Here is a 72089-nt window from a genome sequence, read left to right on the forward strand (position 1 = left end):
CAGCTATTTCCTCAGCACGACAGAGATCAATAGCTTTATCCAACGTGATATCTGTGATAGTCAGCATCTTCGTTCTAAGGTGAGACCATTTGTTTGCTGTAACAATCTTGTATGCGATCAGCTCATTCTCCAGCTCTCCAAATTTTGAAACCTTAGCCGTGCCTTGAAGTCATCCACCAACTCATTAGATAACTGAGTGGCAGTAAAAAAAATCGAGGCGATCGATTATGATGTTCCTCTTTACTACTACTTTGGCTTTAATAGCTTCAAACGCCGCCTCCGCGTCTGCTAGCTGCTGTTCGGTCAACTCAAAGTTGAAATATTTTTTCCTGGCCGACTCACCAATAACCGAAAGCAGTACACTCACTTTTCTCGCGTTGTTGGCAGCTTGCCACTTGTCCATTCCAATGGCACTCTCGTAATTCCTCCAATTCCGTTCAAAAAACTCAAAGTGATGGTTGAGGTACCGGCACACTAGGAGCCACTGGCTGTACTGGCTGTTCCTGCTGTGGTCGCTGTGTCATAGTGTTCATTAATTGTGTGAAAATCCTTGTCTGCTGTTCCATGAACAGCTGAAATTGTTCTAGATCCATATCGATGAGGAATCTCGTACAAAAACCACACGTTCGGACAAATTTTTACTCGATTCAAAATGGCCACCGACGCGACTCGATACGTTCACGCGCGACTTTTTCACAATTCACTCGAAAAAAAAATCGTAATTTTCCGCGATTTCACTCAATGACGCCGGAAAACACTAGAAGCACACGATTGCTTCTGACACCATGTTATAAACATAATAAAAGACCAGATATTACGGTCAATAACTTCCTATATTAAACTTCACTTCACAAAGACCTAAAGGATAATGTCGGACTGTTCTTTCTCTCTGCTACTCTGCCCCTGCAAGCTCACACATACAAGTGCACAAGCGCTCATCTCTACGAGGGGTGCATCAATATTGCAACAAGTATCAAGTTCAACTTGTTGAAGAACCTCCCAGACGTCACTAAGAGGCGCATGTTGAACTTGTTTGGTCAGTTCCTGGAGCCCAAGATTGTCCCGGATGATTGGAGGCGAGTGAGAGTTATAGCCATTAAAAAACCTGGCAAACCCGCGTCAGATCACAACTCGTACCGACCCATCGCGATGTTGTCGTACATTCGAAAATTGTAGGAGAAAATGATCCTTTTATTAAATTTATTCGCTTGGACAAATAGGTTGAGACGAACCACCTACTTTCAGATACTCAGTTTGGTTTCCGTAGGGGCAAGGGAACGAACGACTGTCTCACGCTTCTTTCCACAGAAATTCGGTTGACTTTTGCTAAAAAAAAAGAGCAAATGGCTTCTGTGTTATTGGATATTAAGGGGACTTTTGATTCAGTATCGGTTGAAGTCCTTTCAGACAAACTCCACGCTTGCGGCCTTTCTCCATTAAATAATAACTTTTTGTACAATTTGCTGTCAGAGAAACATATGAGCTTTTCTCATGAAAACTCTACAGCTTCACGATTTAGCTACATGGGTCTCCCCCAGGGCTCATGTTTAAGCCCCCTTCTGTATAATTTCTACGTCAGAGATATTGATAATTGTCTTAATGACAACTGCACGTTGAGACAACTTGCAGATGACGGTGTAGTGTCTGTCACAGAGTCCAAAGGGGTCGACCTGCAAGGACCCTTACATGATACCTTAGACAGTTTGTCTACTTGGGCTATTCAGCTAGGTATCGAGGTCTCCACGGAGAAAACTGAGTTGGCCATTTTTTCTAGGAAGCATAGCCCAGCACAACCAAAGCTGCAACTTTTGGGTAAACCGAAAACTCATTCTATGTATTTCAAATATCTTGGGGTCTGGTTCGATTCTACATGCACCTCGAGGTCCCACATTGAGTATCTGAAGCGGAAATGCCAACAAAGGATCAATTTTCTCCGTACAATTACCGGAACGTGGGGGGGAGCCCATCCGCAAGATCTTCTAACGTTGTACCGGACAACGATTTTATCGGTTTTAGAGTTCGGTAGTTTTTGCTTCCAGTCGGCGGATAAAACGCACATCATCAAACTGGAACGGATCCAGTATCGCTGTCTTCGTATCGCTTTAGGATGCATGCACTTGACTCATACGATGAGTCTCGAAGTGTTGGCGGGTATGTTGCCACTCCCTGATCGGTTTTCGGAATTGTTCCCCAGGTTCCTCATCAGTTGTGAAGTTATGAACCCACTGGTGATTGCAAACTTTGAGAAACTTCTTGAGTTAAACCCTCAAACTCGTTTTATGTCATTGTACTACGTGTGCATAGCACAGGATGTCAGCCCTTCACAACATAATCCTCATCGTGTATGCTTCTCCTACTTCGGAAATTCAGTTAATTTTTATTTATCTATGACGCAAGTGATTCGCGGAATCCCAGAGCATCATCGTTCCATGATTGCTCCGTCAATTTTTGCTGCAAAGTTTAGCCAAGTTGATTCCGCAAGATCGTTCTTCACAGATGGATCACTAATAGAGGCGTCCGCTGGTGTTGGTACTTATAACGAATTTCATTGCGCCTCTCGAATGCTTCAAGCTCCTTGTTCCGTATATGTTGCTGAACTGGCAGCAACACATTGTATGCTAGAAACTATCGCCTCACTTGCCTCAGATCACTATTTTATTTTTACGGATAGTCTCAGTTCTGTCGAGACTATTCGCTCCATGAGGCCGGTAAAGCATTCCTCGTATTTTCGCATGAAAATACGAGAGCTTCTAAGTGCTTTATCTTTAAAATCTTTTGTCATCACCTTTGCATGGGTCCCATCTCATTGCTAGATTCCGGGTAATGAGAAGGCGGACTCGTTTGCAAAGGTGGGCGCTATGGAAGGCGATATTTACGATCGACAAGTCGTCTACGATGAATTTTTCTTCATTTATCGTCCACAGTCACTCGCCAGCTGACAACATAAATGGGGTGAAGGGTGTTTGGGACGATGGCTATATTCGATCATCCCTAAGGTGTCGAGGATTCTTTGGTTCAAAGGGTTAGAGGTGGGTCGAGACTTCATTCGTGTGATGTCTCGCCTCATGTTCAATCACTTTTAGTTAAACGCTCACTTGTTCCGTGTTGGGCTGGGGGACAGCAATCTCTGCGAATGTGGACAAGGTTACCAAGACGTAGATCACATTATTTGATCTTGTGCTGAGCATCGTGGAGTCAGATCTGTACGATTCCCTTTGGGCTCGACGTAGACAACCTAATGTTCCAGTTCGAGATATTTTGGGTAGACGCGATTTGGAGTTTATGAAACTCATATATGTTTCTTCAAGAATATTAACCTTGGATTGTAAGTTTGATTAACTTTGTGTTTAGTTTGTATTTTGTGTGTGTGTGTGGGTTTTTATTTTTAATGTTTGTTTTGTAATAATAGTAAATTTTCACTGCAGATATCAAGTTGAATAGAAATAAGTTCATGTTTTAGAAATAATGAAATAATTGTATCGTAAATCATATTTCAAACCTCCTTCTCCCTCTCCATGAAACTGTAAATTCCCACTAACCTCGAGACGACCGCGAGTACTCGGTTAAAATTTCTTTAACTTTAGATTTAAGGCATCAATAATGTATAACGCAAAATATAATTTGGCTCTTTAAAGTTTATTCGATTGAGCCTGTACAAATAAATAAATCTACAAAAAAGAGATGTTATTCGTGAGTTTCCAATCTTGGACGCACAACTCTCTATACAACAAACGTTGAAAATCAAGCCACTGAATGTCTGGTACCGGATTGCATACTTATAGGTACCATCTAATTCTTCTTTGATACTTAGCCACTAGGTAATAATATTTATTTCAGTAGCAAAAACTGTTATTTAAAAAGCTGCACAAGCATATCTTCAATCAATCACTAACAGTAAGCAGTCTAAGTCGTCTAAGGAACGCTAAAAATTCGCTCATATATTCCTATATCTGAAAATAAAATTAAAGCAAAATTGTCCTCAAGCTGTCCAGATCATGATGCAAGGGAATTTTATTTGTTTAAATAGACGTATTAAGTATTAATGAAATTATATAATGTGAACTAAATAAATACCTAACAACACTATTTTATTGAATACATTTTTATTAATGAAATTAATGCCCTAATTTGCGAATGGTATTACAAATCTCGGATACTCGATTTGATGCAACTTGGAAATCACCCATGCACACAGGTTTCCCCTATCTGAAAGTGGTGTCAGTATGCGTGGACGAGCTCCCAGTTACGTCAAATTGACGATCGAACGAATTGCTTACAAAAGTAGATAAGTCTTTTGAAAAAGTAACCCAGGTGGGGTTGTAGCGGCATATTGAACAATTAGGTTTATTGTCAAAACTAGTTATGCTACGAAACGCAATATGAGCAAAAAACTAAAAAAAATCTGAGTGGGTGGTCTTGGACAATTCCGGAGGGCGCCTGCCCGCTTTTCCATTTCCTATTGTGTAGCTACGACACTAACATTGATTTGAAAAGGCTGTCAAACGCTTCTTATGGTTCTTGATGAATGTGGGCCTCTTAGTGAAATAACTGTATAAAGAAAGAGAGAAGGATTAGTAATTTCCATTTAATTCCACGATTTTATTCGCTTATCCTTGACAGATTTATTTATTTCCTCTACAATGTGCAGATTTCTTCAGTGTCTTATACTAATACTCCACACTTAGAAATACCTAATCTTACACGTGACGGAATCCATCTTTGACATAAAGGATGAGACGTAAACAAACATGTCATGTAAAATTAAGTGCTCCAAGACTGAAAAGTTCGAAAGTACATTTGATTGACTGTTATGACTCAATTTTATGTCAAAATTGACGCTCGTATATTTCAGTCTCAGATCACCTAAATTTACATGAATTTTCCTTAGTGTGTCATATACGAGAATAAGTATGAAGAATTCTGCACATTGTTGACGAAATACGCGTATCGGTCAAGGATATGCGAATAAATAGTGGAATTAAATGGGAATTACTTATCTTCATTCATTCTTTTATTTAACGCCGGCCTCTGTTCCGCAATCTAGTGCCGACGGACGGACATCGATAAGTGCAAGATTTTCGAAAATCTTGAGACTTGGGGTAAGTAAGTATGCTGCAGTTACTAAATATAAACAGTTTTTCTTTATGTTTTTCATCGATTTTTTTTTCCGTCCATCTTGTTTTCCGTACTGAGTACCAATGCTCCCGACGCCAGGAAGGCAGCTCTCACACCTGGACCCTACCTATCGACCCATTAACTCATGAACCGGAGAGATTTATGCCTTAGAAATGTTTTTTATTAATTCAATTGCAATTCTGTTTGTAAAAGAAAACAAAACATTATTTAATCAATACACATAATTGAATCAACAAGAAATCTCTTTTAAAAACAAACATATTTTTTTTTTGACCCAGCTGCCAAATTCGAAAGCTCACATCAAAACCATGAAAGCTTTTTGCAGCCAAAACAAAACGAAATTCGTATTAATTTTACGTCAAATATTATTACGTTTAAAATATTTTTTTCTGCTTGAGGAAGGCGGCTTCCACACCTGCGTAGGATATCGCAACCATTCAACACACACATGGGCCGGGACCAACGGCTTTACTTTCCTTCCGAAGGAAGACGTGACGAGAGATTTTTATGCCTCAGAAAAATCCCACCGATCTCGGCTGGGATTGAACCCAGACCCATTGGGGTGAAAAAACAGGCCCGCTTACCACTACACCACCGGCTAAGGCGAAAATTACTTATCCTTCTCTATTTCTTTATACTTATTATGGTTGTTTTCTATTCCACCGTGGTCTTCGAAACTAGCTAGCCGTGCATGGGTCAAATAGGAAAATACACTTTTCCCATACGGTATCTTACTCATAATTAATTATATCTTAACTCATGCGTATGATTGCAAAACTATGAAGTGCTAACTTTAAGGAAATTAATTGGGCTTCTCGTTAAACATATTTTCAAGATAGGACAGAAGAATGGACACTGGCGAATAACATCTCAAAAGGGTGAAAATCGCTCAAATTATGTGATAAGTGAATTTTAACCTACGAGTTTCTTGAAAATAACAACTTTGGACAATTTAAACAGTGATAGCTTTTTTGTTGTAAACATAATGTGTTTAATAATATCACTATTTCAAAGGTATTCGATAACTGTAGGTAGTTTTTTTTTAGAAGATAGTACTTTTTCAATAATTCATAACTTTTTTGTTTATGAATTGCCCAGCAAAAACACATTGCCAGTAAGTAGCACTTTATCTAAACTACAATTTAAATTTAAAACAATAATTTAAAAAAAATGCAATTATAATAATTTTATTTATTTTTATTGTTTTTTTTTTTAGAAAATATTAGAATGTTTTTTACAGTGTATATTTTTTATTGCAAGGCACAATACTTGTCCGCAACTTCGCCCAAGACATCATCACATTCAAACAAATCGTTCACGAGATATATGTTTTTCAATTGATGCGTATCATTTTTGCATAATCCGTTTTCAAGTGTTAGTCGTGTACAAAACTAGGAAACCAAATATGTAAAATGACATGTTGGACAATAATAAACAACTGTGTAAAATAACAAGTAATTCTAAAAACATCGATCCGAAACGATTTGCGCATCTGTGTATGGAACTACTCACCGTCAATCGGACAACAGTTCAGTGGTTCTCAGTGGTAAATAGTGTTACATTGTACGATGTACATCGATTTTGCGAATAAAATTACATCCATTGAGGTAATATTGTATTTCCTTTTTGCTATTATTTCATACATCAGCTTGAATTACGTTGATCGATTTTACATTTTTTTTTACTGTTTAGATAAAAACTAATTTGTCCAGAATAGATCAGACATGAACCAATTCATAACTTTTGCATGTGGGTTCATGGCTTCGTTAAATATTTCCACGGAGCCAGATGTCAGTAATGTGCTTTGGTCAATTTTTTATTGTTTTTACTATGGGCATTCATGTTGGTTTGTCGGTGGGTATTCCCCTCACCATCCCTCTCCAACGGGGGAGTTTGGTAAAGAGAGATGATCATACCGATTTGTACCTTCCTAAACTTGTCCTTGCTCGCTTTCTATTTACTCTCTATAGTACTCTAATGGAACTATCATTTCTATACGTTCATCTCCTCATCTATCGTATAAATATTACCACTTTAGTCTGTTATTTGAAATTACCATCTTCAACTATGTACATCGTTGACATCATGCAGAAGTAATACCAACAATCAATACGAAACTAACGATTTTAAATTGGCTCACTACTTGACTAGCCTATTGGTCCCAAGCAACGTACCCCATTCTAGTCGAAATTCTAGAACTACGCAATGTTTGTTTTGATTCGCTATGAAAGTTTGACAGATAAAAGGAGGGGTTATTGGTTTTTGTTTCTATGTTTCGAGGGGTGAATCGATTAGTTTGCGACCGAAGAGAGTACCAGAGCTAAGCCAAAAAGTTGAGCACGCTATTTCGGGACCTTCTAGTCTTAGAGTTACCTCTATGGTTATACTAAATATATAGTCAAAGCATATATTGGTGCTTTTTGGTGTCAATAAAGTGTATCAAAAAAACTCCCTACTGTTTACAAATTAAACTTAAATGCGACATACTAGACAGATTCTAGTCTTAATGGTTTTGGTGGATGTAATAAACAAAGCTGAATGCTGTTTTATAGTAGCCTTGTAGTATTTCATAAGCCGTAAAATGTTACTTGGGTAGTTTGCGTCCATTGAAAGTCACTAAATCTCTACAACAACCAACTAGCGTTAACACTTTGTAATGCCTCAAATAATTTTATGGAGTAATTTCAAAAAGCGTACACTCTAAGCGGTATTTTTTACAGATAAAAATCATTACCTTCTACTTAAAATCGGCTGTTTTTTACTATAAATTATGACTTTTTTAATGTTAATTATAGATAATCCACGATAACCGATAATTTAGATGTGTGCACCTTCTATGATTATCGGTAATTTTTACCGAAATCTAGGTATTCTTTACCGACTTTTAGGTATGTAGATCTTAGCGGGTAGGTTACTCATGCACACTCAAAAAATGTTGAAATTTAAATAGTATAAAAGTTACGCTAAATCGCAAATCTCCGAAGCAAAGGTCGATATAAAGGGAGAGATTGCAAACTTAGTATAAAAATGGTTTATGCGTTCCATAGTAAAAAATCGAAATATACTTACAATGCATAGATACGGTTTATTCGAGAGAGTGTATTTTTTGCTTCTTTATTTTATTTATGATAAATATTATTGTCTTCAAATAAAAATTAAAACTTGTCACAGGAAAGTTTTTTTAAATTATTTTATTTATTTTTTTATTATTATTTAAAACATACTTACAATTTCGATGTTTATTAGGATGATAACACTCCACACTCCAGATAAAGCAAACCATTTCTCGAATCGTCGCTGCAAAGATTTCCCTTGCACTTAATTTTGAACTTTTACGCACGAAACAAAACAAAACTGCACAACGAATGGCATGAACTTTTTTCACGTATGCCAGTAAGATCATTTATTTTTCATGGTTGCCAAAACAACTTTTTGTGCCTCCGCTTATCTATAGAATCTATGGTATCTATAGTTTAGAAATATCTCCATACACGGAACCGAAAAATTACCCAAAAATTCAGTTCATTTCACTTATCTCCCATATTCCGATCTATAAGCTAATTTTCAGTAAACCGCTAAACTACTAACATTTGACTACGGCAAAAATAATTACTCACTCGTGAGAATTTTTTACCCAAAATTCAGTTCAATTAACTCAAATTTGAGAATATCTCATATACTCACTAGTAGCTTATTGAACGATAGTCATGAGAAAATCGAATCTCTCGTTCCGTTTTAGACAACAAGAAAAAGTGAGAGTGGGATGCAAAACTCAAAATTACCCAAAATTAAGTAAAAAGAACTTAAATTTAGGATATTTTTTTCTCTGTGTACGAATGATTAAAAGCTTCTAGCAACTGAGTAAAAGTAACTCACTCTCTGAGTTAGTTTTGTATTCAATGAACCAACCAGTAAAAGTATGGACGTCTGTCAAAAGTTGTTCAAATCGAACAGTCAAAATCCACCGCTTTGCTCGATTGGAACAGCTTTTTTCCATTTTGCGGTGACATACGTCAATACTTTAACTAGAGGGCTTTAGCACGGACAACATTGAACACACGCGAAGCGCTTACTAAAATCGGATCGTACTCAGAGAGTGAGTAACTTTTACACATTCGCGGGGAGAATTTTATTACTTACGCTTTTAGACATGTCTCCATACGAATGAGTAAAAGTGACTCAAAACTGGGGGAAGGGGGACGGTGCGTGTCCGAACCAATGCAAGTACTTCCTGAAGCTGCGGTGGCCATAGAGCTACTGCGTCAGAATGAAGTTGACTTCTCCGTGTTCTCTGTTCACCTAGATCGAATCCCAGGTATTAGTCTACATGTCCATCTACCGTTCTTTACCGTGTTCTACTCCTGTAGGCACTAAGTCAACGACTTCACTCTCACCACTTTCCGTACTCTTCCGGATTCTCTCTGCTTACATCATTCGCTGTGCTCCACCAGGGTGATGCCGATATGGATTATTCCAGCGATAACGCATACTGTTTCCGAAGAGATGGTTCTGAACGCAGTCACGATTCGCATGACCTTAAATTCTGCTTGGTTTCCAGCGCTGCAACCCAAGCTGGACCTCCATACCTCAGTATCGACGTAGATACACTAGCCAGGAGCAGCTTCTTGGTATTGCATGGCCGAGTTGTTCTTTCAGGCGTATTCGACGTAGCTATTGAAGTTTAGCCGGTCGTCGATCATCACTCCCAGGTATTTCAACACGCTCTTCGAGGCTATGGCGTGCTCTCCGACGGTGACGGTGATATCACTTCCGTTTTGTGTTGGGCAATCTCCAACTTCGCTCCCTGCATCCAGCTACCAATCGTATCGATCGTCTCGAACGCCAAAATGTTCACCTTTTACAGCGTCTCGCCTGTTGCCGTCAAGACGACGTCATCCGAAAAGCCTACGATCTCAACTCGGGCAGCTTCAGCGTTAGCATGCTGTTGTACATCCGTTCCAGAGCGTTGAACCAATGATGAAGCCGTGTGCAACTCTCGCCATGATCCTAATCAATCTCTGTCCCATGTCTATCTCGTAGACCAAAACCCGGTGGTGGAAGTAATTGGTTCGTGAGTTGGTTTTTAACCTCAAGTTAAGGTAATCGGATTACTAATTAGGTTAAAATGGGCTAAGTTAGGTTAAGTTTTCCTTTTATTTCATAAAGTGTGTTCGTATATATCTGTATGGATGATAAGGAGTTCGTGTATATGAAAGTACACGAGTGAGTGGGTACACTACAGTCGGGTGTACGTTCTACCACCAGAATTTCCGGATCACGATCTAGCATTGGTGCTAACCCAAGTAGCACCTGTAACATCTTTTTATAAGAGAGAAAGAGAAACATGTTACACAATTATTACATAAAAGTAGTCATCAAATATATGCAGTTACATATCAAGTCAACATGAAGTTACCTCATGACTTTCTAAGACAGATTAATGTGACACAACGGTCATTGGTAACTCCATAGTCAGATTTTCACGATGTTGAGATAAAATGCGACTTATCTGGTCTCAATGATGACACAGTGTAACCTTTTTGTGTCGATCTAATGTTATCAATTGGTTGAACTGTAACTGAGTTGTCACGTAATAGCGATCGAAAATTTACGAATTTGTAACTTGGCAACTATTGTATGCCGCATTACAGTTGCATTTTCGTTTCAGCGTGACCCTAATAGTCGCATGTCTTCAGATGGTAACACAAATGCAATCTCTATGATCTGTTTATTAATTTATTTGATAAGGCTCAACCGAATTAACTTTACAGAGCCGAGGATTCTTGGTCACTATACAATACATCTTAAAACTATAGTCAAAAGGTACAACACAATAAACACTTTATCTTCCGCTATCCAAAAAGCCTCCTCCACAAGAACTGGAGCCGCTTCCAGTGGTTTAATTGTATGGCAAATTGTTGTACGCCAACGAGGGTCAGAGCGCGTCCATTGCAGCAATGGACGCAAAACGTGGTCAGCACTCATACACTCATCACGAAACGGTTGCTTTCCAAAGTCGACGACGCATCGACCGAAAGAACGGCTGATGAAGAACAATGAGGAGGACCACACAATGGTTGCTGCCGAGAAAACAGACGATCGCGTAGCACACATCGAGAGTGGCCTGCTTTTGTCGACAGCCGAGTGAACACTGAATCTCTATGATCTGAACAAATGAAAGCTACACCGCCGCTCTAAAATGTTTCACCAATCGCAATCTAATTGCTTGTTCCTGTTTTTTATCCAAATGGTAAAATATTTCATTAATGGTGATGCAATTGTAAATGTTAAGGCTCAGCACAAATTAATAGAAACGAGGTTTCATTATAATCTCAAGTAATGTTCATGAAACTTTTTGTTAGAAGTGTAACTCTCGAACTCAGTGTACACAGAAGATTTTTTTCTTCGAATGATAAAAAAAATATGGTAATAAATCAATTGGAATATAAGATGGCGCATTTATTTTATCAGTATAAAACTCCCGTAAATTTGAAACTGCATTTATTTTTTTCTCTGATACGTGTTTTCGTTAAAAATATCTCTAATTATTTTATAATTTTATCATCGCCTCAAAATGTTAATGCAATAAAGGTACTCTATAAAACAATTTTCGTCGTCGAAATTAAACTAATGTTAATCAACGTTACAAGTTACCTTTCTTGTTTGTAATCCAATATTGTTATTTCGTCACTACTGTGTAACTAGTTTTGTAACATTGAATTGGTTACATATCAACTTACATTTTGCGCTTTTTGGGGTGCATTGCTGTTGCCTTCATGGTTACTTTAATGATTTTACGACACATAATTTGGTCACAAAATAGTGACAGCAACTTTTATGTGACAGCATGTGCTACTTGGGAAGTAAACCGTTAATATTAAGCGTCTCATCCAGGATATGTTAGCGGTGCCGCTGGTGTAGTGGTAAGCGTGTCTGCCTCTCACTCCAAAAGGGCTGGGTTCAATCCCAGTCAGCACCATCGGGATTTTCTGAGGTATAAAATCTGTAACAACGCCTTCCTTCGGGAAGTAACGCCGTTGGTTCCCAGTCCAAGAGCTGTGGGGTCCATAGGTAGGATCCAGGTGTGGGAGTTGCCATCCTGGCGTCGGTAGCATTGGTACTCAGTACGATACGTTAGCATTGATACTACAGTACAGATCGACAAAACACAAATCAAGGAAAAAAAATCCAGGAGGTGTTTCCTGCTGAGCTACCGGGTGTTCAATAAAAAATGAGAATGATTTCAGTGCCGTCCAGCGCTCTTGTGAGAGCATCGCGACTAAGTTGCATCGTACGGCTCCAATATTCATTGTCGTTTTTTTGAAGAATAAACGTTATGTTTTTAATAAAATATTTACTTTTTTAATTGAACACCCGTTAGGCCTCGACATACACACAGGTTTGCAGGGTGTTTATATGGACGTGGACGCTTCATTGTCTCTAACGGAAGGAAACATTTACGCCGACCAGATCAAGAACACGTGTCTCTTGGAATTGAAAAAAATAAAGAATGATTGAAATAAAATATTCCAATCATAGCTAAATTATGTCATAGATTCAATGTGTTTTATATTTTGATGCTTACCGATAAAAAAAATTGAATGTAATGATTAACGGTGACAAGTTAAACCATGCATACAAAAAAAATAACGCGTGAACGGCGATGGTAAAGGTCTATTGGTGTACATATTTGCTGCCTCAAATATTCACTATCATCATCGTTATCTATCATTTGATTAGTACTCTCTACTTACAGAGAGGAAAATCTATTGCTATACAAGCATACGCACTTATACATATGTTAATAACTTTGATTATCAACTGCAGAATATATGATCTTAACAAATAGAGTACTAAATTTAACAGACTTAAATATAACTGTTCCAGAAATAAAATCACAACAATGAAAGTAGTATCACAATTTTGCATGAAAGTTAAAATCATTCTCGTTTCCATTTCTACACACTGAAGAACCTCAGATGAAGCACAAGCTTTCACTATATGCACTGAGTCTTGTATTAATAACTCTTTGGAGATCACGGTGCTGCATGGAAAATGTTTGATATTTCACTCATAGTAACAGGCAAGGATCCTTAAGTATAATAGCTGATGAAATTGGAACACTCAGACATATGGTCGAAATAATTGCCGCCACCTTTGAAGATGTCACAGGAAATGCTGCGTATAATGGTGCTCCGAGTAATGCTCCAATGTGTCCACCACAGACGAAAAATCCAATCGCTGTACACCTGAAAGCAGCAAAAAGAAGTTCACTGAAGTATAAATAAGTATACAAATTGCATTACAGTGTAAGCTTTTTATGTCAGTATTTAAGACTTATGACAGACATACCGAATAGTACTGTACTTATTTAATTTAGTACGTCGATTGCAGTATTAGAGAAAATAATACAATCTCGCATAAGGGAAGGTCTATTAATTATGTCACGCAAATTTTGCCCATTTTCTACATTTTTTATATGGATCCTAATTGTTTTTTGTAAGGCTTGTCACAGTTTCCAAACCCCCCCCCCCTCCTCCCCGCTAAAAGTGTGACATAATTAATGGACGATCCCTAAATAATAACCATAAGAAGCGCATAACCACCAATTGGGATATCATCCCAACTCTATGCGGTATGGTCGCACCAACTATGATATCGTTTGTATACGGACCCGTTTATAAGAGATGGTACTGCTTGGTATGCTCAACATTTCAAAATGACGAATCTGCTTTTGTAAACAATGACTTGCTATCGCTTTCACGTGAATAAAAGCTCACACATGCAAACTAACAACACCATCAAGTAGGGGAGATGGGGTAATACTAATTATAGTCGCTATATTCATAGTCTGGCGGATAGAATCTCGGGAACCAATTGAGCTGTCAAATAGCGGAACCAATCGAGCAAATCACGACCAACAAAAGAAAAGAGCACATCAGCTATTGCGAACAAAATTTCGGAAACCGTTTTCTCGTGACTCAAGGTTCGCCTACACAAACTAACGCGATCTTTTGGTTGTGGAAAGTTTCCCCTAACCGATGATGCTGGTAATTTATCTTCGATTGCCGATTCAAGAATAATCAACGTTTTGTTTATAAAAGTTGATAGTACCTTTTTCAATTGTTGGTCTATAATATATTGAAATGGTTCCGCTCTTTGATAAATCGAAATTCTATCCGCCAGACTATGAATATAGCGACTATAATACTAATGGGTATTGATAGCGTGGATAGATAACCTTTTCGTGGTACGTTACGGGATCTTCTACCGATTCCTAGGCCTTGTTACTTTTTATACCTTGTTGATAGAAGACTTGGCTTTGTCCACCGAGGATCCAGGAAAAAAATTACCATACATTTACCATAAAATAATATTAAATCACAACAAAATCTATTGCTAACAATAGATCTTATTGTATGTATACCATACAAGTAAATTTAAAATATTGTTATTACAATAGATCTACAATACGTCCCATATTGCATGAATGTTCATCAATAGAAAAGCAATAAAATTAATGATTAATGGCTCAAGTTTGTTCGGGAAATGTTTTGTATGGTTAAGATACCTAACAACCCCTTTGTTCTATTGTATATTTCCCCATTTACCATAGATACTACTACAATAAATTATATCGTTATTTTATCATTGTGGACAGTATAATTTATTTTAAGTACAATAAATTCTATTGTATGGTTACAATACATTTCATTGTACCTCTATCGTTCTTTTTTTACGGGATGATCTTGAATCAAGGAAAAAATGAGTTGGTCTTCATCTATGTGAATCCTAATCTTCTATTCGTTGTTCCTTAGTTGAAGTGGTTAAGACTAGGGTTGTGATGCATGGTTATAATCGGTGTCATTGCTTAATTTTGTTGCTAAGGAATCCAATTTTTACTGACAAAGGGATGTGCTTTTGGAGGGTGCTCTCACACTTCGAAGCGTATTAATAGCGGGACCTTTCAATTAGAATCGATTCCTTGAGATGAAGGCAAGATTGCTAACCGTTTCAAAAGTGAATACCTTATCATTTCTCAAAAGTGATGATAATATATAAGAAAAGATATACTACAATAGATCAAATTACTGGTCACAGTGGTATTATGTCCCGAACAGAGGAAAAACAAAAAATGCTAATAGATCCCAGTTTAATCCACAAAGTGAATCGATACATAAAAGCAATACCATCTATTTGATTGATTAGGCTATTGACCTTGTACTAAAATGTTATACTTAACCCTTTGTCTGTATCTTGGGGTCAATATGACTACAGGCAATATTTGAAATCTTGATAATTCATCAAACGGCAAACGTTTCATGTAACGATTTATTTCATGCAACCAGGGTTACTTTCACTCACTTGCTATAAAAAAAATGTTTTTCGAAAATATGAAATCATGATATAGTATAATGCCAATTAGTACTTGTAAGTTACAAGAAAAGGTCATGAAGTTTATGTTATAAAATCTGTCAATATTGCTTGCAGTGCGTCACAATCAGAGATTTTAGGACTCGTGAGCGCTTACTCTGAGTGAACGCTCACGAATCATAAGATCGCTAATTGTGACGCTCTCAAAGCGAAATTGACAGGTTTTATGAGTCAAACACATACTTTACTCCCTCTTTTTGTTACTTACAAAGTACAACATAGCATTATTGCATCTAATGATTGCATAATTCCGAATAATATTTTTTAATAGCAAGTGAGTGGAAGCAACGATCAAACTGCGACTAACTACATGAAAAAGGTTATGCTATGATCCAACCCGCTTTTGCTCTGCTGCTAGTGCGCGCTTGTGCTGGTGCAAGTGCTACTAGCATCTGTCAGTTAACGGGGTTCGGCTACCTGCTACCAACTAGATTACACCGTAAAAGCTTTGGGCGTACCAGCATGTTTTCAAAAAACTAAGGGATCTGAGCATTATTTTAATGGATGCGATATCGTACGCAGGTAAAGCTGCCTCCCTGCACATTCGATTGCCGTCAATGGATGGCGATCGATGTCCGTCGGTAATTAGCACTAGATTGCGAGACCGCACTAGATTGCATAGACCGACGTTAAACAGAGGAATGAAGAAGAAGAAGAAGAAGAAGAAGAGCATTATTTTAGCAGCACCAGTGGTGTAGTGGTAAGCGTAACTGCCTCTCACTCCAAGGGCCTGGGTTTAATTCCAGTCGGCGCCGTCTGGATTTTCTGAGATATATAATCTATTTGAAGTAGTACCAAAGAAGAATACTGAGATGAAACCAAAGAAGAATACTAAGATGAAACCAAAGAAGAATACTAAGATGAAACTGTCGGAAGAAAAACTTTCTATTTTAGTGTCCTCTTTAACGGTCCCTTTCATCCAATGAATACCCACCGTATGCGAGGTAATTTGGTGGTTTTGCTGCCCCCTCGGTAGAGATGAAATTTTGCGCCCTTTTTTTTTATCAAAACAATCACCAAAATCAGAGATGTCCCATTTTTTGATTACTCGATTAACAACTAATCAATTATTTTTTGTTCGCTGTGTTGTCATTTTTCCACCAATGAGAGTGCAGCACATGTTTGAAACAATCGGTGATGATCCTCTGGAGAAGTTAATGCTCATATCGGCATGATATAACCTATTACAAATATCTTACTTTTAAGGTCGTTAATCGATTAATCGATTATTCGAATGAAAATCGACAATGACTACACTGAAAAAAGTTTTCACTTAGTTTCTATTAGGAACACACATAATATTTTCCAATAACAAAAATAATGATTGTTATCTGAATATCACACAGCACAAGATATTCTATGTGAGAAATCATATAGATTTCATTGGACACATAACGTTCATGTGATTTAGTGGTGCAATTTCCAATTATGGGATCACATGAAAGTTATGTGAAATTCACGTAGATATTTTCCACTGGTTATGTGATTTATTTTATGAGTGTAGATGAATGTGAAACGTCATTTCAAATATAAGGACCTTATATAAATAATGGTACAATTTGAAAGGGACCGGGGCTAATCACAAATTATGTCCCCACAGTAACTGAAATAAACACGAGTGCATTTGACTCGCTAGTTGGGCCAACTGACAGAAGTCTAAAATTTGTTGAGGGGTGTGCGCATCCTTTAGTGAAAAGATTTCACAAAAAACGGATTAAAGCAAGCTGCTTGAAGCAGAGTGGAAAAAGCAAATCATTAAGTACACAATTTTTGTTTTTGTTTTCTTCTAGAATTTTAAATGAAACTCAAATGTTTCGAGCAAATACCAATTGTTAACATTCACTACATATGATTCGCAGTCCTAACCGCATATGCTTACCCCCTGGAAGAATTTATGATCGATTGTCAAATCCAATTTGACATGAGATTTTCACATCCAGTTGCTTTTTAATTGGGTCATGGCCCAACCAACGGAGGCCCAACTAAAAAGCAGTAATTTTTTCGACTAGCTCTACAGGGGGCTTTTCTTTGTACATGTCTACCAGGGACGCTAGCATTATCCTTTTTTTTCCTTTATCATATTTCCAAGAGGCGCAAGCCTATTTTTCCATTTTTCCTGGAGAGTGTTTACCAGAAGCGCAAGATATTTTAAATTTATTTATTTTTTTATTTTTTTGTTAACCTGTCTACCAGTGACACAACCCATTCCACATTTATATATGTTTCTAAACATTTTTCTGTTATGTTTAGCAGGGACGCAAGCCACTTCAAATTTAACTGTTTGATAAATTTTTACCTGCACATGTTTACCCGAGGTGCAAGCCATCTAAAATTTTACGTATTTTTCATTTTTGTTTTCCTGAAGTTGTCTACCAGGGGAGCAAGCTATTTTCAATTTGAAATTTTTTTAATCAAATTTCCTGAACCAAATTTAATGTTTTTATCTTTTTTTCCAGAACATGTTTATCAGACGCAAGCCATCTCAAATATATCGATTTTGTATCCCTGATCATGTATATCAGGGTCGCAGACTATTTCAAATTTCAACCTGAACATGTTTACCAGATGCACTAGCTATTTCTGATTTTTACCCGAACTTGTCTACCAGGGGCGCAAGTCACTAGAAATTTAATATTTTCATTAAATTTTTTCCGCAAATTGTCTACCAAGGGCACTAGCTTTTTCAAATTTTAATTTTTTTTTAAATATTTTCCAGATTGACGTTTTTTTTCTGAATATGTATATTAGGGGCGCTGTCCACTTTAAATTTAACGATATTATTCATTTTAAACATGCTTACCAGGGGCGCAAGTCATTTCAAATAAATCCTTTTTAAAGGATTTCCAGAACGTGTTTATCAGGGGCGCAAAACATTTCAAATTTTACGATTTTGATAATTTTTCTCTGAACTTGTCTACCAGGGGCGCTTTCCATTTAGAATTTACTGATTTATAAATTTATTTGAACATGTGCATCAGACGCTCGTTATTTCAAATTTAATATTTTTTAAACTTTTCGTCGCACTTGTTAATTAGGGGCGCAAGTGTTCGAAGGGACTGACTTGGGTGCAGTGTATTTTTAATATTTAACATTTGCGGTAAGATTTTGCTCTCGTTGGATTGCTGTATTTGACCTATTTTGTAAACATTTTGGCGGTTCGTCGACTACCCGCAACTACCCACAACCACAGCACTGTAATCTAAGGGAAGCTTCAACGGATTTTCTATTTTAAAAATGGTTTATAAACTAAATTTAGTTGAATTTCAGTTTAAATTATCACAGTTTATTTTAGGGAGCATCATTGTAAAAATATGCCCCTGACGTGGCATATTTTGATGTTAGAGATGTTTATATCACGAGATCCCCTTCCAAATAGTGTATGGCAGCTTAAACGAAAATGATCAAGCTGTGCCATCTTAAATACACATTATATAACGCTATCCACAGATCCAGATCCAGTCCAGCAAAGTTGTTCAAATGGACATGACCTATCCCAAAGTAACTTAACATATGGACAAGGTTTCCGTCTGGAGTAAAATTGTTCAGATGCACAAAACTTATTCTAAGGTAAAGAGTTTAGTTCAGAATTCACTCATCAGCGCAAGTTTTACATTCTTTTCATTTTTTTAACCCTAACTTAACATCTTACCAGGCGGCGCTAGTGTGACATTAATTTTGAATTGCTTACCCTAAGATTTGAAGTTTGATAATATTGGAATTGATGCCAATGCTTCTGAAAATTTACAACAGATGTAGTATATTGGAAATAGTAGTTGTTTACTATGTTAAAGCAGTTATTAATGATGAGTAGGTCTGCGGTGGTAAAAGTTAAGTCCCGAAAGGGACCAACATTGCATGAGGATTCAGTTGTCAGTACGGTTCTAAAAATCGATGATGAGGTGAAATGCGTACACTTTTTTATGAGAATATCATAATCACAAAAGTCAAAATATTGTCTGTCACTATTGATGATGATTGATTGTAGAAGCTGATTGATGAAGTTTAGAGTAATTTTGAAATCAAATAGTGGTAGTTAATAGTTATATTGTAGTTAATGGACAGAAAAATGATAAAGCTGATGTTAATTATGATATGGTTATCAATAATGATGTTTGTTTGAAGATGCTGACGTGTGTTAGTAAAATTAAAGTTTGAAATCCTTCGTTGAATTTATGATGATGCTAATGTTGCATGTGTCAGCATGGTTTTTAAAGTTAATGAAATGATTTAGTTAACATGGAATGTTAAAGATAATAATTATATTTAAAGTTGTTGCCAGCTTGATCTGAATTTAATGTAAACAGTGTTTTTGAACTTAATTTCTAATTTAAAGTTCGTTTTCGTGGTGAAGTTTTTGAATTTTCTGAGGCATAAGACCTTCGGAAGGAAAGTAAAACCGTTGGTCCCCGGTTCATAAGTTGATGCATCGATAGGTGGTAGGGTCCATAGCCCGGTAGGGTAGGGTTAATAGCCCGGTCCTCCTTGGCGTCGGTAGCATTGGTACTCAGTACGGAAAGCATGATCGACGTAAAACAAATCAAGGAATTTTTTTTTTTGATATTGAAAACTCGCAGTGTTGACAAGAATTAAACGGTCATATCGAAATAAGTGGTGATTTTAAAGGTTATTTATATATATGAATGGTTATACTGAATAAAAATGTGCTTGAATGATTACTGCTAGGCTATGTACACTAGCAAAAAAAAAACTAATATGAAAATAATTCAATTTCATCTGTGCTCAAACGAGTAAAGGAGGGGAAGAATGTGGAAGATAGAGTTGGCGTGGATGATAATTATTAAAAAATATAAATTAAGACATGTGACGAAACGCTTAAATTAAGTAAAACCAATGTATCGTGCATGTGCACAAAATCTCATTATCATTGCTTAGTGAGGAGAAATGCCAAAACTGTTAACAGCGCTGTGTTAAAGAGCAAATATTCCTTGGGTTTAAATACGGGCTACCTAAGCTCACAGAAGGTCACAGATTGTGCAAAGCCCTTTTGGAAACTAACCAAAATTCTTAAAAATAAGCCAAGACTCATTCCACCACCGACCCCACTGGATAGTCCCGGCGACCCAGTGGTTCATCTGATAACTCCTGAAGAGGAGGCTGCCGCGATAGGTCAACACTTCGTCAGCTCTCATAATCTCGGGCAAAACATCGTCAGCCCTCACGAAGCTGAGGTTGCTGAAAACGCAACCAACCTCCATCAGATTCTTAATATTTTTTTCCGAGGAATCCGAGATTACGGCTGACGAACTTTTGGCCTATATCAAATCATCGAAACACATGAAGGCCCCAGGTTTCGACAACATCCTAAATCTGGAACTCAAACACTTGAGTTCCAGATTCTACAACCATCTGGCACTGATTTTTAATCTGTGCCTCCAACTTGGCTACTTCCCCTCGTGCTGGAAGTCAGCTAAAGTCATACCCATCCGGGAAGGATCCGTCCTCTCCTTCAAGTTATCGACCAATCAGCCTTCTCTCAGGGCTATCAAAACTGTTCGAAAGAGCAGTGTACCACCGGCTCCTAACATCTGCCGAAGAAAACAACTTGTTACTCGAGGAACAGTTTGGTTTTCGGAAAGGTCATTCGACCGTCCACCAGCTGACTCGAGTAACAAACATTCTCAGACGGAACAAGTCTGTTTCAAAAACATCTGTCATGGCGTTGTTGGACGTTTAAAAAGCGTTCGAAAATGTCTGGCATGATGGCCTACTGTTAAAATTGCAGCACTTTGGTCCTAGTGAAGATAATTAATAACTATCTATCGAACAGGACGTTCCGAGTCTCTCTGAATGGTATCACATCGGATGCTATCAACATCGGTGCCGGGGTTCCACAAGGAAGTATCCTTGGCCCCATTTTATTCAACCTGTTCACCTCCGATATGCCGGCTCTCCCTGATGGTGAATCGTTGTCTCTGTTCGCAGATGACACATCCATCGTCTACAAGGGTAGGGTCATCGGAGCTCTGACTGCCAAACTCCAGAGAGGCCTGCCAAATTAAACAAAGATGAAGAGCCAGATATGCTAATCAATTAAAATGTTAAATCAATGTACTATCATAATCAACAGAAATAAACATAAATTTTTGACTTACTACTCACAGAAGGTATTCTTGTAACGAACGTTAAAGAAGACGGACGAGCAGCAGTTGCAGCAGCAGTAGGAGTAACAACAGCAGCAGAGCAGCCGAGATTCGTGAAGCCGTGACCGAGGTTGGAATCCTCGGTCCGGTCATGACACTTAACATAGGCCTTGTCCATCTTAACAACTTTATTGAACACGAAAACCTACTATCTAGTCCATATGTTATGTTAGGGCAATCAATGAAGCAATGTCACACTAGCGCTGCCTGGTGAGTAAATTATGAACTGAACTGTTTTGTTCATCTGAACAACTTTTTCCAAAACGGGAACCTTCTATATAAGCTATGGCAAACAATAAGAAATTAATGTTACACTATCATCACCTGGTGAGTGAATTCTGAACTAAAAACGTTACCATAAAATAGGTCTTGTCCATCTGAAAAATATTGCCCAAGACGGGAACCTTCTATCTAGGCAAGATGCTAAATTAGGGCAAACAAATCAAAATGAATGTCACACTAGTGCCGCCTGGTGTGTGAATTCTGAACTAAACTTGTTTGCCTAAGATATGTCTTATCCATCTGAACAACTTTGTTGAAGACGGGAATCATCTATATGAGAAGGATCTGTAGATAGCGTTATATAATGTGTATTTAAGATGGCGCAACTTGATCATTAGACCGCCCGCACCAATGCGTTGCTAAAGCTATTTTAGCAACCTCCACCATAACGCAGCAACCGCACCGGGGGTTGCTATTCAAGTGCGGGAAATAACAATCTACCTCTCGGTGAACAGCATGAGAAAAAATTTGGCAACGCGATTTTTCAATTGAAAATTGTTAAAAATCACTTGCAATGATGATACATGAATAAGTTTGAATCAGGAACCAAAATGTAGGCCCCAGGGACAGCGCACCGGTCCTCCGGAAGACCCGAAACATCCGTAAAAGTGGTCAATTCAGACAAAAATAATCTAGAGCTTTGGGTTTTTTTAAACAACTTGTTATGTTATGTTGTATTATGTTTTTTTTTTATGATTTCAGTTTGATGATGAAATGCTATCAAGATTTTTCTTTATATCTATAACTGAAAAATATTTTCGTGGCAGTTATAATCGCAACCAATAATGATCAATTTTCCTCGGATTAAGGTAGCAAGCTTCCAGAGATCTAGGATATTTTTGATTAAATGACCACTTTTACGGATGTTCATGATCTTCCGGATGACCTCTCCGCAAGGGTACACATTTTGGTCTCCGATCCAAATTCATTCATATATTTAGTATCACAACAATATTCTTAATCATCCGGAGGACCACTCCGTGGCCAGCAAATTGCGCATGCTGGTTCCAAACCCAAATGTATTATTGCAGCATCACCACTTTTACGGATATTTCAGAGAACCGTCCCGTGACAAGCAAAGTGCAGATGAGCAGTTCCACTCAGATTCGCAAATCGTTTCGGATCAATTTTTTTTAGAATTACTTATTATTTTACACCGTTGTTTGTTATTGGCCAACATTTCAGCTTAATTTTGAGATTTTAATTTTTACATTTCTCAAAATTCTAACAATCTCCACTCAATTAACATATGTACATAATAGTTAAAAATGTTTAAAATATTTGCAGCATGTAAATGCTCAAATAAAAACTGCTATTATTTTAAACAATTTTACCTGGCATCTCACTTTCCGGCATGTGCTTCCAAAAATGTAATATTTTGTAAGAACTACAAATATGTTCAATTTTACGTAAAATTGAACATTAGGGTGTTTCATTTTGAAAAAAGTGATGAATTTTTGATAGGCCACCCTCCAGTTCGATTCATAGCCCCAAAATATGAACCTGTGCAAAAAATGGTAAAGATTGATGAAGGTTTAGAGGTCGCGCCAATGATTTGGATTTTGTATGGAGATTTTGGTGAATTAGTATGGGAAATTATTGATTTTCGTTTACATTGCTCTAACTTTGGTTGTAGTTGTCCAAACGTTGAAAAAAAAAAATATGTGGTTGTCATGACAATGATCAACAAGCCTGTTGTTGTTGCGATGAAATTGGCGTTGTTGCCTTGTACATATTCATCTGTCAATTTACCCTATTTTGCCATTTTTTCACATTTTTATAATTCTTGATACGCTGCAAAACTGAGCGTAGCAACTGTAGGCTTTTTGTTTATTGCCATAGCAATAACATACTAAATTTTTTCGACATTTGGACAAGTAGAAGCAAAGTTATAGCGATATAAGCGATTTTTTAAATTCTTCCATAGTAATTCCCATACAAATTTCAAATCATTGGCGCGACCTCTAAACCTTCATCAATCTTTACCAATTTTTGCACAGGTTCATATTTTGGGGCTATGAATCGAACTGGAGGGTGGCCCATCAGAAATTCATCACTTTTTTCAGAATGAAGCACCCTATTGAACATATTTGTAGTTCTTTGGCGAACGTTTCAGCTCAATTGATCAAAGTTGACCATTTTGTATGAAAATCGGCATGCACTGCTATTTTATCGAACACAGCTGTATATGGTTCCCTAGTTTTGTAGACTACTAACATTTGAAAAGGGCTTTGTGTAAAAATGATACGCATAAGTAAAAAAAAACATATATCTCCCGAACGATTTGTTCGATCGAGATGATGTCTTACAAGAAGTTGCGGACAAGTATTGTGCCTTTCAAGAAAAAATAAACTCTCTAAACAACTATTTTATTTTCAACAAAAAAAAATCAAAACTATCAAACAAAATTATAATTACTCAAATTTTTAAAAATTATTTTTATATATTTATATTATAGTTCAAATAAAGTGCTACATACTGACATTGTGTATTTGCTGTGAAATTCATAAACAAAAAAGTTATGAATTATTTAAAAAAGTTGTATTTTCCAAAATACTTCCTGCAGTTATCGCATATCTTTGAAATAGTGATATTATTAAAACAAATTTAAATTTATAGCAAAAAGCTTATAATTCATAAATTACCCAGAACTGTTATTTTCGAAACACTCTAGGTTAAAATACACTTATCGCATAATTTGAGAAATTTTCGCCCTTTTGAGATGTTATTCGTGAGAGTCTTGAAAGTATTTTAAATGAAAAACCCAATAATTTCATTAAACTTGGCGGTGCACAGTTTTTCAATGAGTTAAGTTATAATTAATTATGAGTAAGAGACCGTATGGGAAAAGTGTATTTTTCTCTTTGGCCCCATATACGGCTAGCTAGTTTCGAAGACCACGGTGGAATCACGGTGGAATAGAAAACAACCATAAGAAGTGTTTGACAGCCTTTTAGGGTCATCGTTAGTGCCGTAACTGCACAATAGGAACGGGCAAAGCGGACAGAACCCCTCAAGAATTGTCCAGGACCACCCACCTCAGATCAACTCTTTGGTAAGTCTACCCAGCATCTGATTGAGCTGCTGCATCGTTCATCTGGGAGTGCGCAGCAACTAGAAAGATTCCGTTGATTTTGGCGACACGAAACCTTCGTGTGATCTGCTAATAACTTGTATTGCAGTCATCCCAGCTCTACCGGCCACACAGTTGCCATTATCGGGATGAACTCGATACGGTTCCGCAATGATTGCAATGCCGCACTTTGATTCCATTGTCGAGTGCCACAACAGTTTCTGTGCAATGTTACAATGATTGAGGTTTATGTGGGTTACCTCCATTACCTCTCTTTCAGCCTTTTATAATCCCAGCGCTAGCGCTACTCAGTTCGAAACAGTATATAAATGTCTGTTCACTGTGATGTATGTATGTATGTATGTATGTAAGGTAGCCACCATCCCTTCAAGACTTGTCTTGTATGCAGCTCTACTTAATAGCAAGATCAATTTGAGCTACCGATCTGAATTTACAATATCGCTGTATGAAGGGCCAAAAACGGAAAGGCGAAACCGTTAGCAGAGACACTTACGCGAAATCCACGGGAATTTAAGAATCTCCTTCCAACGATACGCTCCAACAAATCGAATAACACAATTCGCAATACTTATTGAGCTTCCTACTGGATGGTTTGTTAGGAATGGCGCGTCAATCGCTCTGAAACTGTTGGAGTAGAATTCACACCACCACAATCGAATCGGTAGGATAAAGAAAATGATAGTGTTTATTCTCTCCTAGACTCCGGCTGTCAATCATACCATCGTCCAGTTTCAGTTTGAATGATACCCTGATGCTCCCTCCCAACCCAGTATTTATTTATATAATGAAAATATAATGAAAATATTTGCAATGGAGAAATGATAAATATCCGATCATTAATATATGACATTGTGAAAATATATGAAGAATGAAGAAGTATAATACATATAATAAGATGCAACTCTAAACCTCCTTAACTCACAATGGCAGGTGGATGTATAGGATATATTAAGCAATTAAATATATTTTGCTCAAATGATACTAACAATAATGCTAAAAATTGTGATGATTAACTAACATGACGAGAAGTAACCTGCTTAATAATTATATACATATAATATTATTTAATGTTGTTATTTCCTCTGCTGCATCAGCTTCATATTAATTTCGATGACTTGCTTGGGTAAACTGAAATATTAAGCTAATAGTAATAGTATATCATGCAATATATATTTTATATAATATATGTAGTGAAATGCAAAATATAAAAAAAATAAACAAGTTTTGTTTTTTATAAATCATTGGTCGTTGGTAGCATCTATTCTAAAAAGGGTACCTGTATAATAATTACATGTATATAATGTTAAGCATTATTATGCTTCCTCTGCTTCATCTGCTTAATTTTAATTTTGATGAGTAATACAAAACAATATAAATACAACAAAGTGAACAATAAAATTGTGCCTTCCTTCTCTCATCCTGTAAATGCATTGTTATCAAGCAACATTTAGATAAATCAACGCCTAGCGCGCTCCAGAAACATTACAGGTTGTAAAACAATTTAACGAAGTATGTAGTAATATTCAGGATCCACATATAAGGCGACTCATGAATCTGTAGATATTCCTCTACTTCCCGCTTTTAACGCTCCTTATGCTACGGTTAGGCTAGATAGTTATAAAGAGGAAATGGCTCTTATGTTGGCCTATGGATTTAAGATTGGTCGCTAAAAATCTGCTAGTTATCAATTTTAACTAGATGAACGCGTCATTAGGACGGTATTAATGTATATTTTTGGTCTCTATTGAAAAAAAAATTAGTAAATTGTTGAATTTATGTGTGGGCCCAAATAAGGGGCATTTAGGCCGCCATTACATCCATTTCCCCTATATAACATGTTACAAGAATATCTTGATGAGATTTTTCCTGTCAAAAATTATTATAACATGTTACAAAGGCTGTAGGTACAATGCGAGTGTTTGCCTGCTCTTAACTTTTTAAAGTTGCAATAATAAAGAAAACTAACTTACTACCTCTACAATTTCAATTAATTATATGGCAAGCACAATGCTACTACACACAGCAAACAAATTATTTTAATATTACATCAAAGTGGATATACTGCATATGGTGTAATATTTCTTGGCGAAAATGATAAAATTATCATTTATGCAGTGCATGAACTGACATTACGCTTCTTTTACTGTATTTGATTATTTTTGTGGCCATAAAAGGTACATGAGATTTTCGACATGATTGAAGTGCATCCTCTCGGATGTAACATTAAAATTTATTATTTGCTGTGTACACCCAGGGAATTCGATAAAATCTGCAACCCGGAAAATTTTCTAGTCCGGCCGGGAATCGAATCCGCCCCCAATACCCACAGCAAAAAAATTTAATATTACATCCAAGACGATGCACTTCAATCATGTTGAAAATCTCATGTTATTTTTATGGCCACAAAAATAAACAAATGCAGTAAAAGTAGCAGAATGTCAGTTTATGTAATGTCACTGTATTAATGATAGTTTTGTCCTTTTTGGCAAGTAACTATCCACTATCCACTTTGATGTGATATCAAAATAATTTTTTTGCTGTGCATACCTGAACTAAATCGGCTAACTGATGCGAAAAATATAGTTTAACCATTCACTCATTGAATCTTTTAAATCGAGTAAATATATTGTTATTCTCGATACTGTTGATACCACATATCCTCATCATAACATACTTATAAAAATCACATAACAAAATATGTTAAATCACCTCAAATTTGTAGAATAACTTTCTATAGCCAATAATGTCAATGCAGCAATTCCTGCCAACATTAAGCCTTGCGCCGAACCAGCAGTCCAAACTACTTGAAGGTCATGATATAAGAAAGCAAACGTAATAGTCAAACTGATTGCAAAGCCAAAACACAGCGCTGAAAGATTGAAGTTTAGATTTATCTCTGTTACATTATTTGATATAAAGTACTGCTTCATATTTACTTGCTGTTCTGCTACGACCAAACCGATGAGACCCTTCCCCAACTAGCAGCATGAACACCATTCCTGGTAACAATGCACCAAAGTGAGATTTCCACAAGGCGTCCAGGTAGATATTGTATTCAAAGTCTCGATCACAAGTTGATAGTAGACGCAATGTGGTTAAGTTACTCATTGCACAATCCATAAAGTGACGTTCAGTCAAATCCGTATCAATAAGTCTAAATTAAAGGAAAACATTAATAAAATATTATCTGATAACGGTATGCTCATTCGCGTAACTAGAAGAGGGGTTTAAACTTAATTTATTGTCTCCTAGAAAATATTATATTTGTGTAAAACACTGCAGAGCAGGATAGATAGTTAGCAAAAAAATAGGCTCTCTTCATGCATTTTTCATGTTTTAACTTAGGTAGGTGTACTAGTGTTTGGCCTTGGTGGTCATATATTTTTTTAACTTTTTGCATTATTTATTTCGACACATAAGATTATTACATATATTTTTCCATATATCTATGCAAATTGAATTTTGAAAATGTATTTCAAATTTGAGTTAGGCCCAGCACCAAAAACTTGAACACTTACACACTTCCCCTTTTTTACATGTTACATGATCTCTATTCTGAACGTAAATAAAACCGATTAAGACTTCTAGTTCTAGAATTGGGTTCTAGTTACGCAAACGGATATACTTATGAAACATGTCACATCTACTGTACCCAACATTCTCCAGTATGCTAAATTTGAACTGCGTACGACTAGTTTTTACATTTGTAAACTCCGTGCCTGAGAACGTACAATTATTAAAAGTCACGTGACTCATAAACATCCGCCTGAACGTGCAATTGACGAAACGACAATTTGTGTACACCATATTTTCTATTGATTTGTTAAAATCGGTATTCTCATAGGACATGTTGTCTTTATTAATCTGGAATATAGCAAATGAGAGTGTATGATGCGTGTGTTATTCACCGGAGAACAAGTCGAAACTCATACTGTATTGCGATAGTAGTTATCTGATTCCGTGCTTTTTGAGTACTCGGCAATATAGATAGTCAAACCATGATATATAAAAATCGTCGCCGTCCATGCGGTAAACAATAGCAAAGTTCGCTTTAAGTTGACTACATTGAACAGTTGAAAAAAGCTGCCAAAGAATAGAGCAACGCTAGTTGCCATTTCTTGCAATACTGATGTTGGCAGATTACGATGTGTTCTTGTGCCAGGTAACTCAAGTTCTGTCAGAGAATATCCTCCACGGGTACGATTGTTTTGGTATATTTTCTAGATGAAAACAAAAACATATAAATGTCGACATAAACTCAAATTAATATATATTTTTTTTTCATTCATACCTGATAGATTGTTAATGCTTCAACTTCTCGTGAATTTTCCAATAAATATCTCGGTGACTCGGGTAACCAGAATAGACCAAGAATTGACGCAAATGTTGGCAGTGTACTCAGCAGCAAATAACGATGCCAAGCACTGAAGTGTTCCTTGTTTTCCAGCACCACTTTTTGTCCAGTTTCTGGCACGGTACTAGTGGCAATGGCACCGGCAACCAAGCCTCCTGCAACTCCAAATGCTCCAAGGAGACCTAAAATGCGAGATCTAAAATTGACTGGAGTCAACTCGCACAAATAGACAGATGCTGTAGGTAACGCTCCACCGATTCCTGCCGCTGCGCAAAATCTTGCCATCATGAATGGTCCATACGTCGGCATGAAGGCTGCAATCACCGAGAATACTCCACATACTGCTAGGCAGCTCAATAATGACTTTCTTCTGCCAGCCCGTCCGGCAAGTCCACCCCATAATAAAGCTCCAAGAGCCATTCCCAGTAGGGTTATAGAACCTGATGAAAATAATCAAAATCAATTTTCATTTTACTCTAAGAACGAAGTTCTTTCGGGTAGAACAGGCCAATATGCACCCCGGGCTTTCCAATGCAATGATTTTTTTTTATTAGAAATCCTGGTTTAAGTAGAGTAAACGTTCCTATAGTTGCGGTAAGTTAGAAGCGTTAGATTCCTATAGTTGTGTATTGAGCCTCCATGCACAACTATAGGAACCTAACGCTTCTAACGTACCACAATTATAGGAGCGTTTCCCCTACTGAGCTAATAAATCTGCTTATCAACTTCATGAATTTAAAACGAGAAAGCTATGAACATCCGCATCGAGAGTTTTACCCCAGTGTGCAGTTTGGGCTGTTTTTACCTACTTACCAAGCCAGTTTTTCTCAGTATCCAAAATACAGTATTCTACCTCAGCCGATGGAATAATATAGAAAACAGCGTACACTTGGATGGCATGTCCTGCTAGGCCAAGACCGGTGATAAAGGAAGCAATCAGTTGGAATTTTCCAAAGCCCGCTTGTTTGATAGCGTCCGCGTGGAATTGGCTCAAAATAACATCGTCACTGTAATCTATTAGTTCTCCTGACTCTGACTGCGACCCACGAACCGTCGAATGCGAACCCTGACTGTGGGTAGAATGGTGATTGCTATTGTTGTTATTATTATACACTTGCAGTTGTGAGCCAGTTAGTCCGTGTGTGTACTGCATTGTTCCGGCTGCAGTAACTGACAGTGATGGTGATTTGGGTCTAACCAAACAAGCCTCTTCTGAATCGTCTGACATCGTTGCCACAAAATCTCATCTAATAATTAAAGAAGCAAACAATAAGATACATGCCTCGAGGCTCTGTAAATTGGATTTAAAAATGATCCGTATTAAATCTACAGGTCGGGACAATTTGATAATTCTCACTTACTACGGTGGCTCTCCATGCCAAAAGCTGGCTGTTTGTGGTGGTAGCTACCTACACATTGCTCTAATTTTCCTCTGGAGGCTGTGAACCAGAGAAGAAACTATTCCCTCCATACAATAATATGTATTATATGGAAGATAACCTTTTTTGCTGTTTTATTTAGCATTCCGCTAACAACCCAATTTCATTACTTCATTATGTATTATTGTTGTTTCATTTTTGATAAAAATCGTATATACATTTCCATTTTTTTTTCATCAATTTATTTGACACACGTTTTGCCTCCGAAAGTGTCGAATCAGTTAAGTTCATTCCGCAAAGTTTTCAGCTGTCGTGATTCTTCGAACTCCTGGACAAACAATATATTTGATGAAAATTACGTCTAAGTTGAAGTTGCAGATAATAATATAGTATATCCGAAAAATAATCATTGAGAGATAAAGCACTGTAAAATCATATTTAAGAGTTTAATCGATAATTTTCTGAATTTTTCTCTCTCCTTCAAATTTTTTTTATTAAATGTTTTGTGAAAAATGCTATGCTAGGCCTTGCTGCAGAGTATTGGATGGAACAATGCTTAAAAGTATGTTTTGTTTGTATCAAATTTAAAAATCGTTAAAATTTCGCATATTTTGTTAAATAAAACCAGAAACAAATTCTACGCATTATTTTACTAGATTTTGTTTTTAATTTCACCTGTTCTCAAGTTATTCCGAATTTAAATTGTAGGAAATTATATATTACCATAATTTTAAACCTTTTTTGAATGTTAATCTCAATATCTTGCAAAAATATATATTTTTCATTAATTACCTAAAACATTTTCCAAGACACCAAACCGACTGGACAAAGTTTTCGAGTAACAGTTTTCAGTAGATAAGCTCAGAGTTTATCTAAAGACTTTTTAAAAAATATGGCTGAATTCAAAATGGCTATCTGAAGAATGAAATAGGATTTTTGGTCATAAAGAACGTTCCAGAAAATTTTCAAATATATAAAAAAAATGCTATGATCATGAAAAATACATGTTGTAGCTGGACAAAGAAACCAAATTTTTAACTTCAACTTCTTCTCAGACGTAATGTAAAGTGGAAACAGTCCTATAGTTGCGGTACGTTAGAAGCGTTAGGTTCCTATAGTTGTGCATGGAGACTCAATACACAACTATAGGAACTAAACGCTTCTAACGTATCACAACTATAGGAGCGTTTACCCTTTACCGTTTTCAGGATACGATTTTATGAGCAAGTAAAACCCATTTTTTACATACGCCCTTGTAACAAATAAGTTAGTACACGAAACGAAAATCAATTATTTAATTCATGTGTTTCACTTATACAATTTTGCCAAAGCATCAGCCTTATACATTCCATTAAACAAACCACATAGGTCCTATTAGAATGCATGAAAGGTATGTGTGACCGCTTATACATTTCATTTGACACATGATCTTTATTAACTTTTTGCAAGGCGTCTGCTTATTAGTTGACTTATACATTTTATGAATAATCAGCAATGGAAATTTGCCAAAAGGTATAAGGAGATTTCTATCCGTGTATACTGTATAGCATGTATACATACGCTCTAATAACAATTTAATCGAGCCGCGCCAGTGGTGTAGTGGTGAGCGTGACTGCCTTTCACTCCAAAGGGCATGTGTTCAATCCCAGTCGGTGCCACCTGGATTTTCTGAGGAATAAAATCTCATCTTCGGAAGGGAAGTAAAGCCGTTGGTTCCCGGTCCATGAGTTGATGGGTCGGTAGCATTAGTACTCAGTACGGAAAACAAATCAAGAAACAAAAACAAATTATTTCCGGACTATTTTTTTCCCTTGATTTGTTTTCGTACTGAGTACTAATACGCCAGTGACTACTAATGCCCTAATTAAAATTTTCTTTTATGGAAAATGTCACCTGTGCAAAGTTTTATTCAAATCTGAAACGGTCTAGACAATAGTGGCTTTAGGGCATCTTTAGCGGCGGTCCAATTGGCTGATTTGGTCAAAATTTTTGAAACAGATCCAAACCGAGCTCTTGTACCGGTGGTCTACATTTTGTTCTAAAATATATATTTTTTTTTAACCAGTATAATTCTTGATCTAATCTGAACTGAATTTGGATCAAGGCAAGCACTGTTTCAAACCAGTTCGACAGCTGTTCTACCCGAGGTATTGTTTTGTTTTCTTTTGATATTGAGATTTCTTCTGCAAAACAAACCGATGTTTTCCTCGATTTTCTCCGAAACGAAGCTCTATCGCACGGCTGTTGCTACTGGCACCGTCGTCGTCGCAACTGCAAAAGCATCGCAAGGGAAGGATCAGGCAGAAATCTGATGGAAATTTCAACGGACACTTCTCTTCTGTGGGATTTTTTCTGTTGTTTTACCCTTCTTACAAAGAAGGGGATATATATCGCTTGGAAAACCCACTCCCGATCCGAGGCCCGGAGAGCCGAGTCTCATACCGATCAACTCAGCTCAACGATATCGGAAAATGTAGGTGTGTGTGTGTGTTTTTTTTTATAGTAAGATTTAGGAAAGCTTCAAGAAGCCTGGCCTGTAATGAAGTTGGCACGGTGTGGTATCCACTAGTTGCCTAGTGCAGCTCCACTAAAACCCATTCCTGACTCTCTCGTCTGCCTGGATCCCCCCGGGACCACTGTGAAGCGACTACTTTGGGGGGTGGCTGTGCTCATGCACTTGTCGTACTCTCAGCGCTAGCTGGGGTTGTTTGATCGCTGCTCTTCTCTCCATTTACGCTGCAGCTCCGACATAATCTGCGTGACTGCCCTGCTGGCGGCATTCCAAGTGCCCTCCTCTCGACACATTTCAACGACGACATTCTCCACGTTAAGGACGGGCATCTCCGTTCGCACTGCCTCAAACCTTGGACAGTCGAAGACCACATGCTCCGGCGTTTCATCGACGTTGAAACACTCCGGACGCTGCGTGTCCGAACCGATGCAGGTATTTCCTGAAGCAGCCGTGGCCAGACAGGAACTGCGTTAGGTGGAAATTGACTTCTCCGTGTTTTCTGTTCACCCAGGTCGAAAGAATCGGTATTAGTCTATGTGTCCATCTACCGTTCTCCGTCGTGTTCCACTCCTGTTGCCACTTAGCCAATGACTCCACTCTCACAACTTTCCTACTCTTCCGGCTTCTTTCCGCCTGTAGCACTCGCTGTCCTCCTCCAGGGTGATGCCGATAGGGATCATATCTGCGATAACGCATACTGCTTCCGACGAGATGGTTCTGTACGCACTCACGACTCACATGGCCATGATCCGGAACGTACTGCTCAGTTTACTTTGTTTCTGCTTCGTTTCCAGCGCTGGAACCCAGGCTGGACCTCCATATCTCAGTATCGATGATGACACGCTGGCCAGAAGACGCCTCTTGCTACTGCTGGGACCAGCGTTGTTCGGCATAATTCTAGCTATCGCGTTGATGGCCTTCGAAGCCTTCTCACAGGCATATTCGACGTGGCTGTTGAAGTTTAGCCGGTCATCGATCATCACTCCCAGGTATTTTAACACACGCTTCGAGGCTATGGTGTGCTCCCCGACGGTGATTTCTGCCCGCTGTACCGCTTTACAGTTACTGACCAATAACACTTCTGTTTTGTGGTGGGCTATTTGCAGCTTCGCTCCTTTCATCCAGTTACCAACCATGTCGATTGCCTCGGTTGACAACACTTCCACCTCTTCCAGCGTCTCGCCTGTTACCGTCAAGACGACGTCGTCCGCAAAGCCAACGATCTCAACTCCTTTGGGCAGTTTCAGCGTTAGCACGCCGTTTTACATCCCGTTCCAGAGCGTTGGACCAAGGATGGAGCCTTGTGGAACTCCCGCTGTGATCCTAATCGATCTCTGTCCCATGTCTGTCTCGTAGACCAGAACCCGGTTCTGGAAATAACTCCTCAGGATCCTGCACAGGTAGTCAGGGACCCTCATTCTATGCAGTGCTTCGGCGATGGCCTCCCAGCTGGCGCTGTTGAACGCATTCTTGACGTCGATCGTTATCACGGCGCAATATCGATCTCCTCTCCGCTTCTGTTTGGACGCCTTCTCAGCTCTCTCGACCACTGTCCGAATTGCATCCACCGTCGATCTCCCTTTCCGGAATCCGAACTGCCTCTCCGACAATCCGTGCTCACTCTCCGTGTATTTATTATTTAGGCCTGTACGATGCTGTATCCCCCGGCGGTTTTCCTGGTTTCGGCAGCAACACTAGCTTCTGTATCTTCCACCTGTCAGGGAAGTGACCCTCGTCCAGGCATTTCTGCAGCACCATCCTGAACATGTCCGGGGATGACTGGATCACCGCTTTCAACGCTACGTTGGGGATTCCATCCGGACCGGGAGCTTTCTTCACCTTCAATCCTTTCGCCACTGCTACGAGTTCCTTCGACGTTATATCCCTCTCCTTCTCCGTACGGTGTAGGTGGCCAGGTTGTTGCGTCGTGCTTCGGGAAAAGTCCTTCCACGATGACTTTCAGCTTCTCTGGACACATTTCAGCGGGCATCGTTGGACCTCTGATCTTCGCCATCACGACTCAGTATGCGTCGCCCCAGGGGTTGGAATCAGCGTCTCGACACAGCTCCTTAAAACAGTTCGACTTGCTCTGCTTAATCTCTCGGTCAAGTGCGGCCCTGGCCGCTCGAAACACTTCTCTTCGTTCTTCTCTGTCTGCTTCCGTTCTTGCTCTCTGAACACGTCTTCTTGCTCTGAGACAACTAGCGCGAAGAGTGCTAAGTGCCTCGTTCCACCAGTAGACTGGACGACGTCTGTTATTTGGCTCCAGTTTCCTCGGCATGGTCGTGTCACATGCTCTCACTAACGTTTCTGTCAGCTCGTCCGCATTTAGATCTGCGGGACTCCTGTCCACACGAAGTGCCTCAACGAACAGATCCTTGTCGAAAGCCTTCGTCTTCCACTTTCGGTCACAAGTTCTCGTCCTCCGTACTGCCACAGTATTCCGTTGGCCGATGCCATATCGTATCGCCTGATGGTCGCTATGGGTATATCCTTCGCACACTCTCCAATCCATGTGTGTGTGTGTGTGTGTGTGTGTGTGTGTGTGTGTGTGTGTGTGTGTGTGTGTGTGTGTGTGTGTGTGTGTGTGTGTGTGTGTGTGTGTGTGTGTGTGTGGGTGTGTGTGTGTGTGTGTGTGTGTGTGTGTGTATGTATGTGTGTGTGTGTGTGTGTGTGTGTGTGTGTGTGTGTGTGTGTGTGTGTGTGTGTGTGTGTGTGTGTGTATGTGTGTGTGGGGGTGTGTGGGTGTGGGTGTGTGTGGGTGTGTGTGTGTGTTTGTGCATTTGAGTAACGAAAAGAATACGCTCGTGTTCCTCAAACTAGTGCCAAATGAAAGGTACTGTGGCCTCATTTTACGCTATTGAATACTTTTGGATTCGGTCCACCTGTTCTGGAGATTACAAACCCATCATGCGATACATCAAATCACATGAGAGTTCAAAAACAAGATCAATAGTAATGAAATAATGTACCCGGACCACCTTGGTTACTTCAGGGCATGTTCTGGGAGCCCCTAAGGAAGTAGTCAGTTTTTGACTTGGTCCCCAACCCATCACGCTACACATCAAATCAGATATGAATTTAAAAACAAGGTCAATGATGGTCAAAAATAGTGCTCAGAACCATGTAGGCCCCTTCCGGGTATGTTCCGGGTACTTCCAGGGAAATGGCCAGTTTCTGATTTGATCCAAAACCCATCATGTGACACAACAAATCACACTTGATTTCAAAAACAAGAACAATGGAAGTCAAATATAGTGCCCAGGACCACTTCACCCACATTCGGGCATGTTTCAAGAATTTTATATTTACATCGAAATATTTGTAAGAAGAGTCAGATCTCACCATAGGTGGATAAATACAGGTATTTATAATTATTACACTTGACAGCACTTTTAAAAATGCCGAGCAGTTCAAGGCTATTTGTTAACCCTCCGTTACTCGCGCTGTTGTACTTTGTACAACACACATGAGTTTTCCATTGCCATTTTGCAGTCGAGCTACCAATCGATCTGAAACCAACCAGTATTCCCCAAAAAACTTGTTTAGATCTAAACAAGCAATACTTTGATTACAGTAAACACCTTAAAAATGCGGATAATAGGGAAAATGTAAATGGAAACCGCGTAAACTGTGACCATACTACGTGGGATTTGACTGAATTGATTACAACATAGAATATATTGAGATCCTGACCAGATAGAAAGTTACTGTCTCCAACAAAGTTGTTCAGGAGATCATAGCCTTGTCGCTGGTGGACAGTATTTCAGAATTTTCTCACTACGTAGCGCTAGCATACATGTGAAATTCTTGAATGTGATATGTCTCGAGATCTTGACCAGATAGAAAGTTATTGTTTTTCACAAAGTTTTTCAGGAGATCAAAGCCTATTGCTTGGTGCTCAATAGTTCAGAATTTGCTCACTACGCGACGCTAGTATACACGTGAAATTCTCATATAAAATGTCTCGAGTTGCCAACCAGATAGAAAGGTACTGTCTTCGGCATAGTTGTTTAGGAGATCAAGGGCTTTTCGCAGGTTGACAGGAGTTCAGAGTTGTCTCACTTCGCGAAAATGTGAAATTCTCACAAATAAAATAGGGTAAATGTTGACTTCGGCACCCATTGACTGTTTTCGGCAACCAAAATTTAAACGTTAATTTCACTATGTTTTCCCATCAACGCACTTCCCTGAATGTGTCCAAACGATTGTTTAGCCTTTCAGCTTCAATCTGATTATATTTGAACGATCGAGCAATCCAGTAATGCTACATTTTTCTTCAAATAAAACATACGCACTACAAAATGAGGTTGATTTCGAGTTGCCGATAATAGAACAGCTGGTTAACACGCAGTTCTAATGGGAAGGTTGCCGAAGAAAAAGAGACTGCCGACAATAGTCACACTCACCTGAGAAGTTTGGAGCGTTGTAAAAACGCTTTCAAAACGTTTTGAAAAATTCTGTCGATTGGAATGGATAGAGAAGCAAGCAGCAGATGAATGTAAACAAACAGACACATCATATATGTGCGTGACGCTGAGAAAATGCTAGTAGAAGTGCAGACGCTGCTTAGATTGACGAGAATACGTAAATTCCCCTATCTCTAGATCCAGATAGAAAATAAATGTATTCGGCATAGTTTTTTCAGGAAGTCAAGATCTTTTTGTTGGGAGACAATAGTTCAGCATTTTGTCTAGTATATACGTGCCTTTCTCGCATATTCGGCTCGAGATCATCAGCTAGAAAGTAGCTGTCTTCGGCAAAGTTGTTTAGAGGGTCAAGACTGTTTGGCTGGTAGACAGTAGATAAGAATTTTCTCACCACGTGCCAAGTTTTTCGCTGAGATCCAGCAAAATAAAATACCGTGCTGCTCGGTGGTGCCTATCTCGACAAAAAATCTAAGTGTGTAGGTACATCCAAAGTCATAAAGAAACGGCCTGATAATATGAAATTATCATCTCTTTCATTATACCGCTATTCCTACGCTGCTGGGAGTGTTACTTCGAATTTATGGTTACATACACCTTATCCTAAATCTAAACGAGAAGAATCTACTCGGTTCGTCTAAAATGTGTAATGTAATGTAAAATGTATAAAATATATACACACGAGTTAGCCAGTCGAGCCATAGGACTATCTCAGTCGTGAGGTTGTTTTACTCAGTTGTCTAGAGAAATTTCTAAAAGCGTAGTTCATTCAGCGCTGAGTAACCTACACTCCCGATCATAAGCTTAAATACACCCCCAAAATACATGCAAAGCTCTCTAAGTTTACGTCCAATTTTTGATCTTCTAAGGTAATTTGAATGGTATGAATGGTATAGCATAAGGGCTCTACTACTACTTTTAATTTCAAATATTCTTTTTTTCAACTCAATTCTGAGAAAATCAAACATGATTCTTCAGAGTAAATTTTGAAAAATAGTGTAACTTTGGGCGAATCTTTGGTATACAAAATTTGAAAATTATATTAAGCAATTTGCTTCTTCATATTTCCATTCGAAATCTTTCAAATGTTCTAAAAAGAACGAAAATTGGACTAAAATGGCAAAGTTTTTTGCAAGTTTTTTGGGGCTGTCCTTAAACTTATAATCGGGAGTGTACGGTTTTATAAATTTCTTCATTCTACTGAGCAAAAGTGCCTCACTCAATGAGTTAGTCTCGTTGTCCGTGCACACGTAAATACAGGGATTTTTTTTTTGTTCAAGACCCCCTCGATAAGACATTTTGAAATTAGCCTAAAATGAAAGGGAGACTCTAAACATTCATTTGGTGGATGTTTCAGCGATATTGATCTTTTAAGATAATGTTTTCCATCTGAGATACGTGTTACCACTAATTTATCAGAGGTATACAAGGTGAAGACGCACACCAATATATGTATCCACAAATCTGCATGAAAATCTTCACCAGTAAAAGAAATCCAGAATATATTTGTCTTATCCCACTTTGGCTGATGTAAATTGTATTTTTATTTTATGATATTTGATATGCGAGAATTGCCCGCAAAGTTTTTAGAAATTTTTACTACTACTTTTCATCAACCAAAATAATCTTAACCTCCTTAACAGCTTAGCCAAAAACAGTAAATTTCTAGCTGTTCTTGAGATATACTATATGCGAAGATTTCACGTATATCCTAGCGCCGCGTAGTGAGAAAATGCTGTACTGTCGACCAACGAAAAAGTTTTGATCCCTGGACAACTTTTTCGATGACCGTTTAGCAGGTCTCAAAATATATCTAAAGCGAGAATTGCACATATATACAGAATCTCGAGATATTTTACATGCGAGAATTTTGCGTGTATACTATCGCCACGTAGTGTGAACATTCTGAACTATTGTGCACCAAGCAATAGGCATTGAACAACTTTTTCGAAGACAGTAATTTTTTACCTGTTCAGGATCTCGAGCTATAGCATACGCGAGAACTGTACACGTTTACTAGCGCCACATGGTGAGAGAATTCTGGGCTACTGTCCACTATCCAAAAAGTCTTGTCCCCCTGGACAAGTTTGCCCAAAATAGTAGCTTTCTATCTGCTCAGTATCTCGAGCTATTGTATATGCGAGAATTGCATGTGTATACTAGCACCGCGTAGTGAGAAAATTCTGAACAACTATCCACCAACGAAAAGATCTTGTCTTCCTGAACAACTTTGCCAAAGACATTTACTCTCTATCTGGTCAGGATGTATCACATGCGAGAACTTAACATGCATACGAGCGCTACCTAGTGAGAAGATTCTGAACTGTTTACCAGCAAAAAATTGTGATCTCCTGAACAGCTTTGCCGAAGACAGTAACTTTCTATCGGGTCAGGATCTCGAGATATTAAATATGAGATTTTCACGTGTACACTAGCGCCGCCTAGTGAGAAAAATCTGAACCACTGTCTACCTGCAAAAAGGCCTTCACCTCCTGAACAGCTTTGCCGAAGACAGTAACTTTCTATCTGGTTGGGAACTCGAGCTATTGTAGATGCAAAAATTGCACGTATATACTAGCGCCACGTAGTGAGAAATTTCTGAACTACTCTCCACCAGCAAAAAGGTTATGATCTCTAGAACAACTTTCCGGAAGACAGTAATTTTTTATCTGGTCAGGATCTCGAGATTTTCCATGTTGTAACCAATTAAGTCAAATCCCTCGTAGTACCGACACCGTTTACGCGGTTTCCATTCACATTTTCTCTATTATCCGCATTGTTTGGGGGTTAACTGTGATAAAAGTTTAGCTTGTTTAGTTAAAAACAAGTCTTTTAAGGAATAACCGTTGGTTTCATATCGATTGATAGCTCGGCTACAAAATGGCAATGGAAAACTTACACTGTTGTACAAAGTACAACGCGCGAGTACTCGTGTTACAAAAGTTGGCGCGAGTAACGGAGGGTTACAGATACATATCACACCCGCAGACGGTCAATTTAGCGGGAAAATATTGCTGACCACGAAATCAGGGAGTGAGTTGGTTTTGACTCGGGTTTTGACGTTTGAAATAGAACGGCTAACTAGACCAACCGGTGTGTACGCGCACAGGTGGATCTATTTTGGCATGATCTATTTTATTTTAGCTGGTTCAAATTTTATATCAATTTGGATCTAGATTTGACCACCGCTAAAGAAACCCTTAATGTCACCGTCAAAGCTGGTAAATATCACCACCGTCACTATCACGAGACGAAACTACCTATCATTCGTTTTCTTGTAATTTTCCAATGATCAAGCACTCATGAGAATAACTCTATTACGGTTTTTACATCTACACTCTTAGAAATAACTAATTTTACACGTGACGGAATCCATCTTTGACATAAAATATGAGACGTAAACAAACATTTCATGTAATATTAAGTGCTCCAAGACTGAAAAGTTCGTTGATCGACGAAAAGCACGTTTGATTGAGCTTTATTTTGCGTCTGTTATGACTCCACTTTATGTCAAAAATAACGCTCGTATATGTCACTCTCAGAGCACCTAAATTTACATGAATTTTTCTAAGTGTGTACATTTCTAACTGATTTAGATTAATTCAAGAGCAAATCTTCATTATGTCGTAAGTAACATTCGCACCGATCCGAGAAAAATAAAGTTTTGTTTTGATGACCGAAAAGTTATTCCTATTTCCAATTAAACACATATACCTACTCTCATAGTGATAGCAATGTTTAACATATTTAGCCGGGTTTTAATCATACAAAGGCAAATCGCTAGCTTTCATGCTAAGAAATGCTGGTTTTTGAGTCAAAATTTATTATACGTCGTTTGGTGGCCCCTATTGTTACTTAAGTCAAAGTGTTTTTACCAGGATATTCGGGAGAATTATCAATTACGTCTCCTTACGTGCAGCCCATTCATCATTTTAGGACCACCGAAATCATCTTACCAACAAACAGTTCGATTTATTCACTTTAATAATGAGAAAGCAAAACGACGAAAGTACACTTTTCACGGGTTTCTCAGTGCTGTGACTTAAGGCCAACGGCATCTCCATAGAAATCGGGTGACTTAAGTAACATCGAAATTATTTTGATCGGAAGGCGATTACGTCAAAAAGCAATTCGACTGGTAAATAAATTTAAAAATGGGATGTGATCCTATATTTGGACAGTATATAGTGTAATAGCAGGAGCATAGATTGACACTGATAGCTCGACTTTGTTTACCTTTGTTACATTCGACGTAATGAAAATTTGCTCTTGAATTCAAGCATGTAACCGTACACACTTAAATATTTTCGCCGGGATTCCAACAGCCGAGCAGTTCTGCAATTTATTTTACTGAGATTCAGTGAAACAATTGCCGAGACTCAGCTAACAAATAACATTTTGCTGAGATATCAGCTAACAAACAGATATTTTTCAGAGATGTCTGCAAAAGTAAATGCCGAGGTAATCGGCTGTTGGAGATTTTACCGAGCTAGATTAAGTGTGTATGTTATCGGTAGAGTGAATATATTATTACGATTTTTTCGGTACAAGTAACTTTAAAATTAATAAATGAGCTAGTAATTACGATAATCACAACACTGTCACGTTTTGTCATGACGAAAAATTCGATGAGATTTTGAAGAAAATCTCTATCATCGTTTTCTCATCTGATGATAGTGACAGGAGTATCTCTGTAAATATCGCGTGAGATCTTTCATTGAAATGACATTTGTCAGCTCTGGTCACCGTTTTGAGCAGGAAATGCTCCAAAATGAACATTAACAAGTTAATAGCGAACTAACGGATTTCAAAACAAATAACGTACAGAGTAGTGGCCTATAATTGCGGTATGGGGTTTATGCCGCGATATTGGTTGACAACCAGATAAGTTTATTTTTCATCGGTTAATCTCCAATATAAAGTAGATTTGCATATTTGAAACTTTAATTTTACCAAAGCCAAAATTACGACAGCAATTAATTTTAAATGTTGACTACTTTGCGATTAAAGTGCGGATGTGTTCTTATAATAGTGGAATCCATTAGAAACCAAAGCGTGCCACTATTAAAGGTACCAAAGTTAATTACTGGAACAGTGTGAAGGGCGAGACTTCGAAAAATGCATGCAATTTAATCACAATGTAATATTTTTCTGGCAAAATCGAGTTTGAAAGTTAAAGACGTATATTATATGCAGATTGTTTAACTTTTTCCACTGCTGGCTCACCCACTCTATTTTTTTGAATGTTACATATCTAGATAGAGCTGGAATTAGGGCGTAACAGATTTTGTAAACAATGACGTCTCTCGATGATTTCTCGAAAGTCATGACAAATCGACATCCCCATCGAGTAGAGGAAGATTTCTCGTACCCGATGGATATGTTGGTTTGTGTTCCAATTCCAAGAAATCAACTAGAGAAGTCATAGTTATCAAAGTTTTTTACGCCCTACGTCCAGCTCTTAGATATATACTTTCTTCATTCGAGGGATATGTGATAGAAGAGTAGGCATCATATTTGTTGTATGCTCCTATCTTATTAAGAACATATAATATATTACATATAGGATTTCCATATGTCATAACAGGAGTACATCATAATAATAATATATAGCGAACTACTTTACACTATGTGTTAGACCTGGTTTATGTACCAGCTTAAACGTATAAGACATTTCATTTTGATATTTCTTAAAATCAGCCCCATTATTTCATATTTTACCTAGAGGTACTTGTATAGTTTGAATATATAATATATTCACCCAAGTAACATTGCAGGTTTTATCGAGGTTTTATAGCATTCTACAAGTCAAAATCATGATCTACAGAACCCGCATAAAACCAAAATTGTTACTTGGGCAGGTCTGTAAAAAATATTATATATCAAAGTCATATAAATAAACAGTTCGAAAAAGTAGTGTAAATTTCTTTCACTATGATGCACATAAATGGAGCGTCACATATCATACAAATTCACATTACAGATCGTGTAAATTTATGAGTCATTTGATGAAATATTCTAAATATTGTATCCAACCATCCATCTTAGTAAGCAATATTTCTTGCAAGTTGCTAGTTTACGTGAAAAGGAAGTTTGCATGCCTCAATTTTAGCATGCATGGATATATACATCACCATTAAAATTCATAATTTTTTGGTGTGTAAGTAAAAAGGTGACAAAGGGTAAATTTATTCATCCAATAGTAAAAAGTAAAGCCACCGTGACATTTACCGAGTAGCTATCGGTAGCACTAGCCGACCGTGATATAAATTCTATAATTATACTTTAGTTCTACAGACACATTCTCGCTGTTATAATATCCATGAAATTTATCCAATCCACTCACCTGGATGACGTTAAAAAAAAACAAAATATGAATAAACTAATGCACAATGAGTCCACTTTGATGTTTTGTTTCTGTATGATATGCTCCCAAATCAATCTACTCAATTACACAGTTGATACAATATCAGTTGTTCACTTCTCTTAATAGGCACTTAATTTCACAAAATAACACAGATTTCCAAAATGTGATCAGTAGTTTAGACAGACAGTGCAGAAATTGTCTACTCCATGTTTTGAAATGAAAATATCGATTAGAATTACTATCCCAATATAGCGCATGCTTATAGCAGCAAAAACCTGCTGAACAATGTCAACGAATCGTATGTCACTGTGCAATTTTGAATCGAGCGTTATCCTATGTAATCTTAGATACGCTTTTACTTAATTGAAATGAAAACTTAAGTTCTGAACTGAAATAAATTCCTTTCGTTATTTGCAACAGTGAACTACACTGTTAAAAAAAGAAGCGTAAATTTCTGTTCAGTATGATGCCATAAATCGAGCATCACATATCAAATAAGTTTACATTATATATCATGAAAAGTTCTGAGACATTTCATGCAATGAAGCAAATATTGTATACAGAATCCCATTATTGTAACAACATTGTTTACAAGTTGCTCGGTTCCATGATACAAGTTTACGTGAATGAAGGTTTGCATCACTATTAAAATTCAGAATTTTTATCTGTGTAAGCTACAAAATAGAACCAATGTTTTCAATTAATAAATAGTGCAGAAGGTAAATTTAATCATTATATTATACTATCAGAGATACCCACATTATCAAAGATACCCCGTTTAACGGTACTAATAAAAACTCGGTATTGATACACTGCCCTAATAAATTAGAGTAGTGTATCAATATTTTGTTTAAGGACATGTTACTGCAGGGTATCATCCAAACCATTTGTGGAATAGTTCTATCATTTGGGTTATCGCTCGGGTATGGTATTTTTATTAGGGTATTTTTTTTCCTTGATTTCCTTGAGGGTAACCAAGCAGCGAAAAAGCACAAATCTATAAATATTGGTGCTGTTATTTGCAAAATTATAGAGTAATTCAACACAAAATCTTTTTCAGTATTTTTGATCAATAGAGTAAGATGGGACAAAAGTTCATTTTGAAGTTTTCAACGCCTGTACAAAACTAATGCCATTGTGTTGGAACTTGTCTGGAAGGTCTTTTAGAACCAGACAAATCTTAAAAATTGGCAAACAGGCAAAAATATGTTTCGAGATGATAAATTATAACATTTGTACCAAGTTTGGAGACGTACAACAACAAATATTAAAGAGTGTAGTGGTAATTTTTATACGATAGATGGAGTAGATGAAAGCATAGAGTTGATAGTTCCGTTAGAGTACGGCAGTGTGAAGATTGTATATAGATATTAGACAAGCGAGCTAGGACAACTTTTAAGGAAGGTACAAATCGGTTTTTTCATCTCTCTTTACCAAACTCCCCCTTTGGAGAGGGATGGTGAGGGGTGTCCCCCCCCCCGCCACCACTGGCACTGGGGGGGGGGGACACCCCTCACCATCCCTCTCCAAAGGGGGAGTTTGGTAAAGAGAGATGAAAAAACCGATTTGTACCTTCCTTAAAAGTTGTCCTAGCTCGCTTGTCTAATATATATATACAATCTTCACACTGCCGTACTCTAACGGAACTATCAACTCTATGCTTTCATCTACTCCATCTATCGTATAAAAATTACCACTACAGTCTGTTATTTGAAATTAGCATCTTCAACTATGTAAATCGTTGACTTCACGTAGAAGTAATACTAAAAACATATAGTCAAAGTATTAAAGAGTGTATTATATCTGTTAAATTTGTACTTTTCAAATAAAATACTTTTCTTTACGATCTAGAAAATAACACACGCGTTGTTTAAGCTTCGAGTCACAAAGTTGATAACCTTTATTCTTCCTTCAATTGTACGCTATATACCCTTCTACCCAATTGCTCATTTCTCGTGAGAGGAAATATCGTTTACTCATTTCACAGAAAGTGGGGACTTCTAATCTTGCCACCACAACTCCTCCTTCCATAAGAAATGACTCAGTATTTTCAAAATTTAAAATTCATTTCAATATTATCAGAAAGCAAATCTAACTTGCGTTAACAACAATTCAAATTCAATTTAGACTTACAATATCTTCGAACAAGTATAATCTTCAGTAGTACATATACCCATCTTTCCTTCGCTTCTTCGTTCGTCGTTTTGACCTTCTTGCTGGTTCTACTGCATGTGAAGGTTGACCAACTTCCTCAAAAGCAGTATCTTCTTGATAAACGAACGAATCCGCTGAAAATCCATAAAAATCCGAATCCGAATCTTCCTCTCCAGCTTCTTCTCTTTGTCGTTTATTGTAGGACTGAGTAACTTGAAAGCTCCTTCTTGGAACCAAATCTTCCTTGAACAGACACGATCGAGGAGAAGTAGCATGTTCAGATTATTTCGGTTACGCAGCCGATTCGAATCGGCTGCGTAACGGAAAAAATCTGAACATGCTGCTTCTCATCCTTCATTTTGTGATTCGCTGTAATTGTTGTTTTTGTGGTTGTTGCTGTTGTCATTTTCAAAAAGCTGTACTGATACATTTGGAATCTCTTCATGAAAAACAAATCGTTTCCGACTTTCCCCCGAGAGTCAAGAGGAACTGTGATTTGGCGCCTATGGGCCGAAATAAATCGTCCGCCGAGCGAAACCTGTAAAATGTTGGGAGAAATGTGTCTTAAAAATTCTGCAGGCAACCACTGTATTATATCTGTCTTGTTTAAGTTTTTATAGTAAATCAGATCCCCTTTCCGCAAATTAGTAAACAGAAATGTGTCTTAAAAATTCTGCAGGCAACCACTGTATTATATCTGTCTTGTTTAAGTTTTTATAGTAAATCAGATCCCCTTTCCGCAAATTAGTAAACAGATTAGATGTGCTGTCTGTATAATGTGCGTCACGGTTATCATCATGTGTATTCGTTAAATTGTGCTTAAAACTATGTTTAGGATTAATCAAGTCAAGTGTTGTCTTTGGTTTATATGATAGAAGACGTTCTGAGGGAAAACTACTATCTTTTCCTAGGCAGATGTTCCTGTAATTCATTAAAAAATAATAAATTTGTTCATCAATGTCCAATTTCTGGATCCAGTAAGAACTTTTTTAGAACATCCTTCACCAATAGGACCATCCTTTCCGCCTGTCCATTACTCTCGGGATGATACGGAGGGCTCTTCTTGACAATAACACCCTGCTTTTCAAAGAAACTGATGAAATGTTCTGAATTGAACGGTGGGCCTCCATCTGTGACCAAGACGTCAGGTAATCCGTACCTTGAAAAAATGCCAATGAAAACTTTTATGACTTTTTTATGATCTGTACCAAATCTCATTAGTTCCACTTCGACCTATTTTGTGTAGCTATCTACTACAACTAAAAAAATCTACTTCTCAAAATAGAAAAAAATCAGCGTGAATTCGGCTGAATGGTTTATTTGTAGGAATCCACGGTGAATAAGGAGGTCGTTTAGAAATCGAGTTAGTTTCATGGCAAATTCTACAAGATTTGACGAAATCTTCTATGTTGACATTCATTCCAAACCAATAGACGGTTCTCCTGGCCAGCTGTTTAATTTTATGCATTCCTGAGTGGTTCCGATGAAGTATTTTTAAAATATTCCTTTTCATAGAATCTGGAATGACCACCCTATCTTGGAAAAGAATGCAACCGTCTACTTCTTCCAGATCCTGGTAATGTGCATACACATCTAGAAAACGCCTTTCTAGTCGATCCATTCCACAAATATCCAAAAATCTTCACCAAAAAATCATCATGTTTAGTTTCTTCTGCGATTATCTTATAGTTGATTGGGAACTCTTCAGTAAATTTTAAACTTTTAATGTATGCTCTATCCAATTCTCTGGGCACTTGTTGAGCTAGAGGAAAACGTGAGCAAAAATCCGCGTTTCCCATTTTGGAAGAGGGTCTATACACAATATCATATTCATAAATGGAAAGCTCAAAGACATAGCGTTGTAGTCTCGTGACTGACATAGAGTTTCATCCTTCTTTTCCAAAAATGCCAATCAGTGGCTTATGATCAGTAAAAATGGTAAATTTCTTACCATAGAGATATTTATGATTTTTTTTACCGTGCTAACCACTACCAGTGCCTCTAAATGAATAATGGGATATTTCTTCTGGGCGTCGTTAATAGAAAAAGATGTAAAATAGATTGGTCGTTCCTCACCATTTACTTCATGAGCAATAACTCCATCCAAACCATAATTACAAGCATCAGTTACAATCACTGGTTTTTCAGGGTCAAAATATTCCAAAACCTTTGGTTTTAGAAGAAATTGTTTGCATTGATTAAAAACTGTTTCGCATTCTAAACACCACTCAAATTTTATGTCCTTTTTTAAGAGACCGTACTAAATTCTTACTCGGGAAGATAGGTTTGAGATGAATTTTGAGTATTAAGTAACCAATCCTAAAAAGGACTTTAATTCTGACACATTTTGCGGACATTTCGCTTCACGAATTGTCTGAATTTTTTCGGGACACGACAAAAGACCATTTTCAGTCAAGATGTGACCCAAATACGGCAACCTATTTACAAAAAACTGGCATTTTTTTTAGAATAACCTTAATATTAGATCTAGCCAATCTTTCTAGAACTAAATAAAGTTGTTTTCTACTGTCACCTTAATCTTTTCCGCCAATAAGTACGTCATCTAGGTAACAGTAGATGTTTTTTAAACCCTGTAAAACTTGGTCCATGACCCTTTGAAAAAATGCAGCACTAGATGATACTCCTTGTGGAAGTCTGTTGTAGACAAAAGACCTTTGATGGTGTTTATTACCATGAACTTCCTGGATCGTTTTGAAAGCAAAAGCTGCGAGTACGCTCCAGCCAAATCTAAGGTACAAAAAATTTTTGAACCCGACAAAGTAGCAAATAAATCCTGTGGAAATGGCACAGGGTACGTGTTTGGAATAATAAGCTTATTAATATAAACTTTGCAGTAAATAACAAGCCTAATACTTTGATCCTTTTTTAAAACAACTACCACCGGCAAAGCCCACTCACTGGTGTAATTATACCATCTTTTTCCAACAACTCAAAATGTTCAATCATTTTTTGCCGTAATCTCAATGGCACCTCATAAGCCTTTTTAAAAATAGGCGTGTCATCCTTTAAAATCAGGTTTCCCTCAAAGCCAACTATCGGGTTAGATAAATCTTTTTCGAAAAGAGTGGGAAACTTACTCTTAATTTCCTCCGCCGTTTTGTCTTCAGCCAGGGCATTAACTCGTTGCATGGGCATCGATGAGCAGGAGAATGTGTTCCTCCATCCAACGTAAAACAAATCCAGCCATGTCCGTCCCATCAGTGAAATGAAGTCCTTCGAGCATTGCAGCACCACCAAATACAGCTCTTCGTTTAGTCCGTCCATCTGTGCTGTAACCTTGATCTTTCCCAAAACGTTCAGCTTATTACCGTCGATCACGAACAACCTTTTGTTACATCGTTCAATTGGGCAATGTTTAAAATATCGCAAGTAAAGCTCCTCCTAAATTACACTTTCGGCAGACCCACAGTCTACCTCCATAGTCATTTTACTTTTTTCAATCCACACCTCAGTGTAACATGGTTCATTGATTCTCCGCCTCGACGAGATTATCATACAGGGTGACTCCTTCTTCATCTGAATCACTCATCTCGTCCTTCAATCTTTTGAAAAGACCAGAAGTGTGTGCAGCTACCTCTGGCTTAGGAGAATCAATGAACTTTACACCGTTTTTGTTCTACGAGGGCTTTTCCTTTTGAGTCGGAAACAATTTTTTTAGTGTGTCCTTTCCTGTTACAAAAAGAACACACAAAAGAATTACTATTGTCTCTATCACGACTCATGCTTCTGGAGGAAAAGGATTGATTGTGATCCCTGTTTTTGTACCAGCTTTTGTTTTTATAATTTCTCCTATCAGGTGATCTACGATCTTCCCGTCGTCCCAATCTGGCTATCACGCTACCTCGTCTCTCATCGTCCCTATCCATGAAGCGAGTTCTGTCAGATGCTAACTCCTGATTAACTATAAGTTTCTCAGCCTTTGCTGCCGATTGGGCATCTTCATCAAAAAGACGCTTTTGTAATTTCCGATCGTATACACCAATGACCAAGGCGTCACGCCAAAGTCGCATTGCTCAGCGAGCTGCTTAATAGTCAGGACAAAATCTTCTGATTTTGTATGTATGTATAACGTAGGAATCTTTTTTATCAAACCTCTTCTTGAGAGCGTCCGTTATTTATTTGTACGACAAATCTTTGAAATTATCGCCCGGAAACAAAAACTTGAGCTGAGTGTAGACTTCCGTCCCACAAACAGCAAGAAAAGAGATTTTATACCGTTCTTCGCTGTAATTATTATGCCAAAATTGCCATTCCAGTTGCTCAAGGTACTGAGAAAAGAGTATAGTTCCTAGAATGAATGGTTCAGAGGTTGTTGACATCGACATTCTTTTATCAAAAAAGAAAAAAAAACACAAAAAGCAAAAATGAAATCAAATTTTGCATCCCAACACACTTTTGCTTTAATAAAAATGAAAATCCGTCTTTTTTTACGGAATCAAATAAAAAATCGCAAAACACGAAAAAGAAAAGGTTCACGTACCAGTTAGAACGCAGCGACGAACAAAAGCTCACTCCAAAAACGTATCAGCAACAAATTCCAACTGCCAAGACAATGGTTCCGTAGCCAACAACAACAACAGCAGCATGCAACACAGGAACCACTTCAACAGTGCCACCGCAGGTTCGCTCTCGCTCACAAACACCGCAAAATTGTCCACCACTGTGCAAAAAAAAAAGGTCGCTGACCTGCACCGAAGGTCGATGACACTTTTCACTAGCCGCAGGTCTCGTAGGTCGATGGCATGTGGTCCAGATCTGTAAAAACCCGGTCAAAAGTGATTATCTCACGAACGATGCATTTTAGACATGTGGTGTCTTCAGGAAAGTCTCTGGATATGAAAAGCCCCTTCTTATGACATTGACAGATCAATGATTAATCCCCCTAGAAGTGAGATCGAAAATTTATTTTTGTCAAAGTTTCATATTTTGGATCGGATATTTTGGAGTTTTAGAAAATATCATAACAAGAAACTTTACTGAAGACACTAGGTGTCCATTTCTTTACCCCATTGAAATATGGAACGTTTTTTATAGAAACCCCCTTAATTTAAGTTTTTGCTCTATAACAATTTTCATTTAACTGCTACTGGTTTGAAATGTTCTACAAAATTTTTCAAAACATCAAAACACACAAAATTTCTGAACATTATAGGATACTAAATTGCATAATAGGTCAGTTATTATTGATTTTTCCGAAAAAATAATAATTTTTGGCCACTTAATTATGATTTACTACCATTCTCCACGAAATCCCACGATGAAATCAATTGCAAAATAATCGTTTAGGTGTGTTTTTATCAAAACATTCGACATTTCATGCAGAAACTTGCAGAAACATGAGTTAGAGGTAACATAATGCGTAATATGCGATGTTTTCTATGGAAAACACCTTAATATTGAGTTTTTCGTACATATAATATACTTTGAACCTCTACTGCTTCAAAGTAGGGCCACATATTTTCAAAATATTCCACCGTACTGTATTCTCAAATAGAAGTAATTCTTTATTTTTATTGAAAAATATATGTTTTTGCAGTTTGATGGTGATTTGCTGCCGCAAAACAAAATTAAGCTTTCTTTATTTTTTCAAAGCCTAACTTCTTTTTCAGTATTGCTAATACTTTATTGTTAGCTTGGCACAATCATGGTTTGGTAAACGTACATATTAACACTCCGAACACGATGCCTCCGAAAAACGTGTAACGGCAAGTTTGCAACGGCACAACTTAGCCATTTCTTAATGAATTTCAAAAATTATGGTACCTTTAGAATTTCTTAGGTTTCTAGATGATTTTGATTGCAAAAAACTTGAAAATAGAGTCGTCTACTTTTTTAAAAAGCGAAAAGAGTTGTTACACGTTTTTTTGAAAGGTGTGTTTGTAGGGTTTTGCAAGTGGCGCAAGATCTGTAATTTAGATTAATGGTCAATCCATGATCCTGATCCTAGAGCTCTGCGGTTTTTTTGAAAACATTAGGAACTGTGATATAAACAAATATTTGGGGTCGTGACATAAACATGTACCTGGATGGCCATGAGACCGTCCTCCGGAAGATCCGGAACATCCGTAAAAGTGGACAATCCATGAATCTGATCCTAGAGCTCCGTGTTTTTTTTAACATTAGGATCTGTGATATAAGAATGAATTTGGGTCATGGACCCAGATGGCCATGGGACCGTCCTTCGGAAGATCCGGAACATCCGTAAAAGTAGTAAATCCACGATCCTGATCCTAGAGCTCCGCGTTTTTTTATAAACATTAGGAACTGTGATGATAGAAATAATTTGGGCTTGTGACATAAACATGAACCTGGATGTCCATAGGACCGTCCTCCGGAAGATCCGGAACATCCGTAAAAGTGATGAACCCATGAAACTGATCCTAGAGCTACGCGTTTTTTTTAACATTAGGATCTGTGATATAAGAATGAATTTGGGTCATGGACCCAGATGGCCATCGGACCGCCAGCGGAAGATCCGGAACATCCGTAAAAGTATTAAATCCACGATCCTGATCCTAGAGCTCCGTTGTTTTCTTGAAAACATTAGGAACTGTGATGATAGAAAGAATTTGGGCTTGTGACATAAACATGAACCTGGATGTTCATAGTACCGTCCTCCGGAAGATCCGGAACATCCATGAAAGTGGTCAAGCAATGAAAATGATCCTAGAGCTCCGCAGTTTTTGAAAAAACACTAAGAACTGAGATGATAGAATGAATTTGGGGTCGTGACATAAACATGGACCTTGATGGGTATGGGACCGGCCTCCGAAAGATCCGGAACATCCGTGAAAGTGGAAAATTCACGAAACTGATCCGAGAGCTCAGTGGTTTTCTTGAAAACGTTAGGAACTGCGATATTAGAATGAATTTTGGATCGTGACATAAACATGGACCCAGATGGCCATCGGACCGTCCTCCGGAAGATCCGAAAATTCCGTAAAAGTGGTCATTGTATGAAACTGACCCTAGAGCTCCACGGTTTTTTCGAAATCATTTGGAACTGTCATATATAAATTAATTTGCGGTCGTGACATAAACATGTACCTAGAAGGGCATTGGACCATCCTCCGCAAGATCTAGAACATCTTTAAAAATGGTCAATCTTTGAAACTGATCCTAGAGTTCTACGGTTTTTTCGAAACCATGTGGTATAAGAAAGAATTCGGGGTCATGAAATAAACACGTACCGGAGACGAACCAGCCCAGGGCTGAAAGTCTCCTTAATAAAGATAAAAAACACGGACCTGGATGGCCATAGGACCGTCCTCCGGAAGATACGGAACATCCGTAAAAGTGATCCAGAGGTTTCTTATATCACAGTGTTTAAAAAAGAGCTGCAGAGCTCTAGGATCAGTTTCACAGTATGATAAATTTACGGATGTTCCAGATCTTTTGAAGGACAGTCTCATGGCCATCCGGATCCATGTTTATGTCACGACCCTAAATTCTATCTTAAATCGCAGTTCCAAGAGTTTTCGAAAAAAAAACCACGGTTTTTTCACAGTTTCATCGATGATCCACTTTTACGGATGATCAGGATCTTCTGGAGGACGTTCCAATGGCCATCCAGGTTCATTTTTACGGATCTTCCGGAGGACTGTCCCATGGTCATTCGGTTCCATGTTTATGTTAAGACTCCAAATTCATTCTAATATCACAGTTCCACGGTTTTTCGTTCTTGGATCAATTTTATGGCTTGCAATCGGGCTAAGGTCTTGTTGTCCTCTGCTGTCCGAAGAAGTCGTCTCCACTCTACTCGATCCATGGCCAGACTTTGCCAGCCTCGTAGTCTGCGAAGGGTCCGCAGGTCACCTTCTACTTGGTCGATCCATCTTGCGCGCTGCGCGCCTCTTCTTCTTGTTCCTGTTGGGGCGCTTTCGAGAACCATTTTCACTGGGTCGTTGTGCGGCATTCTTACGACATGCCCAGCCTACCGTAGTCGCCCAATTTTTGCAATGTGAACGATGGATGGTTCTCCCAACAGCTGGTGCAATTCTTGGTTCATTCGCTTCCTCCACGTTCCGTCATCCAAGGGCGCGTTTGTCCTCCACGAGCATAGTCACGGTCTCGTGGCAGTAGACGACCACCAGTCTATCTTTTAGATAGTCAACTTCGTGGCGAATTTTATTCGACCGGAGCGTCCTCCGGAGTCCAAAGTAGGCACGATTCCCTGCCATAATGCGTCTTTGAAATTCTCTGCTGGTATCATGTTCGACGGTCACCAGTGAGCCCAAATACACGAACTCATCGACCACCTCGATTTCGTCACCGTCAATCTGAACTCGGGGTGGGAGGCTAACATTGTCTTCCCTAGAACCTCTTCTTTTCATGTATTTTGTGTTTAATGCGTTGATGGCAAGTCCAATCCACCTAGCTTCAGCCTTCAGTCTGATGTACGTTTCCGCCTTCGTCTCAAAGTTCCGTGCCATGATGTCGATGTCATCGGTGAAGCCAAGAAGCTGTCTCGATACTCGTGTCTATCCCAACTCTTCTGATCACACCTTCTAACGCGATGTTGAATAGCAGACACAAAAGTCCATCACCTTGCCGTAACCCCCTTCGAGATTCAAAGGGACTCGAGAGTGTCACTCGATGCATCGTTGCCTTGACCAATCAAGTCAGTTTATCTGGAAATCCGTACTCGTGCATAATCTGCCATAGCTGATCACGATCGATTGTGTCGTATGCGGATTTGAAATCGATGAACAAATGATGTGTAAGCAAGTTGTATTTGTGGCATTTCTGCAGAACCTGCCGAATCGCGAATATGCACCCATGAATTCCTGCTGGTATTGCCCAAGAAATCTCTTGCAAATGGTGACAGGCGGCGGCGTATAATTTGGGAGAGTACCTTGTAAGCGGCGCTCAGCAGTGTGATCACGCGGTAGTTGCAGCAATCCAACTTGTCGCCCTTTTTATAGATTGGGCATACAACACCTTACTTCACTCCTCCGGTAATATCCCCTCCTCCCAAATCTTGACAATTACCCAGTGCAGCGCTCTAGCCAGTGCTTCACCACCGTATTTTAATAGCTCACTTGGTTGTTGATCTACACCAGTTGCTTTGTTGTTCTTCAGTCGACCGATCTCCTCCTTAACTTCTTGAAGATCAGGGGCCAGTAGCCTGTCGTCTCCTGCACGTGCTCCAAGGTCTGTTGCCGTGCCACCTTCGTTTTCTGCTGCATCACCGTTGAGGTGCTCGTCATAGTAATGCTTCACCCTCTCATTTTACGGATGTTGTTGGTCTTCCGGACGACGGTCCCATGGCTATCTGGGTACATGTTTAAGTCACGATCACAAATTCATTCTTATATCACAGTTCCTAATGTTTAGGTTCAGTTTCATTGATTAACCTCTTTTACGGATGTTCTGGACTTACCAGAGGTTGGCACCATGGTCATTTGAGTCCATGTTTATGTCATGACCCCAAAATATTACTTATATCGCAGTTCCACATGCTGTCGAAAAAACCGTAGAACTCTAGAATCAGTTTCGAGGGTTGACCATTTTCAAAGATGTTCTAGATCTTGCGGAGGATGGTCCCATGGCCTTCTGGGTACATGTTTATGTCACGACTGCAAATTGATTTATATATGACAGTTCCAAGTGTTTTCGAAAAAAAAAACCGTGGAGCTCTAGGATCAGTTCCATACATTGTCCACTTTTATGGATTTTTCGGATCTTCCGGAGGACGTTCCGATGGCCATCTGGGTCCATGTTTATGTTACGATCCCAAAATCATTCTAATATCGCAGTTCCTAACGTTTTCAAGAAAACCACGGAGCTCTAGGATCAGTTTCGTGAATTTTCAACTTTCACGAATGTTCCGGATCTTTCGGAGGACGATCCCATGGACAGCCAGGTTCATGTTTATGTCACAAGCCTAAATTCTTTCTATCATCACAGTTCTTAATGTTTTCAAGAAAACCACGGAGCTCTAGGATCAGGATCGTGGATTTACCACTTTTACGGATGTTCCGGATCTTCCGGAGGACGGTACTATGGACATCCAGGTTCATGTTTATGTCACAAGCCCAAATTCTTTCTATCATCACAGTTCCTAATGTTTATAAAAAAAAACGCGGAGCTCTAGGATCAGGATCGTGGATTTACCACTTTCACGGATGTTCCGGATCTTCCGCTGGCGGTCCGATGGCCATCTTGGTCCATGACCCAAGTTCATTTCTATATCACAGATCCTAATGTTGAAAAAAAACGCGTAGCTCTAGGATCAGTTTCATGGGTTGATCATTTTTACGGATATTCCGGATCTTCCGGAGGACGGTCCTATGGACATCCAGGTTCATGTTTATGTCACAAGCCCAAATTATTTCTATCATCACAGTTCCTAATGTTTATAAAAAAAACGCGGAGCTCTAGGATCAGGATCGTGGATTTACTACTTTTACGGATGTTCCGGATCTTCCGAAGGACGGTCCCATGGCCATCTGGGTACATGACCCAAATTCATTCTTATATCACAGATCCTAATGTTAAAAAAAACACGGAGCTCTAGGATCAGATTCATGGATTGTCCACTTTTACGGATGTTCCGGAACTTCCGGAGGACGGTCCCATGGTCATCCAGGTACATGTTTATGTCACGACCCCAAATATTTGTTTATATCACAGTTCCTAATGTTTTCAAAAAAACCGCAGAGCTCTAGGATCAGGATCATGGATTGACCATTTTTACGGATGTTCCGGATTTTTCGAGGACCGTTCCGTTGTCTCCAGGATCCATATATAGGAACCATGACTGTATTCTGGCTAATTGTGAACATTTGTGCTCATTAATCTAAATTACAGATCTTGCGCCACTTGCAAAACCCTACAAACACACCTTTCAAAAAAACGTGTAACAGCTCTTTTCGCTTTTTAAAAAAGTAGACGACTCTATTTTCAAGTTTTTTGCAATCAAAATCATCTAGGAACCCTAGGAATTCTAAAGGTACCATAATTTTTGAAATTCATTAAGAAATGGCTAAGTTGTGCCATTGCAAACTTGCCGTTACACGTTTTTCGGAGGCTTCGTAGTCGGCGTAAACTTTTTTACCCACCGTATTCGGAGTGTTAAGTAACAGATATTAATATTATATAAAAACTTGGCTAATTTCAAACAGTCTTCATTCATGCATTACAATTTCAACAAATTTTGCACAGCATCAGGTAATGTTTGGGATAACTTGGATTTCATTGGTCTGGTCATTGACAAAAGTATATCGCCTGTAATAAACCAAGAGATATGTTATTTCTTATTTTTCCTGTTTTTAAAAGAATTTTCTTACCCGTTAAAATTAATCTTTGCAACAGATTCGTCATTGTGGCTTGGCGAGAGGTCTTTCGCGTCCGATGCTCTTGAAATGACCTTACATTTTTATTCCGAGCTTCTAACGCTTCTTCCGAGTAAAGACCCATCGGAAGCTCCATCGACTCCATTACATCACCACCATGAATTAGTATAAAGTGCACTGATGATGGCATGTAGTACCAAGGATACTTTTTCTCTAATAAACGGGCTGTCTCCAGTGCAAATATTCTGAACTTCTCGGTATCAATTTCGCGACCACAGGCTAGAGTAGTTAAAATCACCGAGAATCGCTCCATAACTTCTCTGTGGAACCCAGTGATATCTGCCACAATGGAAATATTATCAAAAAATTTGCGAGCCGTATTGCCATCATTGGTAGTTCCGCTTCCTGGCTTGACAACATCGACGAGCAATCCCAGTTCTTCCTTTAATCGTTTCTGGATCATCTCTTTCCTTTCTTTATACAATTGCTGGTTTACGCTCCATTTTTTAAGCTCCATTTTGTAGGAAACATGCAACTCTAGCTCCAGAAAGCGAATCCGTGCATGAAGAACTGCAATTCCGTATTTAAATGTTGAAGCGTTTACTGGTCGCAATAACACTTGATCCACAGCCATTGCGTCACTATAGCTGTCAACAATACAGAGCTATCATCTGAAGACTAGGAGGAAATCGACTGTTTATACTGTGAGTGCCCACTACTGCCATCACAGCCCCACTTATGCAGCAACTCCAATCTCATCTCAATTGAATTTTCCAACAATCCTTCACTTTTCAAGTGTTCCGCGATCCTTTTAGCGTCCAAGTCTACCAAATCCTGGAGCTTAACTTCTGCACTTGTTTCAGATACTGTGATAGCTTCTGCTGGGGGGTACGCAAAAAAGCAACGCATGCTATGTACGTTGCACCAAAAACGTTATGCAGATTTCGTGGAGAATGATAGTAAATCATAATTAAGTGGCCAAAAATTATTATTTTTTCGGAAAAATCAATAATAACTGACCTATTATGCAATTTAGTATCCTATAATGTTCAAAAATTTTGTGTGTTTTGATGTTTTGAAAAATTTTGTAGAACATTTTAAGCCTGTAGCAGTTGAATGAACATTGTTATAGAGCAAAAACTTAAATTAAGGGGGTTTCTATAAAAAACGGTCCATATTTCAATAGTGTAAAGAAATGGACACCTAGTGTCTTCAGTAAAGTTTCTTGTTATGATATTTTCTAAAACTTTGCCGAAGACACCGATCCAAAATATGAAACTTCGACAAAAATAAATTTTCGATCTCACTTCTAGGGGGATTAATCATTGATCTGTCAATGTCATAAGAAGGGGCTTTTCATATCAAGAGACTTTCTAGAAGACACCACATGTCTAAAATGCATCGTTCGTGAGATAATCACTTTTGACCGGGTTTTTACAGATCTGGACCACTGTGCGTCGGTAGCATTGGTGCTCAGCACGGAAAACAAGATCGACGGAAAAAAAAATCAAGGAAAAAAAAACATGGTGCCGCACGGTAAAATTTATTTTATCGCCCCTAACACAGTTGACTAAAATGTCCGTGTCAGGAAGAATCGAGGGGTGAACTTGTGTTGGTGGCCTTGCGGGTGCGAGGTGCTGAAAATAAAAGAACGATAGCTACAAAATGAGTATAAGAATTTCCGAATAAAACAAAAATAGAAATGGCGTCCTAATGAAAACAGGTACGCTTTCTCTATGGTTTCTATAAACAATTCGTAGAACAAAACAAAAACTGCCTTTTCCAAGTAAAATGAAAATCAATTAGCTTGATTAATCGAAAAAAATCGAAAATTCGGTCCGACACTACGCTAACGCCAACGACATGGAAAAGCGAGAAAAAAAAAACACTCGCTGCACAGGCGATTCACTTTGCGCTACTAAATTTTCAGCACTTCAAAACACCACTTACGCCGAGAAAATTACGACAAAATGCCAAAACCACACACGGTCGTGAAAATAGGTGCACAAAATTATGATTCTTTATCCTCGTCACCACTATTATATCTGTTTAATTTGTACTTTTCAAGTAAAAGACGTTTCTTTACGATCTAGAAAATAACACACGCGTTGTTTAAGCTTCGAGTCACAAAGTTGATAACCTTTATTCTGATCGAAAATTTGCACCATTCTGGTGCATGAAGAGGCAAAGCCTGAAAATTGCACCACAAAGGTGCATGGTGAAACAAACTTCACTGACAATTTTTGGTGCATCGTTCTGGTGAATGGAGGAGCATGTTTTATTGAAAATTTCTGGTGCAAAATTTGCATCGTCGTGATAAATGAAATTAACAGAAGATTTATGGTGGAAAACTTACACTGGTAAATGAAGGCACAAGCTTTATTAAAAATGTAGCTATATTGAAAACTTCTGGTGGAAATTTGCATCCTTCTGCTGAATAGAGATACAAACTTTAATAATAATTTCTGGTGTAAAATTTGCACCATTCTGATGATTGGAGGGAAGGTAATTTACTGAACATTCTCAAAATATGAGCTATTGGGAGGGTTCTTCAAAATCCGAGAAGAACCTCAAGGATATTGAATTCTGAGGACAGTTCCAAAATATTCCAAGGGAAGGGTTGGCAAGTATTCCAAGAAAATTTAGCGGGTAATTTCTAGTGAATCCTGTAGATAGTTCCAATATAATTCCGAAAAGAAAACCGAGAAAATTAAATTTTGAGTGAAATTCCAAATGGATTTTGAATAAAATTGCAAAGGAGTACCGATAATTTCTAGCTCATTCCGGAAATAACATCTGGATAATACTGAGGAAGTTCTTCTGAAACTCTAAGGGAATTTCAGTTCCAAGGTGGGCTGAGTAAAAGTCAAGAAGAGTTCTAAAAATAATTCCAGAGGACTTCTGAGAAGAATTTTAAAAGAGTTCATAGAGTTCTAAAAACTTCGAAAAGAACCTCAAGGAATTCTGAGGATGGACTTTTTCGCAACTGTACAAAGTTTAAAGACAGCTTTTGGGTTCCCTATTTGAAAAGAGGGCATTAGTTTGCCATTGAACCCTGGTCGATTGTTGTCTCACTAAAACTTTGTGTAAGAATCTTCTCTGAAAATTTCAAGTCATTTGTTACCGAGGTTAAAAATTTACAGCTGTTTATGTGCATTGCAATAAATTCGGGTTTGTCCTTTAAATCATCTCTAAAACATGTTGAATGTTCGGCATTATTTTCTGTCACCTCAACTGGCGGTAATTAGGGGCAGGGTTGACATGCTCAATCCTTCGCACATGTCGTCATTCTTTTAACAATCCTGTACTCACTTGTCAAAATAGTTTTGTGCGCTTTTGTTCCAATCGTTACATATATTTTAAACCTTTTTAATTATCCTATTAACCTTGGCATTTATGTCAAAATTTGAAAAAAATTTAAACTCCAATTTTCGCTGAAAATGGCCAATTTTAACGTTCTCGCAACGGTAATAGTAAAGTGTAATTACAACAGCATATAAGGGCTTAAAAAACCTTGACCTTGACCTTGTCAAAAATAAACTGTAACGATGCCTTCAATATATACAATATACGTTTGTACTAAACAAAATTTCAGAAAGGTAACTGAATAAAATATGATACCAGTCCCTTGAAGAATATATTTTCTTTGGTTTATATTTTAACATTATTACAACATTTTTCTATCAAAATATTAATCGAACTGTAACTTTAACTTCAAAGAAATCTTAGAAACTTTAATAACTGTTTTCAATGTAATTCTGGATTCTCAAAGCCAATTATAAACAAAAACATTATGCTGCCGATCTTTTCGGGCGGTCCAAGCTGTCCGATTCCTACAGGGTTCAGAAATTTGAAGAAAGCGACCGAGTTGCTGGACAAACACAATGGCAGTGATACCCATGTTGGTAGTATGGAAGCGTGGAAGAATTTCAAAACCAGGAAGGGTATCGACGAAGCACTGGACCGCCAAAAAACATCTATGATTGCTGCTAGAGAGGCAAAGCGGCTACATAATCGCTCTATAATGGAACGTTTCATCGATATTGTGCGCATACTTTGCAAAGGTGGCCGACCACTTCGTGGACATTCGGAAGGAGAGGAAAGTGTGTCACCCAGTTGGTGGCTAACTACGATCCTGTGCTGGAAAAACACTGGGCGGTAGGTGCCAAAAATAGCCCGTACACAAGTACCGTATTCAAAATGACATGATTACGTCGTTGCACAATGTAATGACGAATGGTTCTATAACATTCCCCAGAAAACCATTCCCCCGAAAACCATTCCCCAGAATCTCATTCCCAGAATGGACCATTCCCCAGAAAAGCTTTCCCCAGAATGAACCATTCCCCAGAAAACCAATCCCCAGAAAAGTATGTCATGCATTAGATTGACTATTTTTGTTTATTATAGTCACTCCTGGAATATTCTTTCGCGTATATAAAAAGAATAGAAAAACTTCTTAATGGATCAAGACGTTTTCCTTTCTTTGAAAATATAACAAAAGGAAATAATTAATTCTTTGGATAAACGATAAAGAAGGGAATATTCCCTTCTTTGAAAATATAACAAAAGGAAATAATTAATTCTTTGGACATACAATGAAGAAGGGAATATTCCCTTCATTGAATATATAAAAGAGAACATCATAAATTCGTTATATATATGATAAAGAAGGGAATATCTCCTTCTTAGAAAATATAAGAAAAGGAAATAATTGATTCTTTAGATGAACGATAAAGAAGAGAATATTCCCTTCTTTGAATATATAAAAGAGAAAATAGTTAATTCTTTGGATGTATGATAAAGAAGGGAATATTCCCTTCTTTTAATATATAAGGAAAATATATAATCAATAGCTTTTCGCAAGGGATTCGGCGTAATGACCATTTGGAATAATAACGAGTGGAATAATGTTATAAATTTGTAGTCGGTAGTTCAACGTTCCATGCACCGATTTTTGAATCTATCACGAGAAATTCTTCAACTCAGGATAAGGTTTAACAGCTTCCGACTGGTTGAATTGGATTGCATAATAGACCCGTTAACTTATTAAATAATGAAAAGCTCGAAAACTTGAAGGTTGTCATTTTATAAAGAGCTAAAAAATGGTTTGGAATTGATAAATATATAGTTCCATAAAAGTAAACATAGTGTATTATCAATAGTAAAAAAAAAGAGAAGAGAAAATTACTAATTTCATCATCATTTCTGGGGAATGGTACATTCTGGGGAATGGTTTTCTGGGGAATGTTTTTCTGGTGAATGGTGCATTCTGGGGAATGAAATTCTGGGGAATGGTTTTCTGGGGAATGTTATAGAACCATGACGGACCGATCTTCATCGATATCGTCGATTGGATTAAATTGCCAATTTCCATTGGCTGTCTGAAGGTAGTTTGAATAGATGAAGATGAACCACCACCGGAGCAAAAAATAAATAAAATTAGCTAGATTGAACAGTAGGGAAATAGTGGGAGGTGGACAGCACTGTGCTCCACGTACTTTGGAGTACTCCCCATCCCCAGATTAAATGCACCATAGAAAAAAAATTGCCCCTTCTTTACAAGATTCCTGTGCACGCTAGTGGACAGAAGCCTCGAAAAAGTTGTGAACCTGATGCATTTAAAGTCTGTTCCAGTTAGTATTACTTCTTTTTATTTACTGTAGCATCTCTAGTTGTCGTAGCAACAAACTGTTGACAGCATTTTGATCTGGAAGAATGTTTTATGCAGTGGTAAAAATTTCATCAGGTTTCATACACACGTTTAAAATTGAGAGCTGGAAATTGAAAAAAAAAGGAGAAAGTATAGTACCTCCATTCTTCGTGAAGGGATTCCCGCCCGGGCTTCGGAAGAACATTGAATTCTACATCGGGAAAGGGTTGAAGTGCACCATGCGTATGTGCACTGATGGTTCCAGCACAGAAGCACTACAAGGCAGTTGAACAGCTGTTGAAGCAGAAAAAAGTGGTGTATTTCCCCCACGATATCGAGGCAAACAAGCCGCTCAAGGTGGTCCTGCGTGGTCTGCCAGACATAGAAACCGCTGCACTGTCGAAGGACAACGGTCTAAAGCCGATCAAAGTCTTCAAAATTAATCGGCACGACACCTCCCGTGAGTACCGCGACCAGCTGTATTTGGTCCGCCTCGAGCGAAACTCAACGTGTCTGAAGGACCTACAGTGCATTCGGGTTAATTAGGAACGTTATGGACCTCACCACCGTAACATTACCCAAGGTTAAAACTGCCTCATGTTTGGGCACGAGACCATCACTGCAACGATTGTGAAGGATGCTGATCCACAATGCGCCAACTGTGGTGCAGCTCATGGGAGTCTTGTCCAAAACGTGCGGAATTTATGGATATCCGCAAAAGGACCTCCACGCAAAACCGATTCTGGTTCTTCCGTCGCTCCCAAGCAACAACCGTTTGGCTGCATATATGCATATATGCATATCACTCCGGTAAACTCAAGTCGTCAGTCATATGCGGCAACTGCTGCATCCCAAAACACCTCTCCACCTCCGGGACTATTGTGGCAGCATTTTGCTCCTCCTTCACCAGCGATCGAGAATGCAGACACTCTGCTTTCAACAGCTGAACTTGTTACACTCGTGACAGAACTCATCATGATTCCGCGCACCTGCAGGACCCGAACAGAACAGTTTCATGCTGCCATATCCCTTATCAATGAGTATGGACCGTGAAGCCATGGAAATTGCCAATTGGAACGCTTACTCGCTCAAGAGCAAGAGCATCGAGTTCATTGAATTCCTCAATGAACAAAACATCGATATCGCCATCATCACCGAAATGCACCTGAAGCCCGAGATTAACGTATTCCCAATTATCGGCTTTTGAGGCAGGATCGAGTAAGCTCCAGGGGAGGAGGAGTGGCCATCGCTCTAAGAAGGAACATCGACCGTCGACTGCTGCCGAGTTTCCAGCTGAAGAAGATCGAAGCCGTAGGGGTAGAAGTTTCTACCCAACAATGAATTCGCACGCAGAAAAAAATATTTTAAACGTGATAATATTTGACGTAAAATCAATCAGAATTTCATTTTATTTTGGCATTTTGTTTTTGAAATCATTATTGTTTCACCAATCCAGCATTTTTATTACTCAAACCCATGGATTGTTAAATCAAAAAGCAAATCTTTTCTAATTTATGGTTTTGACGTAAGCTGTCAAATTTGGCAGCTGGGTCAACAACAAAAATATGTTTGATTTTAAAAGAGATTTCTTGTTGATTCAATAATATTTATTTTATGAAGTCTGACAATTCAGTAGAAATAAAAATATTTTTATTGATTCATAAATAATATGGCGATTTTTTTTTATGTTTTGTTTTCTTTTTGCAACAAACAGAATTGCAATTGAATTTCTCAGGCATAAAATCACTGATCACGCCTTCCTTCGGAAAGAATGTAAAGCCGTTGGTCCCAAGTTCATTAGTTGATGGGTCGATATGTAGGGTCCAGGTGTGGGAGCTGCCTTCCTGGCATTCGAGAGCATTGGAACTCAGTACGGAAAACAAGGTCGACGGAAAAAAAATCAAAGAAAAAAACAGAAAATTGATTATATTTAGCAACTTCAGCTTGAACTGCAGCATACTTACAACAATCAATACGAAACTAACGATTTTAAATTGGCTCACCACTTTAGTAGCCTATTGGTCCCAAGCAAACGATTAACGTACCCTATTCTAGTTGAAATTCTATTACTACACTATGTTTGTTTTGATTCGCTATGAAAGTTTGACAGATAACATCAGGGGTGTGTGGATTCATGCAGAACATGCAGGGGTGAGTGAAAAAGCGTGGGACTGCTTGGGACCGTTGTTCTGGTACTGAGTGAGCCAAAAATAATAATGATTTTCTTCGGGACCCAGTGGTCTTAGAGTTACCTCTATGATACTTACTTCCTCAAGTCTCAAGATAATCGGAAATCTTACACTTATTTTCCGGAATTCACAATTAAAAACAATACTTGCGTGAAACGCGGAAAAGAGCTGAATCAAACAAGAAAAGTTTTTTAATTGTTTACATTTTTGTCCGGGTGAAAACGAAGGAATGGTTGGTAGTTATTTTTGCATTCATGGCCCGGAAAATGGACACAGCAAATAAATGATAAATTAAAATTAACGATTGTTGACTTAATAATAGAATATTGTTACATTCAAAGTGTTTTTTTTTTATGTTACTTCATACGTGAAGTTAGCGATTTTCAGAGTTGGTTGGAAATGCTAACATGAAGCTTTAGTGTGATAATTTATTAGCTAGAGAATGATCTTTAGAAGAGAGTAGGTGGATAGTTCCGTTAGAGTACGGCTGTATGAAAATTGAATAGAAGTTGAAAATGAGCAAAGGGCCATTAATGCGACAGTTTTTTTTTTTTGGGTAAAGAAGAATTGCATTATAACACACCATGGACTGGAAATGCTCTCGCAACGTGGGGCTTTATAGGTAGTGATGAAACCGTCGCTAGAACTATTCCACAGCCGCAGTCAGTTTATGAGCAAAAGAGAGACGCACATTTTTTGCCTGTAGACTTGGAGACATACTTCAAGTCTCCGCGTACATCGTACGGGTTAGGCAAAAGATGTGTGTCTATCTTCAAAAAACTGTCGCATTAATGGCTCTTCGCTCATTTTCAACTTCTATTCAATTTTCATACTGCCGTACTCTAACGGAACTATCGACCTACCCTCTTCTAAAGATCATTCTCTAGCTAATAAATCATCACACTAAAGCTTCATGTTAGCATTTCCAACCAACTCAGAATATTGTTATTTTTACAATAGTTGCCGTTGAAAAGTGGCATATTTTGAATTTATATGAATAAGTCTTTTTGAAACAACAAAATGCAATATAATTTCAACCGGAATTGTTTGTTTAAAACAACTAAAGTTTTTTTAGTTCAATGCAAACAATTTTCTGTCCGTGCAAAGTCACATATAAGCATACATATTGAATAAAAGCTGTATAACATTGTACAATGCTGAATAAAACAGGATGTCGAATTATTTGCTAAAAAAAAGCACATTGAGATCGATGGATGTACCTTTTTTCTGCTGGTTACTCTGATATGATTAATTTACTTATTAAAAGCTTTATAAACGTTGACTATCTTCCTGATCCAGAACCAGAGGTATGATCTAATAATAAACTGAATAAGAGTAATTTGCACATATATTGACGCTTTAATTCGACTGTTCTCAATTGATTTAACAACATGCTTTATTAGACGTCATATAAATATTTTCTAGCTCCATTGTTAGATTTCATTGCATGGCTTTACAATATTGGTGAATACAGTGAGCAAAATAGCTCTTATACCACTATGCATCCATGTTTTAATTGCATACATTGTAAATGCTCTATAAACGACGTATAGATTCATTATTCCACAACACTGGTTCAGTCTAACAACAAGACGAAATCAGTAGAGTAGTGGTTACCGTTTCCGCTTTCCAAGTAGAAGGTCGCGAGTTCAATCCCAAGCGCATCTGCATATACAAAATTCAAACTAAAAGCGCCAGCTCGTGTTACATCCGAATTTTCAGAGAGTGGTTTTCTCACCTAATGGCACAAATTTAGGGGTTGGCCCGTGGAAAATTAGAACTTTTATTTTTGTGGGCCAGTCTACTCACCCACGCATACTTACACCACTATTAGGTAGGGGAAATTTCCCATATCTGATAATAGTGTTACCATGCGTGGACGAGCTACCAGTTACACCAAATCGATGATCAAATGCGTTGTTTACAAAAACTGATATGTCCTTTCGAAAAAGTAATCGAGAAATGCTTCTTGAGCTGTGTCCCAATTGCCGAGTTAAATTTAACTCGTGGTTAAAAGGGACATTTCGAAAGTTATTTTCAATGTTTGAAAATCCCGGTGTTTTTGGTCGATCGCTTTTCAAACAGGACTCAGCCACGGTTGCCAAAATTTAATTTCTAGTGGGTCAGAAATATCCACGCTCGGATAGCAGGGTTATTCGATAACTCCATCTGCCACTTTTAACCACGGGTTAAATTTAACTCACCCATTGGGACACAGCCTTAAAATAACAGGAAACGCACTGAGAAATCGACAGTGAGCATGTACAAAGGCCCTAGTGATGATTAATTCTCTTCATCGATTTTCTCTTTCAATTCTAGTTATTCAATTCTAGTTTCTTGTTATTCAATTATTTGATCGATTCTCTCCATCGACTTTCTAATGCAGATATTCCCGATCAACTACGAAATGTTGCATAGCATTGGTGTAAAATTGTGCACCCCGTTTTTGTGTGTGCATTTTTTGTAGCGTTTTGAAGGAGAATGGCTGCTGTGCTGTGGAAACATTATTTCTGATCATTACCACCTCAAAATTTCAAGATCACAAATATCAGCTCTCACAAACATACAACAATGAAACTGGAACTTCACGTTTGCTGCAGTGCAGTACACAAGGAGTTCCAATTTTCATGAATAATGTCACAACAGCGTCTAAGATTTGTGCTCTAGAAATCTTGAAGTGATAGGGAATATCAGCCATTATGACAGCCAATGTTGGGTGCTTCAAGGAATCACCTGAAGAAAGCTCTATCTTCATATCTCAAGCTGAACATTGCACTAGGTCCTAAGTAACATTGACAGATTCTCTTCGTCGACTTTCTCTTTGTATCTCCACGGCCATGTAAAGGCATTCCCAGGTATTTTCAGCACACAGATGATAAAACAAGTTTTTATCTAGCAACTAATAGCACAAACACAACAAGAAACGGTTACCTGCTCAAGTTATTAACGAAAAAGAAAGTCAATGTCACTTTTTTTATATCTTTATTAAGGAGACTTTCAGCTCTGGGCTGGTTCGTCTCCTCAATGTTACTTCTCGATGAACCTTTCAAATGGTCCTACCTACTTTGATCGATTCTCTTCATCGACTTTCTCTTTTCATAACCACTGCTATGCAAGCAGATTTCGCGCTAATTTGCAGCTGAGTTATTGATGAAAGAGATAGTCGATGAAGAGAATCGATGAATGCAGATAGGACCTTTTGAAATGTTTATCTAGACATAGGACCTAATGCAATGTTCAGCTTAATCTGTTTGTAATTTAGGAACCAAATGTAATAGATTATGTATTCGCATTTTTATGAGGTCCTGAATTTAACCAAGTTTTACCAAGGAGGAAATCCAAAATATGTTCATTGGACCGAAATCATAGGCTACTTCTACTGTATTTTAAATCAATATCTAGAAAAATGTACGAGAATTTCATTACACAGCTTAACGTAGTCTACGTCAACCATGCGGTCGTGTCTTGTACACAACCCCACTAATTTGTTTATTCTTTGCTTTTTTTCTATTACATCAGCAGAAAAAAATAGGCTTAGAATGCTAATCTAAATGCTTAAATAAGGGAAACCTAGAAAATTTTACTGCAGTCATCGTTTGGACGCCGAGTGCTGTAAAAAGGTGTTCCATGTGTTGTATACTGAAAACGAAACTAACTATGCGAATGAGTAAAAGTGTCTCACTCTTTGAATAAGCGACGCTATAAAGCAGCGCTCCCAACGTGCGGCCCATAGGCCAGACGTAAACTCTAGATCGAAGCAATGATATCATTCTATGGTTTTTAGCCCAAAATGAATTAAAAATATATAAAATGCAGCTTTAAACATGTCCATCGAACGCAGATACAGCCATTTAAAAAATCATGTTTAGAAAGGTTGAGCAGGTCTGCTACAAAGCAATGGGCACAGCAGACTGCCTTGTGAGACTCCTGGGATGAAAACGTGTCTGAAAGACAACCATTCAACGATACCTTAATTGACCTTTGCTGCAGGTAGTTACGGGTGATTTTAACAAGATGCAAAGGAAAGTTGACGTTGCAAAGCTTGTATAAAAGCCCATCGTGCCAGACATTGTCAAACGCTTTCTCAACGTCTAACAATGCCATGGCTGTGGACTTGAATACAGCTTTGTTACTTCGGATTTTATTCATCACCCGTAGGACTAGGTGATGATTTGTGAAGTGCCCCTTCCTTAACCCCAACTGTTCCGGTAGGAGAATGTTGTTTTCCTCGACAAACTTAAGCAAACGATTGAGAATGAGTTTCTCGAACAATTTTCTCAACGCTGAAAGGAGGCCGATTGGTGGTGTACAGACACATACAGTAACATTGCATCTTTACCGGGCTTGCGGATTGATATGATTGTTGCTACCTTCCAGATGCTTGGAAAGTAGAGCAGCTCAAAGCATTTGTAGAAGGTAGAGGTCAAAAGTGAGGCCACTTTCATGCTAAGCCTTTTTAAGATAAAATTGAATATGCCGTCAAACCCGGGAGCCTTCAAATTGTTGGTGTTTTTCAACACTGAGCAAATTTGTTCAACCGTAATTTTATACTCCAGCGTTACGACATAAGGGGAGTGCTCTAAATTGTGGACGCATTGCACAACCTAATCTTCGAGTGGACTTTGGATGTTCGAGCCAAGCAAATGCGATGTGACGACATGCTCGACGATCTATTTGTTTTCTCCTGTGGGGTAATATGAGACGATCGTCATTATTTTCGGCTCGTAAAACTTCAAGGACTTCTTAGAAGTTCAGGGATCATCATATAAATTGAAGAAACTTTGTAGAAATTATGAGAACTTAGCATTAGCATTTTGAGGAGCTGCGTTAAACTTCATATAAGCTTAAGGAATTTTGAAAACATTCAGGGAATTTTGTAGAAGATCAATAGTTAAATAAACTTCTAAGAACTTCAGGGGTTCTCGCTTCAGTTTAGGGAGCTTCGGTGTAGTTTGTCACAGATCTTACACACTTAGTTTTTTTTTACCGACCTCAGCTGTTCAAATCTCGGCAAAAAAAGATTTACTGACATCTTAGCAAACATTTAATTTATTTGCTGAGATTTAGCTAAGAATTATCCGAGACTCAGCAATCAATTGTCACTTTTTCTGAGATCTCAGTGAAATTTGTTTTTACTGAAAATTGCACAGCCGAGCTCGATAGAAAAAACAAAGTGTGTATTTCAAAAAGCTCGATGAATTTCGTGAAGGTTTTGGGAAATTCGTTAAATTTCAAGGAACTTTCAAGATTTTCAAGAATATTTGTAGATGAGATGTCTTTCCAGAAGTGTACAAATGTTCAGAGATCTTCGAAGGATTACGAGAAATGGAATCAATATGGAATTTGGAATCAATTCAAACTTAAAATTTATTAAACTTAAGGGAGTTTTATAGATGTTCAGGAAATGTTGCAAAAGTTACAGGATATAGAATTAAGACAATTGATCTAATTTCGTTGACTTTTATTTACATTTGTATTCGAAGAATTTATGCTTACAATCTGTATCAGAGATATCTATTTTTTAGTTACAAAATCATGAAAACATGTGGGTTTGTGATCTCAAAACTATTTTTATTTTAACATTCAGAATGTTAAGAATTGCGCATGGACATATATCTTGCCCATTTTCCTAAGTCCTACATATATGAAATTTATTCTGTGTGCACTTTACCATTGAAGCATTTTAGAAAATTATAAAATTCAAACTTCTAGAATTTAATGTTGGTTCCTACTCTAATAAACAAATACCATAAACGAACAATAACCCAAACAGTCGAATTTTTCCACAAATGGTTTGGATGATACCCCAAACACGTCGTTAAGCAAAATAACCATAACAAATGTATTAGGGTCTGTCTGAGATCTAACTGATGATGATATATTCAAAATCTAAAAAGAGCAAGCTACAGAATTCTTGGAATTACCTAACTCTGAGAGTTTTCTTAAGTTTGAGATTCTTAAATTTACAAGATCCAGACGCTATGAAATTTCATTACAAAAAACATGAACAAACGACTATTTCTTCTTCAAAATCAGTAAGCTTTTAAGGCTCCCACAATCGAGGTCCCAATCGTTGTAATGAAATAAACGATTGGGACCTCGAAATATATGTAATCAAATTTGTTGAGTCCGCATCGTGCTCTCTTGACGTGCGGATCTATTTGCTTTTTGCTGAAGGAAATATTACTACTACTTAAAGCTACAACAAATTTAAACAGCACTTCTCAGTGCTCAACCTGTAAAATTTCTACCTTTTTCAACTCTTATTCCTCTTCGATCCTTGTTTGGACCCTTCCCGAGGTAATCCTTCTTGGATATCGATTTGGAAAATTCCTATTCGATCCTTCAGATTCTTATAGTAATCTGCTTGGAAGTCGATTTGGACAATAATTTAAAGCCTTAGAAAAAGCTAGCCTTATGCTACATATTCGAGTGAAGTGGGAACACTTCAGGAAGACTTGAGGAAATTTCCAAAACCTCACCCAGTGCCGTAAGTGCCAGGGATGGGGTCACGGAACTAAAAAATGCTACATGCCAGCTAAATGCATGAATTGTGGTGATTCCTCTCACGCAAAAGACGACTGTCCTGTGAAGGAAGATCCTAAAAAATTTAAATGTTCAAATTGTGG

At 38.0% G+C, this 72089-nt stretch overlaps 1 protein-coding gene across 1 annotated transcript; it reads right to left on the bottom strand.

Moving 5' to 3' along the window:
• Positions 1 to 11296: 11296 nt before the first annotated feature.
• LOC135709044 (synaptic vesicle glycoprotein 2C-like) lies at positions 11297 to 44340 on the bottom strand. Its single transcript, XM_065231230.1, has 8 exons — positions 44126 to 44340; positions 30275 to 30708; positions 29399 to 29901; positions 29040 to 29327; positions 28760 to 28971; positions 28044 to 28261; positions 27817 to 27976; positions 11297 to 13385 (listed from the first exon to the last, which is right to left on the bottom strand). The coding sequence occupies exons 2-8, from the start codon at positions 30687 to 30689 to the stop codon at positions 13208 to 13210; spliced, it is 1974 nt and encodes a 657-aa protein (XP_065087302.1). The 5' UTR covers positions 30690 to 30708; positions 44126 to 44340; the 3' UTR covers positions 11297 to 13207.
• Between the last annotated feature and the right edge of the window lie 27749 nt (positions 44341 to 72089).

This window comes from Ochlerotatus camptorhynchus, unplaced genomic scaffold, assembly GCF_037179485.1.
Source record: "Ochlerotatus camptorhynchus isolate MF236.1 unplaced genomic scaffold, CSIRO-AGI_Acam_v1.1 ptg000348l, whole genome shotgun sequence".
NCBI classification, from domain to species: domain Eukaryota; kingdom Metazoa; phylum Arthropoda; class Insecta; order Diptera; family Culicidae; genus Ochlerotatus; species Ochlerotatus camptorhynchus.

What these genes read in the sequence shown, in the direction of transcription:
- LOC135709044 (XM_065231230.1), bottom strand. Translation starts at nt 30,689, where the DNA reads ATGTCAGACGATTCAGAAGAGGCTTGTTTGGTTAGACCCAAATCACCA. An exon ending in ATAACTACTATCGCAATACA is followed by an intron (nt 28,972 to 29,039) that starts GTATGAGTTTCG and finishes GCTATATTCCAG; the next exon opens with ATTAATAAAGACAACATGTC. An exon ending in AGCATACTGGAGAATGTTGG is followed by an intron (nt 28,262 to 28,759) that starts GTACAGTAGATG and finishes CCTTTAATTTAG; the next exon opens with ACTTATTGATACGGATTTGA.